The 72089-nt window shown below is 40.0% G+C and overlaps 2 protein-coding genes and 1 long non-coding RNA gene across 3 annotated transcripts; 1 reads left to right on the top strand and 2 right to left on the bottom strand.

Moving 5' to 3' along the window:
* Window positions 1–14632: 14632 nt before the first annotated feature.
* On the top strand, window positions 14633–15550 carry LOC129680989 (vomeronasal type-1 receptor 90-like). The gene has a single exon (XM_055612883.1). It carries the CDS (start codon window positions 14633–14635, stop codon window positions 15548–15550), a length of 918 nt encoding a protein of 305 aa, XP_055468858.1.
* A 4577-nt stretch (window positions 15551–20127) lies between these two features.
* LOC129680942 (uncharacterized) lies at window positions 20128–41011 on the bottom strand. The gene is made up of 3 exons (XR_008720759.1): window positions 40906–41011; window positions 36491–36579; window positions 20128–20180 (listed from the first exon to the last, which is right to left on the bottom strand). It is a non-coding gene; the product is annotated as an uncharacterized LOC129680942 (long non-coding RNA).
* Window positions 41012–42646: 1635 nt separating this feature from the next.
* Window positions 42647–49741, bottom strand: Mad2l1 (mitotic arrest deficient 2 like 1). The gene is made up of 6 exons (XM_055612802.1): window positions 49564–49741; window positions 49090–49236; window positions 45693–45813; window positions 44531–44634; window positions 43632–43811; window positions 42647–43540 (listed from the first exon to the last, which is right to left on the bottom strand). The coding sequence occupies exons 1-5, from the start codon at window positions 49634–49636 to the stop codon at window positions 43639–43641; spliced, it is 618 nt and encodes a 205-aa protein (XP_055468777.1). The 5' UTR covers window positions 49637–49741; the 3' UTR covers window positions 42647–43540; window positions 43632–43638.
* Between the last annotated feature and the right edge of the window lie 22348 nt (window positions 49742–72089).

Below are 72089 nucleotides of genomic sequence, written 5' to 3'. Positions count from 1 at the left end.
AGTTGAATTTTAGCTAAGAGAGCAGGGCCTTTCATCTTAAATCTTGAAGGGACACCTTTTAATGCCACATGTCTTCCTTGCAGATGTGCTAAATGTAATAATTTCAATCATTTTCTCCTGTGCCCAGGTAGTGTAAAGCTCAGGGGTGAGGAAGACATGAGTGTCCCTTGGAAGCCATGTCCCTTAGAGGCCTTTAGATTAGCATACACATAATTAAGACTATAAACTGCTCCCTGGATACAATGAATAGAGCAACTGCCTGCTTAGAAGAATGAAAATACGCACCTGGAGACAAGGTGGGTCATGACAACAGGCCTTGCAGTTGTCTCTGTGGCTGACTCTGGGGCCATACGGGGTTTTGTCTATACTGTCCCCTCCCATTATGTGGTGCTTTGAATGAGATGTCTCCCACATTCTCAGGCATTTGAATGCTTGGTCAGTTGGTGGCCCTGTTTGGGGATGCTTTGGAGGTGTGGCCATGCTGAAGAAAGTATGTCACTGGGGGCTGGTGTTGAGAGCTTAAAGACTTGGTGCTATTTTGAGTTTGTTCTTTCTGCTTCTTGCCTGTGATTTGAGATATAAGTACTCAGATGCTGCTCAGCCAATATGCCTGATGCCTGATGCTTCCTGGTCATGATGGACTCTTATTCCTGTGGAACTGAAAGCCAAATAAATTATTTCTGATAGGTAGTCTCCACCTTTGAAATGAGCCTATTCAAGCCAAATTAAAATATAAAGGCACCTTTACTGTGGGCAGCTCTCAGGTGGGTTCACCTGTCCCAAGAAATGGCGCTAGGAAAGTCACCATGAAGAGAAGGCAGAGACAGGGAAGAGTGTGTAAGCACAGAGGGAGGAGAGAGAGAACCAAAAATGTCTGGATGATATAGTAAAGAGCCTCTTGGGGAGAGGGCTTGGGCTGGAAAGTTCAGCAGAGAGAAGGGAGAGGTGATCCCAGCCATGCACTCTGATAGGTAGGGACTGCGGGACTGAGCGATGCTAGGAGAATCTGGAGGCCAGGTCAGCTTTCTTATGTTACGTAGGCACCTCAGCCACTTGTCCTGGGTATGAAACCCAACAATTATAAGTTGCCTTGGTTATGGTGTCTTATCACAACAATAGAAACGTACATAAGACTCACTGGATGAAGAACAGCATAGTGTCTTGAAATTTTGGTCAGGGATAGATAAGGAAAGAACTTGAAGAAGAGTAAGGGACTCACTTTTCTGCTGCTTCTAGTCTGCTGTCTGGACTTTAAGATGAACTATGCAGTGGTTCCAAGACTAGCTCATTACGGTTGAGAAAAAAGGTAGAATTTCTCCATAGCCGTGAGATGAATCTGGAATTTCAAAGGTTGCTCATTTGATGCCATATTGATGCTCATTCCCTACATGAGGAAAATGCTAAATATAGAGCCACACTATTGGTGATGAGTATAAAGTGCTGAATCTAGCTTTCCTTAGACTTCTGTAATCAAGACAATCATGTCCTCCTGGAGTAGCAGGAGTGCTCACTGAGGAGACCAGACTGAAGCAGGTGTTCAAGCTCCGAATTTTAAACATATAGCGGAGAAAATGTAAAGCTAAGTCTTGTCTGAAATGCAAAGATCTAAGCCTGCTGAACAATGGAAGCTTTTGCTGTATGTCCCATCGACACTCTTTAATGTCTCTGTTTTCTGCCATGCTAACCACTAGGTATTTATATCTTTTTGTTGTTGTTGTTGTTTTTCTCTGTAGCTTTGGCTGTCCTAAAATCATTTTGTAGAGCAGGCTGGCCTCAAACTCATAGAGATCTGCCTGCGTCTGGCTCCCTGAGTGCTATCGTTACAAGTGTGTGCCACCGTACCAGACTTAGATATTTTCATCTTGGGGAAATTATTTGGTTGACGTAATTTACATGTTACTGTGCTTTGGTGGTGTTGCAGAAACTTCTGAGAAACTGAGTCATTGATCCTTTTTTTCTTTTTCACCTGAGGAGAGGAAAGGTTATTACACTGGTAGGCCACACTTAGATCTCTCTGTAATTGCATGGGTCTCCTGCCTTGGGTTCAACAGCCTTTTCATACCTGGGAAGTGAGCAAACAGAAAGTGCAAGTTCAAAAGCCCTGTGGCTGGGCAGGGTTCAAATTCCATAACTCCATCCCCTCAGTGCCGTGAGTTCCTGGAGATACTGCAAATGGGGCATGGCAGTTCACCAGAACTGTTTCAGCCCTGGGGAATTTCCTTTGTTTCGACACATGGCAGTTTGGGGATTTTCCACTACATTCCCTCCTGTTAGAAACATAAGTGAAACCATTTTTGTGTAACCCGGAAATTATGTTGAAGACAAGTCATGTCATTTTGAACCAAGAATTTGTTTTGACAGAATTAATATTAACACATTTTGACTTAAAGGATGTTATTGTTCTAAAGGGAGACAAGTATTTACAAACAGTGTGAACAGAACAAGTTTTGGCTGTGAACAAAACAGAAAAAAATGTGCAAAATAATTACTCCAAAGTCAAACACATGGTGAGCCTGCTAAGAAATGAACTGACACACCTAAACAGTTTGAGAACTGAAATGGGACAGGTCCCTAGGATTGCAGGACATCTCAAGCCTCTGCCGATTCCCATCAGCTACAGCACTTTGAGACAGGCTATTGTGTGACTCTGGCTCTGGCAATTGTTGAGTGTCCAGCACCATTGCCGAGTACCTGCTTGTCAGTGTTGGCCACTTGCTGACTCTTGGGACCTTCTAGAATTCTAACAGTGCCATCCTCCCAGCCTGCAACAGCTGAAGGACATCACAGTGGGTGAAGGTTGGACTGCTCCTCAAATGCCCTCATGGGAGAGGCTTGCCCAGCATTTCCTGCCCATCTTCACTACTTGGAAATGTTTGTTTACGTGGGTTTACTGCAATGTACGTAGATGGTATTGTAAGGAATGTTTGTGTGGATAAATCAAGCATATTTGAAAAGAAAATCTCATATGGACATCCCAATTGCCAAATGCCCCAGAGCTCACTATCCACACCTTCTCTTCTTGGTCATAATCTCTTATAGGCCTTCTGAAGCAATCCGCTGATACTGGTGAAGGACCTGGAGTCTAACTGCTCCTGTCCTGTTTCTGATGAAGGGAGTTAGAGAATTTATAAGGTGTGGACCAAACAGAATGAGGAAAATGATAACCAAGGGCCCAAGTAGTGGGAGCTAGCCGTGGGTTCCAGGAGGCTCAAGTTTCACCGCAGTAAGATTCTTTGGTCTTGTCTCAGGCCTTGATTTGTTCTGACAATTGTCTAGCATTTTCTCTTACAGTCCATGATTGATTTGTATAGAAACAACATTCTTTCCTAGGAAGACACATATGCGTTCTTTGCAGCTGTGGTTAGGCTAGCCTTCTACCATGGCTGCCAGGGAGTCTATTAGGCATGCCAGGGTGACTCTATTTTGTCGGACCATGCTGAAGTCCTCCTGTACTTTGGTTGAAAAGCTATCTATGTTGAACCACAAGTGTGATTGACCCTGTGGCAGAAACACCTCTCTTGGGGATGACTTGCCTCATTCTGAGAAAGGTCTGGAGGGCCCCAGGTGGGCTGAGATCCCATTTAGATGCTCTTCAGGAAATAAATAGCTTTGGGTTATTAGTAGAGTTGTGCAGGGGTGCTTGAGTGATCAAATCTGAGGCTAAAGGGAACGGGTTAAAAGAGCAATCAGGAGCAGTCAGCAGTTGTCCCAAACAGGCTGGTGGCCATGCATAATGGTGTTCAGAAGGTTGATCTTTGCTTGTGGTTCTAAGTGTGGCAGGGTGTGATGAAGCTAGTTCAGGAGTTCAGGAGTACTCAAGGGCTGATAACCTATTGAACTGGCCTGGACTGAAAGTCCCATCCTCCAGGATGGCAGCTGGACCTAGAGTTTATTGCAACTCATGCAGGACAACCTGGCACTGGGCAGCCTTCAATAGACTTGGATCTTAAGTGGCCGGAGCTTAGAGATCTTCTCTCATGGTTTGTGGGCAAAGGGACTGGCAGTTCTGTGGGTGAGTGTGCAAATAGGATCTCAACACACCTGGGGGTCTCCAGGCCCTTTTCAGTCATCGTCAAGAAAGTGCAAAATGGAGTTCCTAAGTAACGAACCTGGCCAAAAAGTCCCAGGTAGTAAGGCAAGATACAAAGCAGGCATTGGAGTTTCAGGTTCTTGATATTGAGGGTGGCTGCAGACAAGGGGGGATATGTATGGTGGAAGTTCCAAATAATCCTCCACTTGGAGGGTAAGAGGCTTTTGAGTTGAGACTTAGAGATCAGCACTGCAGTGGACTTCCCAAAAGCCTGGAAATGAAGCCAGTTGTGGGCGGTAGAGGGGCAGGCCATACCAGGAATTAATGTAAGGAAAGTGGTCAGGGCGTCTGTGTTCTCCAATGCCGGTGTCTTACACTCTGTGGATGGTGGCCAGGTCCAGAGGTCCTTCTGAAGGCCAGTTGACTTTCTAGGAGAGCCAGTGGCCTTTGCAGAAGGCCCTCAATCTGGAAGGCTTTATGCTCACACCACTGCAGTAGTCCCTAGAGAACCCTGCCTTGAAGTTTGCCAACATCTTCCGAAACACCACAGGGCACTTTAACATGGTTTGGTTTAGATATGCCTGGCATGTTTGCAGTGTGCATGCACAAGGAGGGTAGATAGCCTGGAGGACCTCCACCCCTTAGTCTGATGTCCATCTGGCTGGCCACCTTGTATAGACTTAAGAGGTTGCCTTAGGGCCACCTCTGATTCCAGGATGTGAGAGCTCATTCAGGTTAAGCAGTCTCAGCTGAACCCTAGGTTGGGGCCGCTCAGACTCCGTAGCCTTAAGAGCTGTGGAGCCATCCTCTTCATTCTCACATTCACACTCATTTATCCAGGGTGTAAACAGCTAATCCCTAGTAATTCACACAGAATCCTGTTCTAGCTAGAAATTCAGTGCCCAAAGCACCTTGAAAAGGTGGAAGGATGGCTCCCTGATGTTGTGTATATAAACATGTTTTCTTTTTAATGCCAGGTGTGGGATGTGGGACTGGCTCAGATGTCCACAGCAGCAGACTATTTGCCTCATCTGGCCTCTGAGAGGAGCGCTTTGCCAGCTGCAGACAGTTTAAATTGGAGGCGTCTAGAGTGACTAAATGCTGGAGCCCAGGGAGTGTGGAGCTTCAAGAAAGAACAAGGCTGCTCCTGCTTTCCCCTTGCTGCTCCTGGTTGCTGCTGTGACAAGAAGCTGAAGATCTCCTGAAACAAGGAATGGGCTGGCTCCAAGGAACCCAACGACCCTAACCAGCAGGAAGCAGCTAAAAGAATTATATCCCCGTTCTCTCTCCTACCTGGTGTTGGGGATTTGGAAGAGATTGGGTTGGAGTAGGGAGAAAAAGATAAAAGAAATGTGAATAAAAGTTTTTAAAAAAGTATGCCAACGCCCTGGCCGGTGGACTTACTTAACTCAGCGGCTTGGGGCAGAGCAGGGGTGCGGTGGTGCCATCTCACTAGGAATTCCAGAGTGTCGCTGGAATTTCTGAGAAACTGAGTCACCAAGCCATTTTCAAGTTGGGGAAAAGAAATTTTATTCTAACAGCTGGCTGCACCTAGCTTTCTCGGACGGCATTAGCTTCACATCCCGTGTTTTTGTTCACCAGCCTTTTATATACAGGAGAACATAGCCCAAACTAATAAGCACAAGAGCAGGTATGTGGCAGTAAATGGGTAGGGTGAAGATTCCGTCACCCCACCCCCTCAGAGCCACGAGTTCCTGAGATACTATGAGCAGATGCGGCAGTTCAATTCAACTGTCTCAACGGTTGGCAGTTTGGGGATTTTCTACCACCGTGGTTAGTATTCCTTAAATAAGGTGACAATGTGCATTGTCAGAGAATTGCTCTCATTTGTGTTTTCTCAACATAATGCCTATCAGATTTATGAAAGAAATTTCATTTTCCACTGCTACTTCTGCAGCTAGCTTCTCCTAGGCAGCACAGTGGTTTCTTTCTTCATAGTTTGACCTAGAGAATGATCAGAGGGAAGGTTGTGGGGCATCAGAAGCTAGTAAGTTTGAGACAGTGTTTGTGGGAGAGAAGATGACACTCAGAATGTTCAGGAGTTCCGTTCAAGACTTTTGTTTTGCTTTTCCGTGCTTTTCAGCCCTTACTCTGCAAAGACTTCTTTAGAGATCCTGTACCAAAAGAAGTGGGTTTCTAATGAAAACCTGCAGACTTCTTGGAAAAGCACCCAAGCCAGCTGCTGCTGACCCTGCTCATCTTCCCTGCCTCTTGCCCTTTCTTCAGGAGTAGAGTGAAGTCTCCTTTTCTTCCATTTCTGCTTTACCAGTCATATAACCTGGTGAATTCTCACTCTGCCTTTTCATCTGGTGCAGCTGCAGTATTGTGTTGGATAAGAATGACAGTTATACTCACCATTCAGGGTCCCAGAATTTCCATGGGAAGGGCATTTTAAGGTGTGGGCAGGCATCAGCATAGCCAGTAGCTGATGTACACTTGGGGTCTGGACTGAGAGTGCCAGAGAATTTACATTTAGAATGGCTAAAGAGCTAAGGAGCTAAGAATGCCAAGATCCTAGGATCCCTCCAGAAAATCATGATGCATGAAGATGTTCCAAGCCTTAAGCTAAGAAAACATTTCATCAAGTTAATATACTACTAAGCAAATAGACTTTCAGTTTTTGTGCATCTTTTTTCTTCACTCTTACCTTTTGGTGAGTTTTACGATAATGCCAATACTGCAAAAAACAAAATGGTAGGTGTTTTGGCATATCCCTGCATTTCTGGCTCTTGGGAGGCTGAGGGAGGAGGATGAAGAATTAAAGGCTAGCCTAGGGTGCCTAGTGATGTCTTGTTCCAAAAGAAAAAAATTATTAACCAAGCGGGTATATATTGTCCTCAGGGACTCCCTATATTCTAAGACTGAAAATGCATATTTAATAAGAAAAATCTTTGTGTGCTACTTTCTCGTAGTTTAAAAACTTTAATTGTATTAAAAATGACTTCACCTGTTTGTTGCTTAGACTTAAAAAAAAGAAAAAAGAAAAAGAAAAAAAGAAAATGCAAGTCCAAGAGAGTGCTACGTAATTTCCTGCAGACATCAGCGCTGCTGTACCACAGTGTGAGGCAAATCCCAATTGTCCCTTCTTTCAATGGCTTTGTCTCCGTCAACCACTGAACACAATAGATGATTCAAGGTTTTTTTTTTTTTTTGTAGTTAAATTATTTTGGTAACTGTTTTAGAACAGGAATAATCTATTCATTTCTATTCATTAATAACCCTGCACAATTAACTTTTATTCACCTGTTTCAATTGCTGTCTCAGAGGTTCACTGCCTCCATCTGCTAACCTAGGCCCAGTCCTGGAAGCTTCTGGCCTCCATACAGTCTAAACTGGGTCTAGAATGTTTTCAGCCTCTGAGACTTGCTGCTTAATAAGTTCACTGTTTCTCATCCTTAGTGAGCTCTGGGCTGGCTGGTTCAACTCAGCTGTTCTGGCTCAAACTCCTCTCCCAGCTAACTTACTCACTCTGGCTTCTCTCTTGACCCCTGAATTGCTCTGGTTGGCCACAAAATAACCCCAACAATCTGCTCCAATCTTCTGGCTTCTTATTCTCTGGTTTGTATCATCTTCAACCTCTTTCTGTAAAACTCTCTCAGTAACTGCCTCCTTCCTCTCTCTCTCTCAGCATTACCCTTTAGGTACTCCCCTTTCCTTTCTCTTCCCTCGTGTATTGTATTCTGTCGGATCTTTCGCTGAATTGTGACATTTTTTACTACTCAGTTAAACATCACTTTCAAACTTGGGTTTGTTCTACAAACTAACTTCACCTTCATAGTTTGGGATTAAAGGCATGTACCACCACACCTGGACCTAAGCTTTTCTTTACCTGCTACTTGCTCTATCCCAGGCTGCCCTTGAATGCAGATCTGTTTGCCTCTATCTCCTGGACTAAAGGCATGTTTGATTTGAGCCAGATCACACAGATCTATAAAATCTTTGGATTTGAGCTCTTGCCAGGGCAGCCATGTTCTGGATTAAAATTCCTCTACATAATAATATAAAACGACTGAAGAAATGATAGGCTGCTCAGTTAAGAAAGATTTTAAGAGTCTAAATGTGATTATCTTATTTTCTTTTTGTGCTGAGAAATGTTCTGGGCGTAGAGCAGATGTGCAGTGAATAGTACACGAATCCAGAGTGCAGCTGGGGTTCAGACTCTCCTTCCCAACTGAATCTGCAGAGTGGTGAGGAAATGGAAAAGGCTTCTTGGAACATGGATAATGATGGGGAAAAGGATTCCCAAGTGGATTTTTTTTTTTTTTTGTTTCAGAACAAAAATTAGATTATTTCTCAAGAAATCTCTGAGGATGTTTTAATATAAAGCAGAAGAAAACTTGATGTTTTTCTCTTCAACTGGGCACAACATTGTCTCGTGAAGGAAGACCTGCTATTATGCATGCAGGCTGGAGTAAATACTTGGTAAATAGCTCTTAAATGTGTGAATGAGTATTGCACAAGATCTTTGTTTTTGTTTTGTTGTTGTTGTTTTGATTTTTTTAAAGCTTAACACCAAGCATTCATACTCTAAAGCTTCACGGTATGAACCTGAGCTCCATTAGTTTCTCAGTAGACCTCCTGACGCTTTCCTGTGAGTGGATATGGGCTTCCTTCCAGCAGGGAGCACGGCTGGCCAGCAGGCAGGTGCGGCAGGGCTTGGAGCAGTAGCTGAGCACTCACATCTGATTCACAAGTTGTAGGTACACAGAGAGACACTGCACTCTCTTAATTATAAAAAATCTTTTATAATTCAAGTAAAAGGTAAAGCAAAGAGCAAATCACATACAGCATACATTGGCATAGAGTATATAGTACCATTCCAAAGGGGAGTATAGTAAAAAAAGACTGAAACACAATAGTGCAAAGTTCAAATCCTGCATCCCCATGTCTAAAGTTAAAGCTTTTATTGGATTGCTCTTCAGTTTCACCTTTGTAAACTGTACCATAGTTGCTGTTGGGCTAGTTCCATATCTTGTCTGCTCCCCTTTGGCAGGTATTTCATAGATCTGGCATCTCTAGCACCTTGGGGTCTCCAACATAACCCAGGCTTCACCTCCATAGATTCACAAAATGGCCTCTCAGGGGCTCCGTGGAGTGACACCCCTATCACATGCCTGGCCTCAGTGGCCATTCATGCCTCAGTGTGTATGTGGAGGTTAGAGACCCATTTGTGTCTCCACCTACCATGTGTGTCCTTGGGATTGAATGTCAGGGATGAAGCTCGGTGGAAGATGGATGTTTTTACTCACTGATCCATCTTGTCTGTCCAAATGTCACCATTTAAAAATCAGATGAATTTGAATTAAGAGAATAGCCAAGGTGTCAGTTATAATTAGAGTCACAATTATACTTTGTGATAAATTGTAAAAAGGAGATCATTGACAGTTGTGAATTATCAGTTTCTTTTTTATTTGAGTATATGATATGAGCAATCCATTTAATGCAATTACCAGAGTTGCTTAAGGAGTAGGCATAGAAGAAGGTCCATAACTGGGCCTGGAGGTTTATGCTGACACTGTGGAGGAGGGAAGTGTTCCGTCTTCCTGGTAGAGAAACGCAGCATGATCTCTCACTGTCCTCAAACTGGCCATTGTCACAAAGGACAACCTTGAATTTCTGATCCTCCCATGGCTTCTTTCTGAGGCTAGCCATTGTATATGTGTACATCACTGTGTTGGATTATGTGTTGCTGAGTTTGAAACCCAGGATTCATACTTTCTAGGCATGCACTGTACCAGCTGAGACACATCCCAGCCCCACAGTCTATTTTCTTCTGATCATACCATTACTTTACCTCACCCCTGTGCTCTCTGTACGAAAGATTACTTTTCCTAAGTGTGTTTGGAAGAGGTGACATCTTTGTAAGTTTAACAAAAGAGCTGTTAATTACTGGGTGAGACCCTGAGGTCACCATGAATGTTTTGGAAGCTGGAAGGATACCTTGGAGAATGTAAAATGTTTTTCTACTTCTTTTAAATGGGATATTATTTAAATTGTTGTTACTTTTGTTTTGTTTTTCCACAAGGACTGGGATCAGCTAATCCACACAGACAGATAGGTCCTGGGGAGAATAGGTCACACAAGGGAAACCCAGAGCTCAGCTGTTCCTATTTCACTGTTTTCCTGGAATTAGGAAAGTTCACTTTTCCATTTCATGGTACCACTTTCTAACAACCTCACGTTCAGAACTGCCTACTTCAGATGACATGATAATTACGTATCTAGAGGGAGATGAGCTAATAACATTTCTTCCATATAACTAATTCTCAGGGCCTCGTTCTACATGGATGTTTGTCAAAGGCCCAGCCTGGTGAGTGTTTCTTTATTTCTTCATTGATATAGAGAGCTGCAAGTAGGTGGAAGAATGAAGCGGGGTGATTGGAGAATTCCCTGCCTAGAATTTTACTTTTGAGCTGTACTGTATCATAAGCAAACACAACAGATGCTTATGCACAGAAATATCAATGCAGTGATTTACAGAAGAACATAGATTTCACTTAATATGATCTCAGGATATTATATCTATGACATAATAAGGGGCCTATTGGGAAGAGCAGAAGGTCTAGCAGAAGGATGGGTAGAAACAAAAAAGGCTAATAGGGTGAAGACGATCGATGGATATTATATAGTGGATGAAAATGTTATGTAACCTGTAACTTTTCTTTTTGCAATGAATGTACATGATAAATATGTAAAAAGTAAACCCAAATGGACTATTTTAACCAGTATACCTGATAATGCATTATACTAAGCTTGTACTCTAATAATTTTAAAAACATTTTAAAAAGCTAGTGTCAACTGTGTAAGTTTTCCATCCCTGTCACAAAACACCTGAAATAATTTAGAGGTGAAAAACAAAGAACATACATTTATTGGCTTTTAGGAGAATATTTATAATATTGATACATATGAATTTCATTTTGTAATATTTCAATTTACAACTTTTTCAAGTTAACTGTCTATATGCGTCTATATGAAACTTAAGCTAGGAATATCTAACAAATATTAACTAATTTAGTGTTTCTTAGTAATTTTCTATTTTGTTAAGTTTGCATATACTTAGGAATTCTTAGGAAAGTTACAACTCATGGCCTAGTAAAACATCAGATGTTCTTAATATTGTATAATAAGTTTTTTAATTACATAGATTTATTTATTCTATTGCAATGATTTCTAATAACTTAGATCTTTTCTGGGTATTTCAAAATATCTGGAAATCTCACCTCACTTATTTATTACATCTTTGTAAAGGTAGTCTTACCAAAATATAAACTGGAAAAAATCTCAAAAAGTATTTTAATTAAAACAAATTCAGTTTTACTATTTCAAGTTTTCTAAACTAAACCTTGTAAAAAATGATATTGATGTGATAATGAGTAAGCTTTTCATTAGCAGTGAGGAAAATATTTGTACTTCTCGAATAGTATAAACATTTTTAAAGTCAAATCAACCATGCTTTCTCTAATAGTTACAAAATACAATAAAATACAATGCAAAAAATGCCAAGTACATTTAAGTTTAGCTGATGATTATCACAAGTTCATTTTTATTTTGCTAGAATATCATTTACTTATTTATAGTAGATTAAAATAGAAAATGGAGGCAAGTGTACATAGTGTCACTCACCTATGATCCCAGCACTTTCAAGGCTAAGGGAGGAGAATCATGAGTTTGACTATAGGTAAGACCCTATCTATCTATCACACAGAAGAATAAAGCAAAATCAGATAATATAGAAAACAGATAATGTAGGATTATGAAATTTATGTCAATAAGGGGAACAAAATAATGCCATTAACTGTCATTAAGTCACTGGCCAAAGAGTAACATCACCACAAAAACAACTGATAGAAACATGAGTTTATGTTTGCAATAATTACAGAATTTTCAGTTTGTTTTGAGTAATTTGCATTAAAAATCGGTACAGATAAACTAGGCAGAACCCATGGATCTGACCAAGTCAACCAGAAAAGAGAAGGCACACTCTCCATTTTGTAATGATCACTTTATTTCACAAACATGTTTTATAGAACTCACTTTTTCCCTCCCGAGATGTACAGGGATCCTTGTCAAGAGCCCTGGCGCACGCTGTGCTAGTGCTCTGTTCTTAGTCTCAGTAGTCCAGCAGCGTCACACGCACAAATCTTTCCAGTGAACACTTCTCCAAGCTCACTCTATGCAACCTGTGATGAATCTCTGAGCTTGATTGCTTCCCCGCAGCCGTGGCAGGGACACTTCTGCTGCTGCTTCATCTCAGGGGAGCTGGCTATTAAGTGTGAGACAGGAACATTCTAGTCAGCATCTGTGAGATTCCAATTACACCTGTGCTGAACTCAATTTCCAAAGAACAAGTCATGCATTTAAATTATTAAGAGTACCAGATAATAGCTATTAATTAATACCTTATTAATAAGTGATCAGTATTTATTCCTGCTGTCATTATCCATTTTATAGATGCTCCATGGAACTAGCTTGGGTGGCAAATATCTTTATCTTCTGAGATGCCTGAAGATTTATGAATGTTGCCTACAGTAGCCAGTCCATCAGGCAGCACCACGTATCTCCTCCCCTGAGTCGTCCCATTCTCACCATAAATTCATAAGACTGTCGTAAAATCAAAATACTGTGCCAATGAGGGGAAAAGTGACTTTTCTTGGAAGAATGTAGAGCTACGCACACAGCAGCTCTCGGTCTCTTTTGTTTCAGGTCTCTTCAGACAGCTGCCTGCACACTGCTTAGTCTTGTGCTCTGGGTCAATTTAATAGTGATGGCTTCTCTACTATTATAAATGTTTATGGGCACACTTTGGGTTTTATTAGTTACAACTAAATTTTACAGCTTAAAGTAATGGAAAGCCAAAAACATCGATAACTGTAACATCCAGTGTCTGCTCTCAATGTACCCAGTGTTTCACATGATCCTGAGTGGCCCCGAGTTTCACACTCCTACAGTGGGTATATTTTTAGTGAATGCCCAGCCTGTCATAGTGGGTCCAATTCTCCTTGGCACTATACTACTTTGTAGACTCTATCTGTGATGTTTTCTTTTATTCTATGACTTCCTGGTTAGAATTACATTAGAATAAATCTTTTGATTTTTTTTCTCTTATGAAACTTTCAGAATTATCAAATAAAAGATGTCTGATAAACAACTTAAATTAAATTTAAACAACTTGGATTGATGTGCAGACCAGTAGCTTCAGCACACAGGAGGTAGAAGCATAAGGAACATAAATTTGAGAACATCCTGGGCTACATAGCATGGTCGAGCCCTCACCAGCACAAAACAAACAAGCAAACAATACTCAGGGCTTGAGGCCATGCCTGTCTTTGTTTTGGAGTGCTTTTCTAGAATGTGCAGTAATCTGATCAGAGAAATGGGAAAGAGGGGCACCTTAGGAGGGGGAGGGAGAAGAAGGTAGGAAGAGGGTAGAGGGGAATGGTAGGACAAGGGATCTGAGAAGGGAGATGGAAAAGGGGGCTCCATAGGGAAGTAGAGGGAGGTAAATACAAAAGACAGTGGGAGGAAGGTAAATGGAAATAGCAGAATACAATTGATCTGATGGGGGAAGCAGAAAATGGGTGAGGAGAGCCTTACGAAGGGGGAAGGGAGAGAAATACAGAACGTATAAATACAGAGGTAGATAGTGAAGTACCAACACAGATGGCTGAAAGCCGTAAAGAATCACTGTTAACTATCTACCTCTCCTCCCCCTCAACAAAGGAAAGAAATATAGTGTTTATCTTGACAGCTGAGAGGTACTTCTTTAAACCTGAGGCAGAGTCTCACCTACCTCAGGTTTAAATGGATGGAAACGAAACTGGGTGGCATTTAGGATAATTTATAACCATAATTAACAGTTATGCAATTAATAGGCTGTAGAAGTAGACTATGGTCTCCAACTGCATCTGTATTTTTATTCCATATCTGAGAGATGTAAGATTTTTTTGGGAAAAGAAACATAAAAATGGATGAATAGAGAAAAACATTTTGCTGACTAAAATAGTGGGATTATCATGAATTATCACTGTGACCCCTTTAGAATTATGCATCAAAACATGGTTACAAAAATAAATTATGGTAAAATTATGAAATAGGAGACTGACTTACCTGACTTTTTTAATTTCTTTTTTTTATTTTTCCCCCATATCAGCATAATTTTTGTTCAGTTGTACAAAAGTGATTAATATTCTGTACTCTTCACTGTTGTTTTAGGTATTAACTATAAAATAGGGAAATTTAAATCAATAAAATTGAATTTCTAAAATATGAGGGCCAGGTGTAATACAGGCACATAAAATGCGCCTTTTGTATAGAATGTGACTATGGATGCATTTATTACCTATAATATGCTACATTTATACAGGTAGATACAGGGAGAGGAATGTAGAAATGTAGGAAAATGTCCAGTGTGAAACATCAAAACTTAAAGAGACAGGTTAATCAAGAATAAGTAGGTAAAATAGAATGATGATCTAGACATACTGACCAGTGAATCACAAGTTTGAGGTATCTATGATCTTTTTCAGATATATGAAATATGCTTCCTCTGTGCTGTTAAGATGAATACACCTTCCACTTATGTCTTCATTAAATAATGTCCTTTATTTCCAAGCTGGTCTTGCAGTCCTAGCCAATATATGTCTTTTTTTTTTCTACACTTTCATAATCCTATGTCACAGACCTAAGCTTATGGATCTGATGTATTGTCAACTGGCCTTCGTTCACCTAGTGATGCTCCTCACAGGAGGGGACATTTGGCTTATAGACATATTTGACACACTGAACATTGAGAATGATGTCAAATGTAAGGCAACTTTTTACGTACACAGGGTGCTGAGAGGCCTCTCTATCTGCCTCACCTGCCTCCTCAGTGTGTTCCAGGCTGTCACTCTAAGTCCCAGTACGTCTTTGTTGTCAAAGTTTAAACAAAAACTAAAAAAATACATGATCTATGCTTTCTTCTGTATTTGGTCTTTCAATTTGTCCTTCAGTAGTAACCGGATCTTCTATGTGGGTGCTTTTACCAATCTGAGTGATGCCAACCAGATGAAAGTCACTAAATCCTGCGCACTCTTCCCCATGAACTACATCATCGAGGGATTGATTTTAACACTGACAATTTCCAGAGATGTGTTTCTTGTAGGAGTCATGCTGACCACAAGTGCATACATGGTGATTATCTTGTTCAGACATCAGAGGCAATGCAAGCATCTTCATAGCATCAGCCACCTGGGAGCGCCCCCTGAGAAAAAGTCCACCCAGACCATCTTGCTGCTGGTGGTTTTCTTTGTGATCACATATTGGGCAGACTTCATCATCTCATTCACCTCAGTCCTATTATGGATGTACGACCCAGTCATCCTAGTGGTTCAGAAGTTTGTGATGAAGGCTTATCCCACAATTACCCCATTAATACAAATCAGTTCTGATAATAGAATAATCAATATGCTGAAAAACATGCAGTCAATGTGCCAGCAGATTGTTAAAAAACGGTAATTTTTCTCTTTAAAAAACAATTTAGTTCCTTTTATTTATATGTATTGTAGATTGAAGGGTTGGTAGCTGATGGGTGCTTTTTTCTTTTGGTACTGTGCACGGTACCTTTCAGTACTATGAACACTAATCCATAGACTCTAGATAGACAACCAGCATAAATTTTTCATGATCAGTGATTAACATAGGTGTTGTCTTTGGCAATAAAGCCTTACCATCAGTTTGTGAAGAACAAACAATAGCCTTGGCAATAGTCTGGTTTCTTGGAGGTTTCCATAAGGTGCCTTTGGCCAACATCTTGGTAAGATATAATCCATTCCTGGTACTGGAAGCTTCATGTGGTAATAAGAGTTGTTCACTGGGGCTCTCTATTCCATGATATTTAGTGATTTCATTTAAATCACCTGTGTGTGTGTGTAAGCTTCTACTGTATTAGGTGTCCATAAACTCCTCAAATGTTCCTTAGTTTCAGCCATTCCTCCCTGTATTCCCTTTCATGCTCTCATCTTCCCTCCCCCTCCTGGTTTATCCTCCCATTTCAACCTCCACCCTGGTTCATCCATCAATATCTATTCTATTTCCCCTTCCTAAGAAGAGCCATCCCCTTCTCCTGCCGTGCTGTTTTTATTTTGTCTCTGTAATGTAGTTTGAAATGAAGCACTGTGATACCTTCTGTAACACTCAATAGGTATAATATAAATAACTAGTTTAACTGCTATTCTGCAAGTCTCAATATTCTTCCAAGAACATTGAAATCAAACTAACTACATTATGAAATAATCCACATGTTAGCAATACCTATTAGAAAACCTCTAGGAGAAAGTATATTCCAACATGAATGATTTACTATCATAAATTCAAGTATTTCTAAAATGGCTCTTATGTAGTATGAAGAAATGTATGGTATCAGTTTTCTGATGTTTCTACATTATATCCTAATGCTTAATAACATATTGTTTTAATAATTTAGAATCCAGTTTTTAAGTAGTTTGACTATTATACTGTACCAATAAGAATTTATTCTGCTTCTCATTGAGCTAATAGTGATGCTACTGTCCCATTAAGAACTCTACAATACACCCTAAACATGTAGATCTCATCACTTGTTTAATTCCATAAATCTCTGTTCATAGCATTACTAGCGATCCATGATACTGTTTTTAATGAAAATCATTGTATGGTGTCTTCTGTGGTCATTTGTTAATGCTGTAAATGTTAGGCCATAAAAGGCACTAAATGAATTATGTTGAATTGTCCATATGCTATGCACTAAAGAAATAACCCATTCTCAATCAAAACTCAATCCACCAAATCTTGATTTGTGTCAAGAACAGTGCTGTGCACTAGAAAAAGAAGAATGTACAAGAATCATGTTTTCAATATGATCCAAGTTCAGATTCAAGCCAATTTTCTGGCTACAGCCCATGCATCAGTGTATCTTGCCATTTCTCCTTCCAAGCAAAATTCCCAGCATGTGCACTGCCTGAAGTTGTACCTATGATGTTTTTCACTTGTGTCTTCCATGGTTGTTCTAGGAGGAGGCTGTAATGCTGTAGCTGTCCACTTCTGGGTGGGGTCTGTGCGGTGTGCAGAGCCTTCAGACACCCAGACCCTAGTCATCTGGTCATAGGTCAATCCCAGAATGCCATCAGTGGATGCTTGGTGATAGAAGGTATTGTAGTAGGAGTGGAGCCATCGGCATTCTTCACTACTTGCTGTGCCCTCAGAACCTGTTGAGGCTTTATCTCATATACACCACTTCCTGTTGATGGATGGCTACTGTGCACATCCAGCTTTTGTAGTGGCAAGACAGCATGCACCACAGCACGAACCTGTTGAAGAGCCTCTTATTCCAGCACTATTTAAAACCAGCTGGCTTGGTGAGTCAAATAACACCCAGTTTATATGGGCAGGTCGAGATCACATGGTCGTCTGGTGGTCCACTGTCAAATGTTTGCTTTCTTCTAAGGTTCAGGAACAGGCCAACAGCTGTCGCTCAAAGGGAATGAGCCTGCCTGCAGATGATGGTACAATCTTGGTCTCTAATCCCCAGGGCTTCCATTGTGATAGAATAGGGGCCTGCTAAATTTCCAAACAGGATCCCTATCTGCTACTGAAACCTCAGGTAAATTGGATCTGCTAGATCTTTGGCCCAAGTGGCAAAGCAGCCTCCACACTGCAGCCTGCAGTATGGACCCACTGAAGATTCTTATTATATTCCAGCACCATTCAAAGCTTGCAGTTGTCCAAATGCCTTTGTTTATGGCTGGAGTAAAGCATCCAAGTAAGGATGTGCTGTTCTCAGAATCCGTATAGGTCCACTAAGTGTTCACTTTCTTGGAAGTAGGAGGAACCAGGAACAGCAATTTTTCCATTTTAGAAGGAATATTTCTACATGCCCCACACAACTGGCATCCTAGAAATTTCAGTGAGGCAGAATATTCTTGATTTTATTTGAAATCATTTTCCATCTTCTAATGTGCATGTGATTTATCAAGTCCAAGAAGGCTGCTACTTCCTGCTAACTTTGTCCAGGAAGCATAATGTATCAATACATATGGAACAGCATGATACCTTGAGGAGGAGACAGGGGATCAAGATTCCTTTGAAGTAATGTATGATACAGGGCTGGAGAGTTTATATACCTTGAGGTAGAGGTATAAAGTTGCACCGCTGGCATTGCCAGGAAAAAGCAAATTGCTTTTGGTGGTCCATATGAACAAGTGTTTTTAAAAAAACCATTTATGAAGTCATTATCTGTTTAGCAGGTATCTGGAGGTACTTTAAACCGCTCAAGTGAGGAAATCACATCTGGTACAGCGAGTGCAGTAACTTCATCATTGTCAACAGCCATTCTCCCTGAATGAGTGCTCCATCATGTAAGTCTCCATATGTTTTCTGTGAGAATAAAACTGTTAAAGTGAGATGTGGTGGGAACCGTCATCTCTGCATCTTTCAAATCCTTGATGGTGGCATTGATTTATATAATCCCTCTGGGAATGTGATATTGGTTTTGATTTGCTCTTTTACTTAGTTAAAAGAAAAACCATTCCAATGGCCTCAATTTGATTATCTCAACCATAATAGCCTTCACACAGCAGGTGAGGGAACATATGTGGGCATTCCGCTGTGAATGAAAATTCCTGAAAAGAAAATGTGTCTGCCTCTGAACAAAATGCTCCTGGAAGGAGTCTGTTTTTAGAGACTGGTAGACTTATTAGATTCTCAGTACTGTGGAGAGATTGGAATTTTGTAAATTCAGAAGCTAACTATTTTGCCAGAGGGCCAATAGTTAACCCTCTGGAACAGCCATACTCTCTATCTGAACTAACACCTTGTAATAATAAGTAAGAAACCTTTTCGATTCTGTTGATTCTAAACATCTCATGATAATACATAAAAACCTATTAGAAGCGGAACACTAACTTCCACCAATCCAAGAGCTAAGAGTGGCTTATAAAAAAGCTTCCCCATCTCGATGTTCCCCTCCAGTGTCTCATGTTTTTTAAACCTGTCCTGATTTATAATTGTCTTTGTTCTGTAAAACTATAAATGTATGTAATTACCTCCACATTGGAAAACAGGATCGTGGAGTAACCCGAATCTTTGTTACTGGGCCATGGTTACTCATACACAGTCTCGAATAAACTGAGTCTTTTACTTACTTGGAGTGACAGCTGTTTCTTTTGCTGAAACGTCCAATTTCTAAGACTATATCTTAATTACACATTTGGGATTGTGGAAATAACCACAGCTTGAGTTTTGGGCCCCACTGTGAATCAGATCTTAGCCAGAATTCCATCAATCACCTGAGATAGAAGCTGCAGCCCTGCCCTGCTGGCTCCTTTTGCCACTGTTGGGGCTTCAGTCCAGGTAGTAGGTCTTGAATAACAGTATCTATCTACTCTCCAGGCCTCAAAGCCTCAAGCTCCAGGGCTCACTTTGTCCTCTGTGATTTGTTCTAAGACTTATGAGGGAGGGAGCTCATTTCCCAAGCTCAGGATGCAAAGGAAGCAGCCCTGGCTTGAAGTTACAGCTGTCTTTTAGAGTGAGGGAATCAAAATGTCTTCCAGGTGTCTATAGGGAAGGTCCCATTCCCATGGCCTGAGCCTCCGGTTCTTATTCCAACTTCCTTTAACTTCTACTCTATGGTACTTCAGTCAGTGTGGCCTGTGCATGCCACAGTAACCTTCAGAGCCACTGAGATCCCCAAACACATATGTCCTGAACCTAATAAATACCCTTTATTCACTGAACACAGGCATTTCTTCTCAGCAGGGGCTGCATGGCTTTCCCTATGCCATCTTGGTTATGGTAAGCCCTTCCTGGGCTCAGACACCTGCCTTCAGTGTCCACTGGGCTTCTTTCCCCAGGACATTAAGGGCTTGTCATACCTACTGCTTAATTAGTATGTACAGGAGCTCCAGATCAACACTCTACTAGATCTTCTTTCTTCTCCTCCACCCTGCCTCCCTACATTCATTCCTTCATTCAAATCCTCTACTCTGCCAAGACCACTCTTGGTTTACACATACTGTCACTTACCTCTTCATCTGCAGAGCTCTTCTTGCAGGCCCTGGGGAGCATCAGGTTCAGAGATACCAGCTTACCAATCCCAGTGTGCTCAAATGTCCTACAGAATGGATAGCATGCAAATCTCTGCTAAGATATACAAACTCATGGAGATTTAACAATTCATTACTGAATAATGACTGCGTCAAAGAAGAAATCGAGAAATAAATGAAAACTTCCCGGAACTAAATTGAAATGAAAATACAGCAAAACCTCTCAGATAAGTTGAAAGCAGTCTTATGGGGAAAATGTAAAAATGTGGAAAAACAAGAATAAATTAAAGGCAAATCTAGTAGACAATTACAAATAATAAAAATCAGAGCAGAAGTTAGTGAAATAAAACAAAGAAAACAGCACAAAGAATCAACAAATCTAAAAAGCTGGTTCTTTAAAAAAAAAAATCATGAAATTTGCAGGTAAATGGTGGGACCTAGAAAGGATCATCCTGAGTAAGCTGTCCCAGAAACAGAAAGACACACACGGTATATACTCACTCATATAGACATAACATAGGATAAACCTACTAAAAACTGTACACCTAAAGAAACTAAGCAAGAGAGAGGACCCTGACTAAAACGCCCAATCCTCATCCTGAAAGGCAAAGAGGATGGACATCAGAAGAAGAAGAAAACAGGAAACAACCTAGGAACCTGCCACAGAGGGCCTCTGAAAGCCTCTGCCCTGCAGACTATCAAAGCAGACACTGAGACTTATGGCCAACTGTTGGGCAGAGTGCATGGAATCTTATGTAAGAAGTGGGAAATAGTAAGAGCTAGAGAGGACGGGAACCATACAAGGAGAGCAACAGAACCAGAAAATTTGAACACAGGGAACTTCCCAGAGACTCATACTCCAATCAAGGACTATTCATGGAGATAACCTAGAACCCCTGCACAGATGTAGCACATGACAGTTCAGTGTCGAAGTGAGTTACATATATAATGTGAAGAGGGACTGCCTCTGACATGATCTGATTGGCCTGCTCTTTGATCACCTCTTCCTGAGGGGGGAGCAGCCTTACCAGGCCACAGAAGATGACAATGCAGCCACTCCTGATGAGATCTGATAGACTAAGATCAGAAGGAAGGAGAACAGGACCTCTCCTATCAGTGGACTTGGGGAGGGGCATGCATGAAGAAGGGAGAGGGAGGGTGGGATCGGGAGGGGAGGAGGGAGGGGTTTATGGGGGGATACAAAATGAATAAAGTGCAATTAATAGTAAAAATAAATAAATAAATAAGCAAATAAATAAATAAATAAATAAATAAATAAATAAATAAAAAGGAATATAAACAAAATTGACATACCATTGGCCCAACTAACAAAAAAAGGGGGAGGGGGAATCCAAATTAACAGAATCAGAAATGAACATGGAAGCATCAAAGAAAATACTTTAAAAACCTGCACTTTATCATGCTGTAAAACCTTAAAGAAATGGATGTATTCCTAGATTCAGCCAAATTATCAAAATTAAACCAAGAAGAAGTAAACAAAATAAACAGACCCATAATAAATGAAGAGATTGAAATAATAATAAAAAGCCTTTAAGGTTAAAAAAAATTTAAACGGTCCAGGACCAGATGGATTCACAGAAGAATTGTATTAGACATTAAAAAATTTACACCCAGTCCTTTTCAAACTATTAAAAAAGAAAAAGAAAAAGAAACAGAAGGAGCCCTCCCAAACCACTTCTAAGAAGCCAGTATCATGCTAATACCAAAACAAGGTAAAGACACAATAGAGAAAAGAAAATTACAGACCAATATCCCTGATATAGACTCAAAAATACTCAATAAAATACATGCATTCAGAATACAGACACGTATCACAAAAGAATATACAACATGATCAAGTTGGCTTTATCCCAGAAATGCAAGGATGGTTCAACAAACACAAGTCAATAAATGTTATTAACCACTAAGTTGACTTAAAGAGAAAAATCACATGATTATCTCAACAGATACAGAGACAGACTTTGAAAAAAAAAATCCAACATGTCTCCATGATAAAAGTCCTAGAGAAGATAGGGCTAAAGGAACATACCTCAATCTAGTAAGAACTATATTTGAGAAACCCCAGATAACATTATTCTAAATGGAGAAAAGCTTGCAAAAATCCCAGTGGGAACAAGACAGGAATCTCCCATTCCTTTTCAATACTTTGCTCAAACTACTAGCTGGAGTATTAAGGTAAAAGATGGAAATTAAAGGGATATAAGTAGAGAGAAAGATTAGTCAAACTATCCCTATTTGCAGATGACATAATAGTATACATTAGAAACCCCAAGAATTATACCAGAAAACTTCCAGGAATCATAAACAAATTCAGCAAAACTGCACAAACCAATAGCTTTTTAATTCCCCGACAACAAACATACAGAGAAAATTATAGACACAAACCAATTCATAATAACACCAGGGAAAATAAAATATGCGTGAGTAAACTAGCCATGGATATGAAGGATCTCTACAATGAAAACTTTAAATCTCTAAAGAAAGATGAGAAAGACAAAAGGAAATGGAAAGACATCCCATGCTCATGAATTGGTAGAATCAACATTGTTAAAATGAACATTCTATCAAAAGCCATTTACACATTCAATGCAAAATAAAAAAGAATCCCAATCAAAATTTCCGCCTCATTCTTTACGAAAATAGAAAAAGAGCTATCCAAAATTTCATATGGAACCACAAGATGCCACAGAGGTTGCCAAAACAATCCTGAGCAAAAGGATTAATGCTGAACAGATCACAACTCCAGATCTTAAGATATACTACAGAGTAATAGTTGTAAACACAGTATGGTCTGTATTGCTGGGTTTGCACAGCTCCTGCTTGAGGTTTAGTTAAGACATGGAGACATCTCTGTAGTTTAAAGCTGTTGGCCTTTGCCTTCAGCTAGCTACTAACGTGACTTCTCTGGCACTGTGTCTCCATGTGGTTCTCACTGTGTACCTCCCTGATCCATTCTGTCTCTCTTCCATCTTCCTTCTGTTTCCCTGTCTCCCTCTGTATCTGTCTGCATCTCCTGCATCTTTCTTGCATCTCTGCCAGCCCAGAAGTCCCATCCTCATACTTCCTGTCCCAGCTCTTTATTGCACAAAAAGCCTCATTCCAGCCTGAACCAATCAGCGTCAAGACAATGTCCAATCCATCTCTTCTGGGTTGCCCTTTGGCAGGTGAGGAAGGACAAGCATTTACAAATAGAAAATCAGTAATGGGCCATGGAAATTACAATACCAAAATCCTGCCAGTACTTGGCTCTCTGCAGGGACATACATTCTCAATATGTGGAAAGGTCAACCCAACAGTCCTGGCACAAAACCAGACATGTAGCCAATGGAAAAAAGTCACAGACCCAAACATGAGCACAAATTAATTTCAACAACTTCATATTTGACAAAGATGCTAAAAACAACACGGGGAGGGGATCATCTTCAATAAATGATGCTGGGAAACTGGACAGCCACACGCAGCAACAATGAGATTATACCCATATCTATCACTTTTTGGACAAAAGCAACTCCAAATAGATCAAAGACCTAAATATGAAACCTGAAATACTGAGAAAAAAATGGCTAATAAATATCTCAACAAATGTTCATCGTTCCTAGCAATTAGAAAAAGGCAAATGAAAACTTTCAGATTTTGTCTTAGTCCAGTTAGAATGGCAAAAATCAACGGAACAACCAACAACAAATTCTGGAGGGGAAGGAGGGGAAAAATGAATCTTCAGTCACTGTTGGTGGGATTGCAAACTGGTGCAGTCATGTTGGAGATCTATGTGGAAAATTCTCAAAAAGCTAAAACTAAATCTACCATAGAACTCAGTTATACCACTCCTTGGCATATGACCAAAGGACTCAGCATCCTATTCCACAAATACTTGTTCAGCCATGGTCATTGCTGCCCTAGTCATGACAGCTAGGGAACTGGGAAGAAGATGAACAACAACAAAATATCTAAATGTACTACAATGAATGAATGGGTAATAAAAATCTGGCATGTGTACACTATGGAATAATATTCATCTGTAAAGAAAAATAAAATCAGGAATATTACAAGTAAATGAATGAAACTAGAAAAAGATCACATTGATCACCCAAAATGCAAACTTCTCATGTTCTCTCTTATTGGAGGTCCCTAGCTTTAAATCTTTGGACGTGAGTACATAGCCTGTAGTAACTCTAGAAACCAGGAAAGTAAACAGAACCTCTTCCAGGATAGGGATTTGGTGAAGCAACAAAGAGAGAAATAACTGGATACAAGCAAATCTACCAGGGAAATGGGAAAACAGAAGGCTCTTTAGGGAATGGGTGGGAGGTAAATACGGAAGAAGGGAGATTGGTAAAATAATAAGGATGTCTGAAAAACTAATAAGGAATTATGCTATTACTTGTTTTAGAAAAACCCTCTCATACATGTAACCCTGTGTCTAATATTTTTTTTGTGTGTGTTTTATTTTATTTTATTATTGGTTGAATTTTATTAACTCTGTATCCCAGTTGTATCCTGCTCCCTCATTTCCTCCCAATCCCACCCTCCCTCCCTCATCTCCTCCCTTTCCAAGTCCACTGATTGGGGAGGACCTCCTCCCCTTTCATCTGACCCTGTTTTATCAGGTATCTTCAGGACTGCCTGCAATGTCCTCCTCTGTGGGGTAGTAGGGCTGCTCCTCCCTTGGAGGGTGGGGAGGTCAAAGAGCCTGCCATTGAGTTCATGTCAGAAATAGTCCCTGTTCTGCTTACTAGGGTACCCACTTGGTTACTGAGCTACCATGGCTACATCCGAGCAGATGTTCTAGGTTATGTCCATACATGGTCCTTGGTTGGAGAAACAGTCTCATATAAGACCCCTGTGCCCAGATATATTTGGTCCTTGTTGAGCTCCTATCCTCTCCATGTCATATTAACTCCCCCTTCTTTCATATGATTCCCTACACTATGCTGAAGGTTTGGTTATGAGTCTTAGGATCTGCTTTGATACACTGCTAGGTAGAGTCTTTCAGAGGCCCTCTGTGGTAGGATCCTGTCCTGTTACTTGTTTTCTCCTATATCCAATGCCCATCCCATTTGTCTTTCTAAGTGAGGATTGATCATCTTACCCTCCGTCTTCTTTCTTGTTTATCTTCTTTAGGTGTATAGAGTTCATTATGTTTATCATATATTATAGGTCTGTATAAGTGAGTATATACCATGTTTGTCTTTCTCCTTCTGGGATACCTCACTCAGAATGATCTTTTCTAGATCCCACCATTTGCCTGCAAAGTTCATGATTTCATTTTTAATTGCTGAGTAGTATTCCATTATGTAAAAATACCACAATTTCTGTATCCATTCCTTCGTTGATGGACATCTGGATTGTTTCCAGGTTCTGGCTATTACAAATAAAGCTACTACAAACATGGTTGAGCAAATGTCCTTGTTGTGTACTTGAGCAACTTTTGGATATATGCCTAGGAGTGGTATAGCTGGATCTTGAGGAAGCGCTATTCCTAATTGTCTGAGAAAGCACCAGATTGATTTCCAAAGTGGTTATATAAGTTTACATTCCCACCAGCAATGGAGGAGGGTTCCTCTTTCTCCATAACCTCTCCAGCATGTGTTGTCATTTGAGTTTTTGATTTTAGCTATTTTGATGGGTGTAAGGTGAAATCTCAGGGTCGTTTTGATTTGCATCTCCCTGATGGCTAAGAATGTTGAGCATCTATTTAAGTGTTTCTCTGCCATTCTATATTCCTCTACAGAGAATTCTCTGTTTAGCTCCTTACCCCATTTTTTAAAATGGGGATTACTTGATTTATTGGTTTTTAACTTCTTTAGTTCTTTATATATTCTGGATATCAGATATAGGGTTGGGGAAGATTCTTTCCCAGTCTGTAGGCTGTCATTTTGTTCTGACAACAGTATCTTTTGCTTTACAGAAGCTTTTAAGTTTCATGAGGTCCCATTTATTGATTGTTGCTCTTAGAGCCTGTGCTATTGGTGTTCTGTTCAGGCAGTTGTCTCCTGTGCCAATGAGTTCTAGGCTCTTCCCCACTTTTTCTTCTAACAGATTTAGAGTACCTGGTTTTATGTTGAGGTCTTTGATCCACTTGGACTTTAGTTTTGTGCAGGGTGATAAATATGAATCTATTTTCATTTTTCTGCATGTAGACATCCAGTTGAACCAGCACCATTTGTTGAAGATGCTGTCTTTTTTCCATTGAATGGTTTTGGCTTCTTTGTCAAAATTTAAGTATTCATAGGTGTGTGGGTTTATTTCTGGGTGTTCTATTCGGTTCCATTGATCCTCCTTTCTGTTTCTATGCCAGTACCATGCAGTTTTTATTACTATTGCTCTGTAGTACAGCTTGAGGTTGGGGATGGAGATATCTCCAGATGATCTGTTGTTGTACAGGATCATTTTGGAGATTCTGGGTTTTTTGTTTCTCCATATGAAGCTAAGAATCTTTCTTTCAAGGTCTGTAAAAAACTGTGTTGGTATTTTGATGGGAATTGCATTGAATCTGTAGATTGCTTTTGGTAGGATGGCCATTTTCACTATGTTAATCCTACCAATCCATGAGCACAGGAGATCTTTCCATCTTCTGATATCTTCTTCAATTTCTTTCTTCAGAGACTTAAAGTTTTTTTCAAACAGGTCTTTCAGTTGCTTGGTTAGAGTCATCCCAAGGTACTTTATGTTATTAGTGGCTATTGTGAAGGGTATTGTTTCCCTGATTTCTTTCTCAGCCCTATTGTCTTTGGTATACAGGAGGGCTTCTGATTTTTTTGAATTGATTTTGTATCCAGCCACTTTGCTGAAGGTGTTTATCAGCTGAAGGGATTCTTTGGTTGAATTTTTGGGATCCCTCATGTATACTATCATATCATCTGCGAATAGTGAAACTTTGACCTCTTCCTTTCTGATTTGTATCCCCTTGATCTCCTTTAGTTGTCTTATTGCTTTAGCTAGGACTTCAAGTACTATGTTGAAGAGATATGGAGAGAGTGGGCAGCCTTGCCTTGTCCCTTATTTCAGTGGGATTGATTTAAGTTTCTCTCCATTGAGTTTGATGTTGGCTATAGGCTTGCTGTATATTGCCTATACTATATTTAGGTATGTTCCTTGTATCCCTGATCTCTCCAATACTTTAAACATGAATTGGTGTTGGACTTTGTCAAATGCTTTTTTGGCATCTAAGTAGATGATCAGGTGGCTTTCCTTCTTCAGTTTGTTTATGTGGTGGATTACATTGATGGATTTCTCTATGTTGAACCACCCTTGCATGCCTGGGATGAAGCCTACTTGATCATGGTGGATGATATCTTTGATGTGTTCTTGGATTCAGTTTGCAAGTATTTTATTGAGTATTTTTGCATCAAGGTTCATAAGAGAGATAGGTCTGAAATTCTCTTTTTTTTGTTGGGTGTTTGTGTGGTTTAGGTATCAAGGTGACTGTGGCTTCACAGAATGAGTTTGCTAATTAAACATATAATCTTAATGGACTTTTCTTATCTGGGCTGATGGTGCTCCCTGCTAGAGTCAAAGACCATTTAACAAAACCCCAAGAGCAGATAAAAAAAGCCTTCTTTCGAGTTGTTGGTCAGGGCTTTCCAAGAGACTCCCAAAGCAGGCAGCCTATTGCTGTTGCCCTGCAGAGGTGGAAGGTAAGTCTCTGTTTCTGAAGACACTGTATATTTCAGCAACAGAAATACCCAGATATCCCCGAGCTGGAAATGATCTAAATGCCTGCTTCCTGAAGACTAGTTTTCATGGCACCAGAAGGTGGCAGGCAAGCTTCCAAAGGAGGGATGCAACCAATAGTCCTACCCAGCTATGATGCTTATGAACATCTGTGGCACAATAAACCCAAGAATGCAGTGGTGGCACACATACGTTGGTGGTAACTAGCTGCTCTTTAATTGGACTTAAGACAAAAGCAACGAGAGAGAGAGATCATGCCTGGTACTAGAAACCTAGCCAACTACGAAGCTCTAGTGAAATGGTTATTGGAAATGAATCTACAACCACTAATTTATCATACAAGTGTAATCCTTAACAACAATCTGCAAACATTTGTCCTAATACCCACAGATAAATACAGTTTTCAGCCATCATCAAGGAAGTTCCTCATTGCCACAGAGAGAGAAACTACAACCAATCTGAATGCAAAAGTATAGAACCCTGTAAGTGCCAATGCTTACTTAACAGACCAAGTTTACCTGCTATGGCCAGTGAGAAATGAAAGCTAGGCACAGATTGAAGGGGCCACAGAAAGACCGAGGCTGTGACAAGTTTATTCCAAGCAACCAGACTTTTTATACCCTTATCAGAAACAGAATATAATGGTGGTTGCCAGGATCAATACAATGGTAGTTGCCAGGATACTATGACATTTGCAATCTATATAGGGCATACAAGATTAGTGTCTAAGACCAGTTGTCCAACCAAGCTTCTATATGCTTCATTGGCTTCTAGAAACACAGGAAAACACAGAGCAGCCTGAATGCTCCACTTAAGGGAGTGCCTTGGTTTCTCAGGAACTGAAAGGCACACAGTGTCCCAGGAGCCATGGACTCTAAAACAGCTTTTACACATAGGTCTCTCAAGGCAGCAAAGACCAGGCCAACTTCACGAATTTCTGTAGAACCCCATCCTAATGGATATATCTACAAAACACTCCTGTACCTAAGGTTCAGGGAACATTGTGGACGAAGAAACTGAAGGATTTTATGGGTCAGAGGATCAGGGAGTTTCCTGTGAGATTGTGTCTTTAAGCTGCACCCATAAAGTCTCACCATCATGACTACTCAAATGTGAGATAAATAAGGATGACCCCAATGACAAACTGGACAGAGAAAAGCCCACAAGCCCTCAGTCCTACACAAAGAATTACAGGTAACCAAGGGAAGCCGAGAATGGGAAACATGGTTCCCTCAGGGAAGGGCACAAATGGTTGTCCAGCAGCAAATGGTCAGTCTTGAAAACACCCATGCTGGTAGCATTATACCGACAGAACAGGTTCTAGTCCACCTCCCTCTGTACAGTGCAACAGAGGCACCAATAGGAGCAGCTTCCAGGGGACATAAATCTAGCAACGTGTTCTCATGTCAGAAATGTATGTTCTTCAGGAACTATCACGGAGATAATCCTCAAGAGACAATCTCAGTACATAGGCATGAAAAGGGAAGAAATATAAAAGAACAAATCTGCAAAAAGAACAATCAAACAGGGCTGGGAATTTCTTAATATTATACAATTTGTGCATACACATGCACCACTGTATATGAATACATAATATAGACATCAAAATATACATTGTTACTTGCACTATAGTATTACAGAGCAACTTCATTATGCTATGACCTTTATTTCACACAGAATTTAAACAATGCAAGAACACTACCCATGTATAATATCATATATTAGCTAAATTTAGTTTAGTTAGGCTGACAAAACATGACTTGACATGTATAGCAATCAAGTATCTTGCAATAATATTCAGACATACTTATTTAAACGAACACAAAACAGTTGATTTCTAACTGCAAAGAGCTTATAAGTCACCTAGAGATACTTCCAGTAAAGTTACTTTTCTATAATATCATCTAATTTGGCCAAATTTGTTAACATTACAGCAAAAGCTCTAAAACATGCAGTCGAATGTTACTAATTAATAATTTATAAGCCCACAGAATAGTTATTATCAAGTTATTATCCACACTCTACAACTGAAGCTTGTTCCCAGGTAACTCTAAATCAAAGCACCTAAAAAGAGCCCAAACTTATATATACTTTTTCTTGCCTTTGCATATAACACGAAGCCAGTAGTGAGACTTTCCATCCAATGTGTTTATCTCATAATTAAAGATCTGGGGTAGTCAAAATAAAATCTATTAGAATGAGCAATGAGGAAATGGACTGTGGATTCAGAAAGGGCACAGGTGTCTCCTTAGTGCTCTTTCTTTCTTTTTTCTTGTTTTATAATGACTGGGAGAAACAGAACTAATTTTTTTTTTCTCCCAGATACTCCCAACCTTCTTAACTTTATGTTCTTTCCCACTCTCTTTAAAAACAAAAACATTCCCCACAAACAGCAAGAAGGAAACAACATATACAAGCAAAAGATCAACAAGGAAAAGAAAATAAATAAAGCAAAATGAGTTTAAAACAGAGTCTTCAAAATCATTGAGTGTGTTTTGTTTTGGTCAACTATTCTGAGCATGGAGCCTGCCCTGAATTGTGGTTAACATATCCCATGAGATGCATTGTAGAAAACTAATCTTTTCTTTGCCAGTGTCAATTGAAGACAGCTTCTCTGTTAGGCGTGGGGACATGTCTTAGTTCGTGTTAATATTGCTGTAATGAAACATCATGACCAAAAAGCAAGTTGAGGAGGAAAGGTTTATTTAAGCCAGGACAGAACTTGTAGTGGAAAGCCACGGGTGGCATTCTTGTTTTAAAACTCTCCTTTATTTGGGGTGTTTAGGTCTCTACCTCACTTTCACCAACACCCCAACCTTAGGTAGGAGAGAGAAAAGTTTGGTGGGTAGAGGGACCCCCTTTACTTCTAGTTAGGGTCAAGGGGTTCTTTTAGGTCTCTCTACCAATCTCCACCAACGGCAGACAGAGCTAGCAGGCTCCTCCATGCCGCTGCGCCTGAAGCCTTTCACTCCAGAGGTCTGCTCCAAACCGCCACACCATCTCTGGTCTCTCCGTCTGTCCAAACTGCTCCACGCCAACACTGAACGCCACACCGAACTCCACTGAACACGACACAGGCTCCTTGTGGGCCTCATATTTATAGAGTCCTGGACCACATCCCTGTCCATGCAGCACGTGGAAGGCCATTACCATCTGGCAGAGATCGAGCCCCGTGTGCGATAACTAACAGTTGTGGATGAACTGTAGCCTGACTAAGATCCCACACTAGAGATTAAAACGTAAACATTTTACCAAAAGACACAAAGACACCCAAACTGCCATTACAGGAACTTAAGCAGGGCAGGGACCTGGAGGCAGGAGCTGATGCAGAAGAAATGAAGGAAGGCTGTTCACTGGCTTGCTCCTGAAGGCTTGTTCAGCCTGCTTTCTTACAGAACTCATGACCACCAGCCCAGGGGTGTAGCTACCACAATGGGATGGACACCTCTCCATCAACTATAATTAAGAAAATGCTCCACAGGCTGCGTACAGCCCGATCTAAGGGAGGCGTTTTCTTAATTAGGGTTTCCTCCAGTCATATGACTTGAGCTTGTATCAAGGTGACATAAAATTAGCCACCACAGAGCTCATATCCACTTCTCCCTTCCAGTGTTGGGACCCTGTCAGGCTTGAACCTGTGTAGGCCTTTTGTGTATTCAGTCTTTGTGAATTCATAGGTGCATTAGTCCTTCTGTGTGTCTTACTCTTTGCACACTGTTCACTTGCAGCTCTGTGTTAGTTCCCATCTACTGTGAAAAGAAGCTTTTCTGATGATGGCTGACAGAGGCACTGATCTATGAGTATAGTGTGTGTCATTAGAAATCATTATATTACTATGGTCCTTTAGCAGAATGACAGTAATTAACTTTCTCCTAGATCCATGGCTTACCCAGTCAGGTTCTTGGCTCCTTTAACTAGTCCAGGTATGGGTTCCACTTCAAAAGTGGGCCTTAAATCCAGTCAGAAATGGCTGGATACTCCTATAACATTTGTGACTCTGTTATAGCAGTGTATCTTTCAGGCAGTTGCCTGTTTCAGGTCACAGGGTTGGTAACTGGGAAAGACTGATGATACCTTTCCCCTCTGGTAGTGTGCAGTGTACCTTCAATGCTATGAACCCTCGTCATTAAGGGTGAAGCTTCCGGATAGGAACAAGTTAAACTTCCCCATGTTTGATGACACAGATAAGTGTTTTCCTCAGCAGTAGGTTCTTACCATCAGGTTGTAAAGATTATCCTATTGGTCTTCATTGCTCTTTGTATGTGGCCTGAGTCTACCTATGAAAATGGCTCACTACTCTGCTGACTTAGAAAAATCATACACAAAAACCAAAATTAAGAGTTTCAAATCTTCATGCTCATTTTATAAACACTCATGAAACTGCCCAGGCCATCAAGTATATTCATATCTGAAAAACCACCAAAGTATTTGAAAGATGGACACTTTAAAGAAGCATCGCGTGCCCAAGCCAAGCATGGACATAGGGTCACTGGCCCCCAAATGGTGCTGAATTATTGCTGCACAGGGTTAAAAATGTAAAGTAATGCTGGGCTTAAAGGCTTAGATGTAGATTCTCTGGTCTTTATACATATTCAGGTAAACAAAACATCATAGTTGGATTAACTCTCATTCTTCCCAGAAAGCTCTGAAAATGTTTTAAGTCATCAACCAAATGACAGTTTTTGATAAGTTTATAAAACTTGGGAGACATTTTTGTTCACTCAGCCTGGTGATGATACACAGAAATGGGCTCACGACATGCGAGAGAGAGAGAGAGAGAGAGAGAGAGAGAGAGAGAGAGAGAGAGGAGAGACAGAAAGACACAGACAGTGCACGTGTGTGTGTTGATTGCTGCTAATAAATTCTTTAGTTGAAAATAAGTATGAAAGTTAGTACATGGTTGTTCAGAACAGATGTGTTACACAATCCCTGTGAATGAACCTAGCAGTTCCACACGAGGTCTTCCAGGTACGTGAACTTTTTTCCTACCTTCACGCTAGCTTAAGACTGTGTATTGGGCCAGAAGCTGGAAACAGCCCAGATGCCCCTCAACTGAAGAATGGATACAAAAATTGTGGCACATCTACACAATGGGATACTACTCAGCAAGGATATCATAAAATTTGCAGGTAAATGGTGGGACCTGGAAAGGATCATCCTGAGTGAGCTGTCCCAGAAGCAGAAAGACACACACGGTATATACTCACTCATATAGACATATAATATAGGATAAACCTACTAAAATCTGTACACCTAAAGAAAATAATCAAGAGGGAGGACTCTGGCTAAAATGCTCAGTCCCCATCCCGAAAGGCAGAGGATGGACATCAGAAGAAGAAAACAGGAAACAACCTAGGAATCTGCCACAGAGGGCCTCTGAAAGCCTCTGCCCTGCAGACTATCAAAGCAGATGCTGAGACTTATGGCCAACTGTTGGGCAGAGTGCATGGAATCTTATTAAAGAAGTAAGTGGGAAATAGTAAGATCTGGAGAGGACAGGAACTCCACAAAGAGAGCAACAGAACCAAAAATTTGAACACAGGGGTCTTCCTGAGACTCATACTCCAACCAAGGACCATGTATGGAGATAACCTAGAACCCCTGCACAGATGTAGCCCATGGCAGCTCAGTGTCCAAGTGGGTTCTTTAGTAATGGGAACAGGGACTGCCTCTGACATGATCTGATTGGCCTGCTCTTTGATCACCTCCCCTTGAGGCGGGAGCAGCCTTACCAGGCTACAGAAGATGACAATGCAGCCACTCCTGATGAGATCTGATAGACTAGATTCAGAAGGAAGGAGAGGAAGACCTCCCCTATCAGTGGACTTGGGGAGGGGTATGCATGGAGAAGGGAGAGGGAAGGTGGAATTAGGAGGGGAGGAGGGAGAGGTTTATGGGGGGATACAAAGTGAATAAAGTGTAATTAATAAAAATTAAAGTAAAATAAAAAAGACTGTGTATTGGAAAACTAACCTGCATCCATCAGCTCAAACCTGTGTTTGAGATGCTACAGCAAAGAAGCCTCAGATAGATAAGAGATAGTTTAGTAAGTGAGTGCTTACAAGCCAATGAAACAAAAGGGCAAAGAGATAGACAGCAGCTGTTCTAAAACATGTAAGATGCTGACGTAAAGGCACGCGGAAAAGTAGTTTCAACTTGGATTTATTTGTGAAAATTCAGATAAATATGTGAAAGGTATTTCCATCTTATCAAAAGATATGTTCAAATTTTGGGAAAAAGCTGCTCAAAACCAGCAAATACTATTGGAAACATCAGAAATGTTCTAATCTCCAGGAAGTTCTTAGAGGTTTGGTTGAAGTCTGACCACTTTCCAGGAAGGCTCTGTGGCCACCACAGGCACAACAACTAAACTGTGCAGAATGTAAAGTCTTACAACCAGGGTGGACCTTATATTTACCAACATGTACCTCCCATAGAGCACAGAACACAGCTCCCCTGATAGTCAGGCCTGCTCTCAAGTTTGACATCTTCATACATTACAAACACATGTAACTTCTCATGAAACCAATGGTGAAGCTGAGAATTAGTAAGTGTGATTCAGAGGAAAATAGGCCTCGGTCAAGAAGATAAACAACAGGACATTTAAAAGATACCTTTTACAGCAAAGTCTTGAGCAGAAAGCCTTAAACTTTTGGTTCTCTTCCTTTCTTGGCACAAAGACCAAAAACAGCAAACTGCTGAGGTCTAGGATTCTGCTGTAGCCAGGGGTTACTGACTACTATGATGTCAAAGTTCTGAGGTTTGCTTATGCCATAACTGAAAAACTCACACACTCATTTCCTGATTTGCTTCCATTTTTTTAAGCTTTCAAAATTAATTTTTATCCATGTAGTTTTGGATCCAAGTGTAATTTCAAAATCTAATGCAGGAATTGCACCCATCTTTTGTCTAGTTTGCCACAGATGGGCTATGTATCCCCAAATTGAGGTACAATATTATAAGCAGATGTGCCAGACTGTCTTCTGTTGCTCAATTTTGGAGGTGGAAAGTACAGCTCAGACTGTCCTGTAGCAGTGGCCTCTGGGTAGGGCCACAGTGGTTATGTTACAGCAGGCACTCAAGTGAGAGAGCACATGGCAAGGCGGGAGGCCAGACAGTGTGCAGAAGGTCCACTCTTGCTCTCTGACAATGATGCTCCTTAGTCCTTTCAGGAGGCAGCATTTCCAGTGTCAGGACAGCTGTCATATAGGCTTTCATCCTCACTCACTGTAACACTAAGGGCTAAGTAAGCTTCTAGCACATGAATCCCTGAGTGCCACGTCATACCCACAGAACCAGGATGTCAATAGATACTATTAAGACATAGGATGTTCCCATTACTATAAAGATCTTTACATGCTCCTTTTATAGTCATACCAATTGTTTCCTCATGCCGGCCTCCCTTTAATTCCCAGCAACCTCTTTCCTTTCCTTTTCTGGTTTTTTTTTCTCTTCTTCTTTTTGGAATGTGTAATCAGGACCATATGGCATATACAGTTCTTCAATATTTTTCCACTCAGCATAGAGATTCATTCATATTATTGTTGGTATCAGATACTGTTGTCTTTGTATCCCGTAATTGTATTGTATTGCAGTGATTTATTGTATTGTATTGCAGTTTATTTAACTGGCCTTTGAAGGACTGTTGGATTGTCTCCAGGTTGGGCCATAAGTAAAGCTGGAATAAAAATTGGTCCAATAAAAATTGGACTTTTCTTGAAAGCCATAATGAATTTATTTTTTTAGAGTCAGTGCCACATTGTTCATGGCGACCAGTATGCACATGATAACGGATTTTCTCTCAGATATTAACATTGCAATATTTTTGTATATGGAAATGTTTTGTCAGGACTGAGAACATCAAAGAATAGAGCTTAACTGGACATAGATGCTAACAACTATGGTGTCTTGATTGCTCCCATAATTAATGTATACACCCTGAGAATCTGTGGTATTATGTCCTGTAGTTATGAAGTCTAAAGATTTTAAGGCAGCATTAGCTTATATTTCTCTATACTTTAGTGTTGACTTTTGTCACTATGGCTAAGACACACAAGGCAGTTGCAAGGGTTAATAGTGTCAACTAGACAGGATCTAGAATCATCTATGAGGCAAGCCTCTGTGGGCTTTAGACTAGGTTACTCCTGAGCATGCCTGTGAAGGGAGTTCTTGATTAAGTTACTGGAGTTAGAAAAGCCAATGTGTGCGGAGCGAATGAAAGGCTTGGTTTTTCTGTCTGCTTCTGTTACCGGGTTCTCAGCCTCTCTGGTACTAGTCGGCTGCTACTGGACTATGCATACAGTATCATGCACACACGAATCTCATACTTTTTTTGCTATATTGCACAATATTAATGAATCTTACATAAAAAATAAGCTGACGATGTAGTTTGATTGGAGCAGTGCTTGCCTAGCATGTGCAAAGCCCTAGGTTTGACCCCATTACTGCGTATCCAGGCAAGGTGGCTCATACTAGTAATCCCAGCACTTGGGAGGTAGAGGCAGAAAGATCAAAAGTTCAGGGTCATCTTCAGATACACAGCAAGTTCAAGGTCAGTCTAAGCTAAATAATCTGCTTCAGAAAAATAAAATGAAGCATTATCAAAATAAGAAGGCAAATTAGGGCTAGAGAGATGGTTCAGCAGTTAAGGGTTAAGAGCACTTACTATTTCCAGAAGACTCACCTTCAATTCCTAAAACCCATATGGTGTCTCACAGCTGTTGTCACTCCAGACCCAGGAGATCCAATGCCCTCTTCTGGCTTCCGCATGCACTGCATGTATGTGTTATACATGCAAGCAAAACATAAAAATGAATGACAGAATAAAAACAAATTTCATTACGAATGCCCAGTTATGTGACTCACTCAAGGGGCTGTCACTGAGGCTTCAAAGGGAAAATGATGCACTGTCTCTTTCCTAGCAGAGCCACACCCCTAAGGATCACACCTCTCTCTGTGCATTCGCTAACAGAAGCTAGTTAGTACTTGCAGTGTGGTGACGGCAGAGCTTCCAACTCCGCAGTATGTTACCAGTGCGCTAGCCTTTCACTGTTTCAACCAGGACAGCTGGGGCTTCAGAAGGGAACAAAGACCACGAATGTAAGGCATAAAACTACTTAGCTACTTTAGTTGGGGTTTGTATAGTTGAATTTAGGTAATCAATCCACAGGAATAAAAGGAAATCCACAGCTGGTACTTAGCCAACCAGTGTTTTGAGGAATTTCATGGGAATTAAGCACTACAACACACATACACACACACACACACAAAGAAAGAAAAATAAATCAGGCAAAAAGGCAAACATTCAAAATAATCATTTTAAAGGCTGCAATGGTAATATAGGCATGCTTAGTATACTGTAGTTACAAAGAGCATTTGCTGTTCTTACAGAGGATCCAGATGTAGTCCCGACACCCATATGGTAGCCCACGTTGCCTAACTCATTCCCAGGGATCTTCTGGCCTCTGCTAGCACCAGCCATGCCTGTGGTGCACTGAGGTATGTGTAGACAAAACTCTCTCTATTTTTTTTAATTAATTTTTTTTTTTTTGGTAAAGGTGTACTCTACTGCCATACACAGAAAGGACTGGATCTGGTGGATGAACTCATGTCACCGAAGTGTGACTGCTTCCAATTCTTCCTGTCCTGCCTAAAGAGGGCAAGAAGATGCTTAGAAGGAGCAGTGGCTGGGCACCTTCTACTTCCTATCTTGAACATGGCCCAACTGTCACCCTTGACTGTCTTAGTCAAAGTGTTCAAGTGCTTCACCAAGAAGATGGATGACACCAGGGTGCAGCTCAGTCATACAGTCCAATTCTTAAGAAAGCATCAGAAGGCCATTCCTTTTGCCAGGGCTTTAAGCTGGCCTGTCAGTGGGCCGGAAGTAAGTCATGACTTTCACCAGAGCCCGGGGGATGTTCTTCCTAGAGCAGTACAAGCAGTACTGGGACTCTGTCACAAATCTGTTAGAGTTGAGTCAGGAGCACCTGGCTAAGATCCCAGACATCAGCCATGTTCAGAGAGAGAGAGAGAGAGAGAGAGAGAGAGAGAGAGAGCTATTACCAAGGTGAAGGAGAGTAGGCAACCAGTGGAAAAGGAGAGGTGACAGCATTCAAAACAGCTGCAGCTGCTGTGGCTGTGATGTGCCACCTCCATCAAAACAGAATAACAGACTTGAAATCAAAGCTGTAACAGTTCTTACAACAACAAATAATATTGTTCCAAGAATGACCCAGAAGTTCTTCATAATTATAAACAAACTTGGGACAAGACATGGAGTTGTGCTCTTTATCAGTTAAAAAAACAAAACAAAACAAAACAAAACAAAAACAAAAACAAAAACCTCTCTTCTAAAAGGGTAAAAATTGCTATCAGAAACTTACTGCTAGGCTGGAGAGATGGCTCTTGCAGAGAACCAGAGTTCAGTTGCTGGTTTACAGCCACCAGTAACTCCAGACCTGGGGGGCCTCTTGGGGAACGTGCACTCATGTGCACCTAGCCCCAAATAGGCATATGCTTAAAAACAAATGTTTAAAAAGCAAACTCAGCCAGGCGGTGGTGGTGTATGTCTTAATCCCAGCACTGGGGAGGCAAGGGCAGGCAAATCTTTGAGTTCCAGGCCCATGTGGTCAGGAGAGCCAATGCTACAGAGAAATTGTTTTGAGACCCCCCCCCCCCCCAAAAAAAAAGTAAAACCTATTGCTGTCAGTGATATAAGAATGGCTTTATGTTCAAACCTGGCTGAATACATAATGGAGGGGATAAATTGTTAATATACTTAAGCAGTAAAGTACGGTACAGTTTTCAGTGTTATGTAGGGGGCCCAGAATTTCAATATGTAACATTATAGTTCACCGGACCAGGGATACTAACAAAGCGTACAGGCAGTGAAATGGTGTTGCAAAGACAGGTAGGGGCTTGGTCTGTGTTGATTTTATCTTAAAACCAAATGACAGGAGGGAGGTGGTGGACATCTTGAAACATTAATAGCTTTTGAAACTTATTAATATATTAATTGTATCCATGAATGAGGCAATGTTAATATATTCCCTTAGACTGTTTGAATCAAAGAAGTTCTTTTCCTCCTTTACTTTCCCGATAGATAGCTCTTCCCAATTCCTGCTAATTACTACTTTCAAGTCATCAGTTTTTAGCCTCTTATGAAAGAAAATGTGTTGTCTTTTTGTTGACTTCATGTGATTCTGTCCATTTTACTGCAAATGACACATTTCACTTTTAATGGCTAATATCACACTGTATTTGTAGTTTTAATTTGCATTTCTCTCATGCCTGAAATTTTGGCTTTTTTCATGTATTTGTTGGGAATTTATATTTATGAAAAATTTCTATACAGATCATTTGTCCACCTTTAAAAATACCTATAACACATGTTAAAAATTGCAAGTTCCTTAAACTTCTGCATTAGTTAGGGATCTGTAGAGGACCAGAACCAGTAGGATAAAAAAAAGTGCACAAGTATAACATATATATTAAAAATTATTAAATTAGCTGACTTTGAAAGAACAGCAGATCAATTACACTGGAGAGGCCATGAACTTGGTAGTTGTTTGGTCCTGAAGATGGGCACTCAGCAGTCTGAACAGTCCCACAGTGGCCCTTTCACTGGAGAGGCTGGGGACCCAGCATATGGGGGCTGGATGCTTCAGCAATATGAATCCAGCATCGAAAACCTGGAAACCATGGTTTTGTTATCAGCATGAAATCAGCCATAGCAACACTATAATATTTTTCTTTCTTTTTTTTTTTTTAAATCTGGGTGGCTACCAAAAGGTGCCACCCACATATGGGCTGGGTCATCCCATATCAATTAAATTAATTCCTCAACTAAGGCTCCCTACTCAGGTAATTCTAATTTTCTGCAAGTTGCCATTAAAACTAACCATTGTAACCTCTACCCAAACAGACACTGACAGATATTTTCTAGTTTTTAGGGTAGTTTTTCATTATGGTGGTTATTTCCTTTGTTGTGCTTTTAATTTTTTTAATTTATTTTTATTTTACTTTGATGCAGTACCATTTGTCAGCCTCTGCTGTTATTTTCTGTGCCCTGGAGTCCTGTCCAAAGGCTAAGGTCTCTACCAATGCTGTAAAGTGCTTCTGCTGTTTTCTGGTAACTGTCATAGAATTTTATGTTTGTACTTTTGGTCTCTAATTATCTCGAGCAGATTTTGTACAGGGATAACAACCTGTAAAGGGACAAACTCACTGGGTAACAACTGGCCTCACACCAAGTCTCCAAGGATGCATTTAAGGTCAGAAATGCTAGCAGTTTCATCTCTGTACCCAGTTCCAGATTACTGTGGTCCACTCTCCCCATACCCTACTGCTCAGAGAACCAGGGACGTCGGTACTCCTAGAATCTATTTCTATTAATAAATCCCGTAGGCACTAAAAGTTCCTTGGAGGACTTTTCAGGGACCCCACCTCCCGCCCCACAGGTCTAGATAATTTATCAAACCAAGGAAACTGCATTCTTAAAAGTTGTTGCCAGGTGATTCTTACACTTAGCCAATACTGTAACGGAGGTTTACATTTAAAATTTTCTTTTCCTTTCTTTTTTCCCCCCTTTCCGAGACACAGGGTCTTCTATCTATCCCAGGCTGGTCTCAAACTCAAGATCCTCCTGCCTCTGGAATGCTAGGATTAAAAGTGTGTGCCTTTATAAAGAAAGCGTACTCTGATGCCATCTCTTATTAAATTACAGCTCTACGTAATAACCAATGCTGAATTTCTCTCCAATGTCATTGTTGAAAAAGGGGTTCTGGGAGAAGTTAGAAAGCACTTGAAAACACTACACCAGCAGAACTCTTGGATAAAAACACATATTCCAGGCATAATGTAACCAGAAGAGCAAAGATTGCTGGACTAACACAAGGCAAAAGACTTTCAATCAAAAAGATAAAACACAAAAGGTATTATACACTTTAAAAGGGCCAGTACAGAAAGGAGACATAGCAAACATTTACAGACCTAAAACACCATTAGGATATGTGCTGCAACAATTAAAAAATGGAAGGGCTTTGAAGACAGCACATGAGCAGTAACGCATTAATGTAAAGAAAAGTGAAATTTACTTACAAGTTGGCTATTGTTGTGAGATGTATGACTGTCCTCAACAATAACAGCCACTGCGGAAAACAGTATGTTGGTTCCTCAAAAAATTGAAAAACAGACTTTTTATACAATCCTGTAGTGTATTTGTGTATATCCCCCAAATGATTGAAGACTTGGACTTAATCCAGTCACAATTGCATTATTCACACTAGCTGAAACATCCCAACCATTCACAGAACAAAGTATGGTTTAAACCCATATAGGACAGTATTACTCATTAAAAAGGGAATTTGGAAATATACTGCATGGGTGACCCTGAAGACACTGGGATAATAAAACAGACACAAACTAACCAATACAAGCATGATTTCATTTGTATGCGATACAGAGGCAGAAAATCAGCTACCAGATTCAGGGAGGAGCAACATGAACTTAAAATTCCAGTTATGTTTTACAAGATGAAGTGTACGGGAATGGAAGGTGGAGACAGCAGCACAGCATTACCAATGTATTTAAATTGATTATATCAGAAAGCAGGATGCCCCGATGCCTGGGAGCACATGCCTGCAATCCTAGCTAGCACTTGGGAGGTTGTCAGGAGATGCTGCAAATTCTAGAACAGCCTGTGCTTCAGGATGAGTTCCAGACCAATTTCTAGTTTCTTCTGGAATAATAAAATATCAACACAGGAAGCAAGCTTGCTTGTCCTTGGTGCTCACCACCTCTCTACTGGCTGTGAGCCTTTGGCACTGTTGGCAGCATGTTCTCAATTCTAGGCTTGAGTTCAAAACAGTTCTCTTGATTGACAGCAGATTCCTGCCTCTTTAAAGACCCAAACCTTGGGCTTCCTACAGGCTGGTCTTGGCCCTGCAAATTACACAGGTGCTGGGAAGGTCTGTGTAAACTGTGAATCTTCCCTTTTGACTCTTTCTGCTCAGTGCTCCATCTAGCCTCCATGCCAGTTCACTGTCACTCTGGGAAACCTCCCTGCTGCTTCTGGCACTCCAGAACCTCCGAATTCCCAGTAATTTTATTTATTTTTTATTTTTTTTGCCTTCACAAATTGAAGCCGACTGCCCCTGTCAAATCTCATGGCTGCCCTCTGCTGACAAAAGCTGAGTTAGCATCTCAGGCTTTGGCCAAAAGGAAAGTAAGGACGGTAGAACACAAAATTTGAAGGTGCATCATGAAACAAGGTAACATTTTGGGAAAATGTTTTAGAAACTCAAAATAACAATAAATCCCCACAGTGAACAAGAAGGTACCAATGCACACCTCAGCAGAGCCTCTATCTTAGGCAAGCCCAGGCCTTCCCACGGTCTTGTCTTTAAATGGAATTCTAACGGGAATTCATGCTAGTACTGAAATTTTTTTCAGCAGTCACGGAGATTGGATTTTTCTGGCTGATTGCACCAATAGGATCCTGAAGATCATGAGTGGGATTTCATCCCCTTCTTGGCTTCATTTATGCCTCAATGGACCATGGGAATAGGTTGCCTCTATAGTAAACAGCTGAGTTAGAGTTCAAGTCTGCCTCAAGAGACCCACTAGGTCCCACTGCATCGTGACTTCCCGCAGAATAGAAACTGGCCCCAAATATTTTTGGCTGTTAGATGGAATACCCTACTCCCACGATAATCCTATTGGAAATATAGGCCAAATCTTTCCAACTAACTTCCAACAAAGCTCAGACTGATGCCTTGACTTTAAAATGTGTATTTAAATAATTTATAATCGTTAAGAGGTATGAAATGTGTATGTTCAACTTACAAGAATGTGATTTTACAAAATTTAGTTATAAAACTCAAAATTATTATAAACAAAGTTGTCACTTTTCTGGAAAAAATTTAAATGTTGGCAAATTATAATCAACACACCTACTAAGAATAGCGATGAAGGTAAAGGAATAAGCTTGGTGTTCAGGCCATAATAAACATGAGGTTGACATGACACTACAGCCTAATATACTAACTAATTTCAAAGGCCATTTCATTCTTCACGTTAATTGTACTGTTGTGATGAAGACGATAGCACACGTCAACAGGAACAATCCACACACTCAATCCATTGCAGTATCTGACTGTATTAATACCAAACTAGATATCAAAGATATTGTAACACAAACTAAAAACATGAGTTAATTTTTTTTATCACTGTTATTTAAAGCTTGATTTCTTTTTTTTTTAATAAAACATTAAAACAGGAGTTCTTTATTACAGAATTTAAACAGTATCAATTGCTTTGAGTTCAGGGTATATACAGTAAAATAAAATAATTAACACATATTCAATATGGGATCTATACAAGGAGAAATAAAATGGACACAATAAGGCAGCATTCATGACTCTCAGAACTAAACAAACCTTTGATTCCTTCTGCTGTATTTACATTCAGATGCTTCTCTATAACCCGGTGAAGATTCCTGAGCTAAATGTTAGGGGAAGTATTTAGCTTTTTAACAGAAGTTTTCTATCTACAATGACCACTGTATTAAAAAGAAAAAAAAAAAAATCCACTCCACAATGCTGACACAATCTGCTGGTTCCCCTTAATAATGCGCAGCCCTCCTGGAATGTTGACTGTACGGCAAGTCCAGGAGGAACCCAAGAAATGGAACAATGAGGCACACTTATCAAAGTAGGATCCTGGCTTTCTCCGCCTGTAAATGAAACATGGGAAGGAAATGTATCAACTGTCTCTGACTTAGTGTCTGGAAACACACCTGGGAATGATAGTCCCCTCTTCCTCACCTTCTCATCAGTCACTGACAGGTACTTTGTAGGCCACCATACTATTCACTTTGTGGATTGTGGTAGTAAAGGAGCGCAGACGGACTTCCTCAGAATTGGTAATGAACTGGGGTCCTGATTCTTCCCACTTTTCAGGTACAACCAAATCTTTGTCAGTGTAAATTAGCAGATCAAATGAACCTAAGTTGGGAATGACAGTAAAGTATGTTTTAAAAGTGAAGCCGTCCTCCCTGCCTCTCTCTCACTGGGACTCATTTTGAACCACCTCTGGTTAAAAAAGATAGCTTGGATTGTCCTAATTATTATTTTCTTCAATAAAAACTGGGTTTAGAACAGAGCATTACACTTTTCAGTAGAAAATAATAGTAAAAGAAATTTTGAGAAAATTTTCAAAAAACTGCAGAATATTTTATTTTTTAGCATTTTCATTTTTTTCTATTCTTTTCTTGAGTGTGTGTAGAGAGCACATAGGTGGATGACCCAAATTAATGATTGTTCTTCCAGTTTATTCACTAAGACAGACAGGGCTTCTCAGGCAAACACAAAGCTTACCAATGTGGCTAGTTTTGGTAGCCAGATTGCTTTGGTGATCCCATCCTGCCTTTCTGGGCTGGAGTTATGGGTGGGCCACCACAACCACCTAGAGGATCTTGATGGTAGGGATCTAACTCAGGTCCTTACACGTGCTCAGCAAGTACTTTAAGCACTGAGCCATCTCCTCAGTCCTCGTCTTCACACTTTCTGGAATACACATCTTCCATTTGTGCTGTACTGTTTTCCATATCCCATATATTTACAAGGCGGAGGTAAATGGAAAGATTTAATAATTGCGGGATCCTCCCAACAATAGCATACACTCTCACCAGCACATTTAAGCCAAGAGGTTGCATAATACTTACAAGAAACTTCCAACAGTGGCAGAAATGTCACGGTAGCTGTGATCTGTCTGATTACTGAACGGATTTCATCCTGGATGGCTTTCTGTGACTTTTCTCTACACACACTAGACAGGAATGAAACAAATTCATTCTAGGTTTCAGTAAGCTAATTAAAGCACACTGGTAACCACGACTGAACAAAATGCTTCCAACATTAGGAAACTAAAGGTTAACGACTAATGGTATCCTTGGGCTACTGTATCTGTATCAGTCCTTTCTTTCCATCATCCTTTAGAGCTGATCTTAGTATCAGGTGGTTCAGTGTAGGATGATTAGTAAATTTCCCCACCACTCCCAGTTAAGTCTTTAAGATAATGGGAAATGGATTCAAACACAAACATGTAGAATTTTGGCATTAACAAAGTTATTTATTTTGTGTGTACGGGCATTGTGCCTGCATGCATACACACGTGCACCATGTACATGCCTGTTGCCATGGATCCCTGAAACTGAAGTTACAGACAGTTGTGAGCTGCCATGTGGATGCTGGGAACTGAACCTGGGAACTGAACCTTCCAACTGCTGAGCCATTTCTCCAACCCAAACTTTGACATTTTTAGTAACATCTAAATACCCAATTCCCGATCAAGCAAAGTAAAATAAATTACACATACATTTTTTTTTATAAGCTAAAAACTTCCTACAGGTCAAAGACTTCAGAAGCACACTGCTCTTTATTACAGGAACTTACAGAAAAGTATGCCTAGTGTAATGGGCATTTCTGATGTAGAGTACTTGCAATCTTAATTTTTACAAAGTTCATGGCATTAGGTGAAGTACAGTGGAGCGGCATTTAAGTCAGGAATGGGTCTAGGCTCATCTCCAGCAGTTAACAGTACCTTTAAGCCTGTGATTAAATGGCCCACATAATATATCGTCAGAGTTTCTGGTATACCCATGAACATGAAGGTCAAATATCACTGAGTTAGGCCCAAAGACAGCATGTTAAAAGCATCTTATCTAAATAATCTCTGGCAGGCTATGAGGAACTCAGAAGCCCCTCACAAATCAACAAAGGTATCTTTAAAAAATAGCAGTTCTAAGAAATCGGTTCATTACATCATGAACTAATGTAACAGAGCTTGTAAAAAGTTAATGTAGGAATAACTGAGTCCACACTCACCCTTCTTCTTTTGCAGTTTTGTCACATTCGATGTCAAACTGCCATCTCTCAAGGACCTCCCCACTTTCGATGTTTGAGATGACCACCACCAGTTTCTGAACTGAGCACTTGTACAGCCAATCTGCAACACACAGGCAGCTCTCACACTCTGTAATGCAGCGACTCTCTTCTACAGACCCACTTTTTTAGCCTCACAAAATTCTTATACTAGAATTTTGGACTTCCTTTCATACAGAAGGAAAAAAATTCCCCACTAATAATTTGGCCAATTTAAAAATTGTCCACATTACTAACAGGTGCAACCCAGAGCATCACAGACAGAGCAGAGAACCTGTACTTTCAGTGCAATCACAGTAAGAACATAGAACATAGGCTTTAATCTAACCACTGTCACAACTGTCAAGTCACAGCTGTAGTGACTGTTCCAATTCACTCTGGGAGGTGAAAGAAGGATTAATTGTTGTGTTAACTGTACAAAAGAAAAGAAAAACAGGTTTTAAATAAGAACATATGTAATTGAGCAGGCTAATATAATTGCAAAGGGAGAATAAATTACATTATGAAAAATCAAAATATGTATTAAATTAATGAAACTATACTTTTAAGAATCAGAAAGACTACAACTGTGTTTTAAGCAGAGTGATCAATTAGCCTTGTGTTTCCAACTATCATCCTTGCAGTAAGTGAAGTATGAGCAAGAATCATTTTGAGGTAGTTTCCAGGTTTTTTATTTCATTTCTGGTTGGGATATTGATCTAGTCACTGATAAACAATTTGGGAGATCATCCTACATTTAGTTTTTATAAAGCATGTCTAGGACAACCTCACAGATATGTCATCTTTGTTATGAGTCTGGAGTAGAGGGTTGGTTTTACCACATAAAAGCTGATAGTGAAGTTGTACATACCACAGATAATCTAGCAATCTCTAAGGAGGACCTCAGGTGGTACCCTGAGTTAATACAGGAATTGGGACAGCAATTTAGGATACATCAATTTTTTTAAAGGGTTAAAGATGAAAGGAGATGAAACCAACTGGAAGAATTAAAATCCTAACAGAGATACAGAAAATACAAGAAAAAGAAGTAAAAAGCTTCTAAAAAGACTAGAAGAAATGCAACTGAAAACAAAGAACAATTCAGTTCTTAATAAAGAGCAATTCCCATGTCTTAACTAAGATAGGCAGGAGAGGCGAGTGTCAAGAAAGGTAGATGAGGTAAAACATCATTGGTGACAAACTGTAACCAGTGTCATAGTTAAGGCCATTCTCATCACATCAGGATGATGCATAGCCTTTGCTACCTATATGTTACAGGTCAAGTATGAGAGCAGTCCAGGGAAGGACCATACAGGATTCCACACTGACCCACAACTTGGGAGAACGATGAGAGATGGGCTGTTTCTCTCAGTGTACATGAATTCTGTTTGTACCTGAGAAGTCTGTGTTCACATATTTACCAAATATTTCATCTTTTCTATTCTAGCAGTCTTATCTACCAAAGTTGTCAATCAAGGGCAGCTTTTTCTACTAGGGCACCTGTGACAATATACAAAGCTATCTGACAGTCATTGCCAGGGACCTGTAACTGACATCTGGCGAGCAGAAGCTGGGATGTTGCCACATTATCTTTTGATACGTAAGAAAGCTCCCCACTAAATACCCAGACCAAATTGTTAGTAATGTTAAGATTAAGGAAACCGGTAAAATCCCTACCTTTTTTGCCGATGAATCATACCCAGCCTGCACAAGTGCTGATGGGCACTCTACTACGGAACTGAATTGCAAGGAGTGTTTAGGAGAATGGCCTTAAGCTACGCACAGTGACAATGCCTTTAGTTCTAGCACTTGGGAGGGAGAGCTAGCTGATCTTTGTGAATTCAAGGCTAGCCTGGTCTACATAGCAAGTTCCAGACCAAGTAGAGATATATAAAGACCATGTCTCAAAAGCAAACCAAATCAACCCAAGAGAATGGCCTTAAGGAAATATGAAGCTAACTGTATTCAGTTGGTCACCAAAAGAAGGCCATTTTAATGCTGAAATTAACAAAAATGCAACGAACACTATAACAAATTTGCAACTGAAACAAAAAACTAAAACCCAACAGAAGCAAAACACCGATTCACATAAAATAAAACTCAAAGAGAAAAAGACAGTTGTATTGCTTTTAGAACGTTGAAAGACACAAAGCAAAACAGAAAGATTAAGTCATTTTAATTGTGCAAAACTTTCAAATTGTTGCACCGGGTTAAACTGCAAAATCCATTCCTAAGGCAGCTGATAAAACATTTAAGACTCAGGGCTGGAGAGATGGCTTAGTGGTTAAGAGCACTGTCTGCTCTTCCAAAGGTCATGAGTTCAATTTCCGGCAACTACACGGTGGCTCACAACCATCTATAATGTGAACTGATTCCCACTGATGGCAGGAGTAAATGCAGATAGAACACTCTGCATACATAAAATAAATAAATTAAAAGAAAAACTATTTAAGACTCCTAAAATCAAGATATTCAGTCTACTTAAAAGGTAGTGGAGGTTATATAGGATAAACATACTAAAATCTGGACACCTAAAGAAACTAATCAAGGAGGACTCTGGCTAAGATGCTCAATCCCCATTCAGAAAGGCAAAGAGGATGGACATCAGAAGAAGGAGAAAACAGGGAACAGGACAGGAGCCTACCATAGAGGGCCTCTGAAAGGCTCGACCCTGCAGGGTATCAAAGCAGATTCTGAGACTTATAGCCAAACTTTGGGCAGAGTGCAGGGAATCTTATGAAAGAAGAGGGAAATAGTAAGACCTGGAGAGGACAGTAGCTCCACAAAGTGCACAACAGAACCAAAATATCTGGGAAAGGGGTCTTTTCTGAGACTGATACTCCAACCAAGTACTATGCATAGAGATAACCTAGAACCCCTGCACAGATGTAGCCCATGGCAGTTCAGTGTCCAAGTGGGTTCCATATTAATAGGAACAGGGACTGTCTCTGATATAAACTGATTGGCCTGTTCTTTGATCACCTCCCCCTGAGGGGGGGTGCAGACTTACCAGGCCACAGAGGAAGACAATACAGTCACTCCTGATGAGACCTGATAGACTAGGATCAGAAGGAAGGGGAGGAGGACCTCCCCTACCAGTGGACTTGGGGAGGGGCATGCGTGGTGAAGGGGGAGAGGGGTAGAATTGGAAGAGGATGAGGGAGGGAGCTACAGGGGGTATACAAAGTGAATAAACGGTAATTGATTTAAAAAAAAGTAGTGGCGGAAGGGGTGGGATTTCTCTCCATTATTTGCTTCCTCCCAACTCAGAATCTGTAGTTGAGAAGGCATAATTGCTTTATGCTACTTGGGAGACTTAGAAATGTAAATGTATAAGATGTAAAGCTCAAAACGTGATTACCTTTCAGCTGTTCCACCACATTATTGAGATACTTTATGAGCTCGGGGTCAGTAGTTACAAGCAAGGTCAGCCCGTATTTCTGCACTCGAGTAAAGGTTTCCGACGGATAAATGCCACGCTGATACAAAATGCTGTTGATGCCAAACGCTGAAGGCGAAAGAAATAAGGCTGTAAACGTCTACACACGTGTTTGAGTCTTCCAGACAGCAAGAGCAGGCACAAAGCGATACGGAAAACCTTGAGCCCAGCAACGCCAAATTTCACCGTGCAAATACATTCCATCGCTAAGTGTAAACAGGTTATGCGGTCAGAGGCTGTCAACCCACCCTGGCTTTCACAGCGAGAGTGGGATGAGGCCCCAGGCGAGCCGCTTCCGTTCCAGCGGCCCAGGCCTGCGCTGCGCGGCGCGGCGCTCCCCGCCCCCGGGAGGAACGCGCGGAGCCCGAGGCCTGGGAGGCCGCGCTCGACACTCACAGAAGAACTCCGCCACGATCTCCGCGCTCCCGCGCAGCGTGATGCCTTGCTCCCGGGCGAGCTGCTGTGCCATCACTAGATCGAGCGGAGAACACAGACAACCTCACCGCAAACCTCGTCCTCACGCCTCCTTCGGCGATTCCCCGCCACCAGTTCAAAAGTAACTACCCGCCGGCGGGGCGCTCGGTGCGCAGGCGCGACGGGCCCTAAGCCCCTCCTACGCCGCCAGTTTCCGGCCCAAGCCCAGCCCTATAATACGAACCCCTCGCTAAGCCCGCCCCAGGCTTCCGGTTTCCTCACTAAGCCCCGCCCACCTCGCACACTCTGGTTAGGCCGGTGTTTTGGCTTCAAGAGTCTGCCTTAAACCGTGGCTTCCGCCCTAAGCCCAGCCCCGCGACGTATGAAGTCCCGCCTAAAGCTACGTGTATCCGGTCCTGGCTCCGCCCACGCTGGCAGAATGACTGCGCAGGCGCAGAGTGGGGCTCCAACCTTGTTCCTGGGCGTCAGGCCCTGGAGGGTCCTCGGTGGGCGGGGCCTCAAGCCAGGCGGCCTAGGAGAACCCCGGGGACAATAGTGGGAATGGTAGCCTGCTAAGGCCCTGGTTTGTGCATCCTTAAAGCAGCCTCCATCTCCTGGATAGTTTCAAGTGTGGGCGACCCTGTGTTTTGTATGGGAACGCAGCTGTTCTGGAGAAAATAAAGGGAACTAGGTGGGAGAAAAGCTCAGCGAGTAAAGGCGCAAGTCTCTTGCAGCATGTTGGGAGGAGAGAGGTGACCTCCTGCTAGTCGTGTACACACACACACACACACACACACACACACACGCACGCACGCACGCACGCGTACATACACAGTAATAATCACAGTAAAAATTCCATAAATTCAGCACTTTAGATTTAAACGATAGAGCTTCTTGATTCCCTTTCTTTGCAATTAGCCTGCTTTAAAGTTTTTTGGTCATTTGCTCTCCCTTTCTGTAGCAGAGCATATAAGACTACAAATGGAAATCATGTTACAGTTTTTATATTGTAGAGTGTACTGAATCCAGGACATGCGTGTCTTTCAAGTGTCCCAACTGTTTCTTAGGCTGGTATTCAGGACACATTTTGAAGCCAGCTTACTGTTATAGATAGAGAGGTTTAAGAAGTTGCCAGAGAGGTTGAATAAGAAGGGATACACCAGAGAAAGAAACTGTGAAGCAAAAACTGGTGAAGCGGAGGAAGAAGAATGAAATGGTGGCATAGGTAAAGCTGGAGTACCAGGCTCTTCAAAAACGGTGGCTGCATTTGTTCTAAGTACTTGTCACCACAACATTTAAAATTCAATCTTTGAGGATTGAGTTCTTTCTTATTAACTTTTGCCCACTTAGTTTGACACTCCCCTTCCCCTTATCAAAGGCAATACCATCAAATACCTCTTGGAAACTCAATTTCTCCAGTTTATTTTTTTCTTACAATTCAGTGGGATCTTTCTGTGTATTGTTTAGGGAAAGAGTGTTTGAATGGAGAGGAATAGAAATTGAGCTTCTTTTTCCCTAAAGATAATACAAGTAGCACACAATCAATATTTTATTAATAAAAGATAAATATAAAGGTTATGTCATGAAAAGACCTATTTTTCATATTAGGGTATTAAAAACAAGTATTTTATCTTTTTTTCTAAATCTGGAAGCACATGAACTTTTAGATTGAAGAACTCCATTAATGACTTAGTCATATAATCTTACAGATAGGTCTAGAATGGTTATAACATTAGTCCGAGATCCATTATCTCGTTAGTGGCAGATTTATAGGAGAATTTGGACTGCCTAGCTTAGTCTCCTTTTAAAACAGTCTCCTGTTCAAAAAATGCCAATGAACCTTCTTATTGTCATGAGGATTATTTGTTTTTGAAGACGAGAGTACTTGATTTAGGCTAAGAACATGTACTCATTAACTAATAATGAACATAACTTGTCAAGAAATTTGCAGTAATAAGCCATAAAGAATTTTGTAGACACACAATTATTTCCAATTGCCAGGAGAGGGCAGTGTTTACCCACACAATAAAACCTTTGGGAAAAATACAGATAAAGGCTTCATAACAGCATCAAGGCCACAAAGAGGTTAATAGTTTCTAGGCGTCTGTGTCTGTATAGTAAACATCAGAATGAACTGTTGAATTGAAATATATTATAAAACTTACATTCTTTTTAGAATGCAATACATGTGCACCATTCATATTGTCAAATATGTAAATAAATTGAAAGTAAATAGTTCATTCTAAATCTTATAGAACTGGAGATGTATATCATATTTTGGTGCCATTTTTATCTGCAAGTTTTTTAAAAAAATAGTATTTTTACACACTACAGGTTTTATTCTGTTGGGTTGAAGTATTTGAATTTTTAAAATTTATGTGCATTAGTGTGAAAGTGTCAGATCCCTTGGAGTTGGTGATACAGACACTTGTGAGCTGCCATGTGGGTGCTAGGAATTGAACCCGGGTCCTTTGGAAGAGCAGACAGTCCTCTGAACCACTTAGCCATCTCTCCAGCCCTGAAGTTTTTTTTTTTAATTAATTCTTTTTTCTTTTTGTCATAAAACTTAATGTTCCTCAGTTTCTTTTTTTGTATTGTTCTTGAAACAGGCACTTAGGTGTTCCATGCTGGCTTGAAGCTTTTTATGTTAGGCAAGGATGACTAGAGCTTCTTATCTTTCTGCCTCCATGAGCTGAAAGCTTGAATCACAGGTGTGTATCACCATGCCTCTTTCATTCAGTGGTGGGAATTGAAACCATGTCATCGATTACTCTTAATTTTATGTGAAGAACGAAGATTAAAATAATCTGTCACTTTCTGTTCTATTTACTTAGGGCTCATTTAGTATGTCTAATAAATATACATATATTACATGGTTTTAATAATTAAAGTGTAGACTATAAATCTCTTAACATCCTGTTCCCCTTGTATTTTCTTCCTAAGCATTCTTTGATGTTGGATTCAGGTGCTCAACAAGAAAGTATACATTTAATGAGGTTTATTTAGTTAATTAGTAGTGGCTATAAAGATTTTATCTTATTATTTATGTGTGGGTTTATGCTTGTGGGTGCAGTGCCTGTGTAGGCCAGAAGAGGGTGTCACATCTCTTGGAGCCCGAGTTACAGGCCCTTGTGAGCTACGGGACTTGGGTGCCAGAAACCAGTCTCAGGTCCTCTGAAAGAGCAGCGAGCACTAGCCACTGCTGAGCCATCACTCCAGACCCAGATATATTTCCATACTGGTAGTGTTTATACCTTTAATGATCTGATCGCAAACATGGCTAAATTTTAGTAAAAATTACGTAGTAAATATTATCGAAAACTACTATAAATTCTTAACAATAAAAATAGATGGCTTCTCATCAGAAATCATTACCATGTTTTGTTATTTGTTTGTTGTTTATATAGCATCTATTACAATTTTATCATGGTGGTGATAATTGCATTGTATCTTTTATATTTGTTTATTTGGTGGGGTTAGAGGTTGTGTGTATGTGTGAGATGAGAGGACAATTTGTAGGGCTAGTTCTCGCCTACTGTGCAGGTTCTGGGTGTGGAACTCAGACTGAGAAGCTTGACAGAAAGTGCTTTAATTCATTGAGCCATCTAGCCAGACTAACATAATATTTTACGCATATTTAATCATCGGGGAAAGAAAAGTGAGCATATACATATATATATATTTGGATTATATTATATAGAATACAGATACATATATTTAAAAATGCAATGCAATTAGAATTCAGAACAGATCAAAATAGTTTAGGAATGAAGACAATCAAGGTTTAAAAAGGTAGAAATATTCAGAAACCTATTGAGGAAAAAGTACATGGTTTATTTATTTATTATTATGTTAGCAATTATGCAAAGAATTGTTGAAAAAGTCTTTCTGAATTTCCATTTTCCTCATGTCAATTATATGTTTTTACAAAATAATTAAAAGGTGAGATACATTTAGCAGGCATTTATTGCCTTTTCTCTGAGTTGAGAACCCATTTGTAAAAAAAAATGTTTAAAATTAGATTGTACAAAAATTAGAAATACCTTAAAAATTTCCAAGGTTTTCAATTATAAAGATAGAAATTAAAATAAAAATATTTGGAACACAATGGTTGCTCATTCATTAAAAAAGCCATTTTTTTTTTTTTTTTTGACAAAGTAGGATCAGGATCAGGATTACTTTTCTGAAATCCTATGATAATATTGGCTGTAACTTGTATATAAAAGACCAGTAAAGCTGGAATGGTTTATATGTGATAAGAGAAATAGATTTTAACAACTAACCACTCCATAAACTGTGCACATACTCTAAATAGACAGATAGATCTCAAAAGAACAAATACAAATGGCCAAAAAATATGTGAAAAAACAATGCTCAAGACCCAGCAGCCAACAGGGAAATGACAGTCAAAGCCATTAGATTAAACATTCACAGCTGATATATGTGATAGATATGTGCTATCACATATCATATATGTGTACATACATATATATATATACACCATTGAAATGTTAAGACTCTCAGCGTTCGCAAAAATAAAATAAAACATAAAAAGATGGAAAGAGAAATGCTGGTGGACATGTGGAAAAATAGAACTTTCAAATTCAAACAGCCATTAAAAAGTAAGGTGTGGGGATTCCTCAAAATTCTGAAAAACAACAAACAAACAAACAAACAAAAACCCTACCACACGATCTACTTTTGCCATTTCTTAGGTACACCCAAAGGGACTGAAATAAACACTCAAGGAGAAATCTGCATGGCCATGCTTGTCTGTGGTATTATTCCCAGTAGCTAAGATATAAAATTCGTCTAGTAGTCCATCAGCAGATCAGTGGATGATGAAAATGTGGTATATGTAGACTCACCATGACGTATTATTTAGCTGCAAAGAAGAATAAAGTCCTGTCATTTATTGCGAAATGTATGGAACTGAAGCAAAGAGAGACAAGCATTACCTGTTTTCTATCATATGTGTAAATGCTAAACTGTCAATTAGAAAAAATAGTGATTACCAGGTGTTTAAGGGTAGGAGCAGAAGAAAGGATGGCTGGATTTGTTCAGTGCGTGCTATAAATGCATGTATGAAAATATCACACGGAAACTCATTTGTTTGTATAATCATCACCTGTCAGTGTTAAATTAACAAAGATTATACATAATAAAATTAAAAAAACTTCGTGCCTCATCTTACACAAATATTTTGACTACAGGATGTGGTGGTTGTTGAAATCCAATCTATGTGATTGTCAGCTACTAATAAATCCAGCAGAGAGGAGTACAGGAGGAATAGAGAGAGAAGAGAAATCCAGGGGCCGATTAGGCATTGTGTTCAGGAGCACTTCACTGAATTTTTACGGGTCATAGTGGAGACTGAGGTGTAGCTTATTGTATCATGTTAAGTCTCTTAATCTTTAAGCCAATGAGAGACCAAAAGATTAAAAATCAGCAGCTATTATTAAAGGGTAAGGCCTGATCTAAGGCTACCTGGGTGCAGACTTGTCCAGTAATGTCCTGAGGAGAACTCGTCTTACTGTATTCTTTCCCTGACCTCTAATTATACAGTTGCTAGGAAACCAGCCCATAAGACCAGGCCAGAACTGTTAGTAGCCTTGGTGCCTAAAGTGGACCAATTGTTTCAAAAGCCAGTTTCCTTTACCCAATCATATAATGCCAAAGCATGTATATCACTGCTTACATTTTTTTCCCTTAAAAACTCTGTACCCCTAGACCTCGGGGCCGCATTCCTCTTCTGTTTCCACAGGAGGTTTGCATCCCATGTTTGAATGCATATAAAATTAAAAAACCTAATGTATTTACAGTGGAGTCTATTTATTCCTGGTCTTTTGGGATTCGAGAACCAGGCAGAACACCAACACATAGGTATTAACAAATTTATGAAAATATTGCCTATCTCAACAATCTTCCTGTTACATGTATCTTGCTTTTTTATTATTTTGTTTCAAAACATTCTTTTTAAAAAATTTTTAAAATTTATCACAATGTATTCGCTTTGTATCCCGGCTGTGGCCCCTTCCCTGGTGTCCTCCCAAACCCACCCTCCCTTCCTCTTTTCCTTCCATGTCCCTCCCCAAGTCCATTGATAGGTGAGGTCCTCCTTCCCTTCCATCTGACCCTAGTCTATCAGGTCTCACCAGGACTGGCTGCATTGTCTTCTTCTGTGGCCTGGTAGGGCTGCTCCCCTCTCAGGGGGAGGTGATCAAAGAGCCAGACCATGAGTTCATGCCAGAGGCAGTCCCTATTCCCCTTACTAGGGAACCAACTTGGAGACTAAGTCTATGGGCTACATCTGTGCAGGCATTCTAGGTTATCTCCATGAATGGTCCTTGGTTGGAGTATCTGTCTCAGAAAAGACCCCTGTGCCCAGATTTTTTGATTCTGTTGCTCTCTCTGTTTTCCCCTCCAGGTCTTTCTATCTTCCCCTTCTTTCATAAGATTCCCTGCACTCTGCCCAAAGTTTGCTCAACCATGTTCATAGTAGCTTTATTCATAGTACCCAGAACCTGGAAACAACCCAGATGTCCCTCAACCGGGGAATGGATACAGAAATTGTGGTACATTTACACAATGGAATACTACGCAGCAATTAAAAACAAGTAAGTCGTGAAATTTGCAGGCAAATGGTGGGAACTAGAAAAGATCATCCTGAGTGAGGTATCCCAGAAGCAAAAAGACACACGTGGTGTATAATCACTTAAAAGTGGATATTAGACATAATATAGGATAAACATACTAAAATCTGTACACCTAAAGAAGCTAAGCAAGAAGGAGGACCCTGGGTAAGATGCTCAATCCTCATTCAGAGAGGCAAATGGGATGGACATCAGAAGAGGGAGAAAACAGGGAACAGGACAGGAGCCTCCCACAGAGGGCCTCTGAGAAACTGTATCCAGCAGGGTATGGAAGCAGATGCTGGGACTCATAGCTATAACATTCTTTTAGTGACTTTATAGGAAAGGAAATGATTTGGGGAGGCATTTGCAGGAAAGGTAGATAAATGAATAAAGCAAGACATGGAGAATAAAACAGGGATGGAAACTTAGAAGATGGGGAAAGAAGTGAATGTCATAAGAAACAGATGTTATAAGAACAAGTGAGTTTAGGTTAACTGGAAAAATATTGCTTCAATAGTTTAGGCTACAGATGAATGAAGGAGAAAGCCAACAGAAATTTTTAACAGAATGGGTGGTGGAAGCTAGTTCAAGCTATGAGCAGGTATTTTTGTTTTAATTTTGAAAAGACTTTTTATTGTTCTGCATGGGTGTTTTGCCTGCATGTGTGTTACGTGTACCATGTACGTGCAGTGCCTTTGGAAACCAGAATAGGGTGTCAGATCCACCAGAATTGGAGTTACAGGAAAATAGCAAGTTTAGTAAGTTTTAACATTAATTAAACATACAAGCTTGCTGAGAAACTATTGTTATATAGGACACTCAAATGTTGTTTTATCCAGAGTCTAAGAAGGAGTGAAAATGAATAAAAGAAACAATTTTTGTAAATAAATCCATTTTGAAGTTCAAGTAGAAAAAGCTCTTAAAATGTTTTGTATAGATAGCTAGGCATGGTGGTTCATGGCCTTAGAGGCAGAGGCAGGTGGATCTCCATGAGTTCAAGGCCAGATTGGTCTACAAAGTGAGCCCAGGACAGCAGAGCTTTTGTTATACAGAGAAACCCTGTCTCAAAAACAAAAAAAAGTGTATAGAAAATGATATAAAATTTCATAATGAATATATTTGATTTAGTGTGTATAAAACATACCGCTTCTTACAGCTTATGAATAACCATGTCTCCCAAGAAAGGCATTATTTGAAAACAAAGGCCTGATAAAAATAAGAGGGGCTGAGAAGGTGGATTTGCCTGGAGGATGCAGGTAATACTTTTAGGGAATGCCTAATTTATGTGCAATGGGCATCTGGGTCTTTTGTCATGGTTTAGATGGATGAGCTGAGTCTGATGTGTGTGGATGAATCACATTAACAGAAAGCTGTGTGTCAAAGGCTATGATGAAAAATATAATTAGCCACAACAACAAGGTAGATGAAAAATGTAATTAGCCACAAGACTGAGGTAGATGAAAAATGCAATTAGCCACAACAATGAAGTAGTTTCTATGTTTTGGGGAAACAGTGATACCTAAGTAACAATAGAAAACACTAAGACAGCTGTGTGTGTGTGTGTGTGTGTGTGTGTGTGTGTGTCTGTGTGTATGTGTGTGTGTATGTGTGTGTGTTTTACAGGACCGTGTTTATAGAGTAGTGTAAGGCTTGAAAAGATAGGGAACATTTTATTTATTTGATGATAGTTAACATGTACTGAACAAAGGGCCTGGTATGTTCAGTGACATTGTAAACTAGTCTTACTTTTACCAACAGGTTTGCAATAATGTATATTTTCATTTAAAGAAAACTAGAATTAAGAAAAACTGTTTATGTTAAAAAGAAGCTCACTCTTCTTTGGTCTTATTTTTGTCTGTAAACCATGCCACTCCTGGGAGTGGACCATATCTAATCTTGTAAATTAGGACTGGTCCCAGATAATCCGTCTTCGGAGCAGCCCATGCCTGTCTCAATCAATGAGAGAGGCCTTGCAAAAGCAGTTTGTGCTGAGAACAGAGTGCATTTGGTGGGAGTGATTACAACCCCTTTAGACCCCACCAACAGATTCTGCAGACTCTCTGTGCCCACACTTTGTGAACTGAAGTAAGTGCTCTATATATCTATCTTGGAATCAACTTGATGGGACTTTGTATAGCTTGTGAGGATATTTGTATGTGTACAAACATAAGTAATTTTTTGAATTTTTATGTGTCTGAATTAAGCTGATTTCAACAAACCTAACATTAAAGTCTATGTCTTAGATATTCTTCATTTTTATTAGATGTTTCTTAGTAACTCAGTTATTAGGTTAGCATTCTTTAAACTGAACTATGACCCATTGACGTGATTATGATACTCGTGTTGTGCAGACAGCTTTACAGCCTTTCCTCATGTGGATTTCCTTTGCATTGGTTTCTGAACGCTTTTCTGCATCTCTGATGCCTTTCAGTTCATATCATATCACATGTGAATAGAGAGGATTTGAGACAATTTTGCAGCCAAGAAGTAATAATTTTAAATTAAAATTTATGTGCAATGTTATTAAGCCCAAACTGTTGCTTGACTTTGCTAACAATATGTTGGAAATACATGAAGTAAATTTCAGTGAGTATAATAGCTACAAAAACTATAGGGAAGGTCTCAATAAATTATTTTAGAAAACCATTGTTCAAAATCTGAACACTGGAGTTTGTCAGTGACACCTGAAGGAAGATGCGAAACAATTTGAGAGACATTTTCTTATAGTGTAACAGAGGAGGTTTATGCACCAGAAGGATGGAATAGAAACGTGTAAGGTGGACGAGGAAAGGGTCCTGACTGTCTGAATCCCCTTTTCCACCTCACTGTGTGGCTGGCAGCTCTACTTCTTTCTGTCCCTTCTTGAGCTGTGTCAGTCTGCCCCATCTATAGAAAGGGATAGTCCAATCTGGAAAATGATAGGTCCCACAATGAAGACTGATAAGAAATCTGAGGGGAAATCTTTAAGAAGGATTTGATGTTAATTACTTCCCACCTTCTATACATCTCAAATATCAGGTTAAGTACAGGATTACATTGTATTTAAAGAGGTGTTTTTTTTTTTTTTTTTTTTTTTTTTTTTTTTTTTTTTTTTAAATTGTAGATAAGAGATCCAAAGTGATAGATGTCAATGCAAGATTTAAAGTATGGATAGTTTTACTAACCCAAGTACCTACAACTTACTCTGCTTATTTTATTATCAAGTCTTAACTTTTCTTTCTTTCCTTCTTTAGTTTCTTTTTTTTTTTCTTTTTTGTTGTTGTTAACTGGAAAAACCACTTAGTTCCAGATCTGTTGCTCAGCTACATTTTAGATTTGGAATTTAATTAGTAACAAGAGCGTTCACAGTTGACTCAGTGAAATTGACACTTGGGTTCCTACTGTAGCTTTTTGATTTAAATCTTCGTGATTTTTTGGAATATAGACATTTGCAAGTGAAAATTCTCTCTAACAGGGAGCCCCTACAGAGTAGCTTATCCACGAGTTATTTCTTCTTCAAACACAATCATGATTCCAGGTTAGTGGTGTTGTTTGACAATAACTTTGTTACAAAGTTTGGCATTAATTTTCTTCCTCTGTTGACAAGTCCCTGTAAAAGTTTTCAAGGGCTGAAGTTAGCAGGCTGGTCCTTGGCATTACTACTTTGAACATGATGTTGATAAGAACCATTTGGTGGAAATTACAGTGTGTCCGCTGTAATTGTATGCGTTGCTTGTAGCATCTTGGAGAAAACCAGGGTGTAGTAAAGAACTAATCGGAGGCTTTGGAGGCCCCTGGGACCTCTCTGCTCTCTTAAACATTGGAGGCCATCAGAGAGTTTGTATATATAACTTACTGCTAAGGAAACTTATCATATAAGAAACCCAAACAGAGATTTAAAAAAATCTTCTCTATTTCACTTAGAAATAACAAGGAAAAGATTTGTTTGATTTTTGTTTTTTAGTGCTGGGAATTTAAGAGAGAGCTTTGCACATGCTGATCTAAATCCCAGACCTGAAAATGTAAGTTGACAGAGGTTTGTTTTTGTTTTTGTTTTGTTTTGTTTTTTTTTGAAACAAAAGAATCTTCCTACCACATAGTGTAAGGGCAGTACTGTCTTAATTTTTTTTTTTTTTTTTTTTTTTTTTTTTTTTTTTTTTGGTAAAAGCCTTAATGTGCAGCTTAATGAAACACAGCTGGATTCTTCTATCTTCTCCTGCATTCATTTCATTCTAATATGGTATTTTGGTTCAATGAAGAAAATTTGGCTTCGCATAAATACGCAGCTTGGAAGTGTGCACTAACTTTTTCACATTACTGTGGCTAGTCTTCATCTTGAGTTCTCTGCATCTCACAAGTGAGCTCTTTAAGGATTAGTTGTGGGAAATCTGAAACTGTATAAATAAAGACTTCAGAATTTAGACTGTTTCTCAATTTTTTTTCCCAAAGGAATCCAACTTTTAATTAAAAAAATGTAATATTCCAATCATAATAAAACAAGACCAAAGACATTCTGGAATTTGATTTTCATCAGCTACCTTTTGAAATAGCATGTACCCACATCTCTGATCTCAATTTTATAGTTCTTAGGTAAATTTGCTTTAATGTTTATTATTGTTGGACATTTTTTCTTCAAGGCTTTTTTTCTTATTCAAGTCTCATTTCTTCAACTCTTTGGTCTTCATTGCTTTGGAGATAAGTCGATATATATGGATTAAGTAGATGCGCCAACAGCAGAGGACACGGAGGTTACATCCGTGGTATTTGGCCTGGCGTTCTCCTCCTCTAGACGTCTCTACTCTGTGCAGGCAGAGAGGAAAGCCATTGAAGCATAACCTTTGCTTCAGTTTGACAACTAGAGTGGTTTTAAAAGAACATGTTTGTTTCAGTTGTAAATGTTTGTGCCCCAAACTGATGTCAGAATACACATTTCCTGTCATGACACATATGTCAGACACCATTAAAATTTATTTAGACTGTGCCCACACATTGCTTTTGATGATGTCTCAATTTTCTTTGTAAATGTTTGTACAAAATGTCTTGACTACTGCTTAACAAAATTTATACTTTTTTCTTTTAAAGTAAGTCTTTTTTTCTTATTTGGATGGTTAAAAACAATGTTACCATTCTTTATTGACAAATAGCCCTGCTAGAGGGATATGACTGTCTTATATATTCCTGATTCCAAGGAAACCATCCTCTGCCTTCTGTTTCTGTTCCAGAGAACATACTCTCTTCTCTAGGACGCTGAATTCTGAAAATAAACCTAAAAGGTAACCATAACTTTAAGAAGATTTATGGCCACGCCAGTGTGTACCCGCGGCTGAGCAAGCCTCGCTTACCTTCCTCCTAGGGAGCACACTCTCTCTCAGGGCAAGCCCCTTCATTGCAGAGAACCGACTGTAGCACAGCCTCCATCCGCCAGCCCAGAGTCCTAGTGCCCCAAGAGGAGAGCCCACACCGAAGAGCCAAACAAATCAACCCCAAACTGTTTGGAACAGGACTGAGGATGGCTGCTCCCACGGATGCCCTTCCCTGGGACGTAGATGGAATACCTCTCTGGGAAGTCTATTTCTAAAGTATCTGTTAGTCAGAAAGAAGTAACTTCATTCCCATCCGCGCTTCCACAAAATCTCAAGTCCGAGACCAATTAGGAACACATACAGCCTCGTCTCTGAACAGCCTTTAATTATGCAGATTTTGAGTATTATTATTTTATGTTTTTTATTTTTTAGTGGTTTCAAGAAACTCAGTCTAGCTTCTGCTGTCTCGTAGTCACTGGAAGTGGAGGTCCCACACATTTCCAGTTGTTGCCACCAGCCTTAGATCCTTGTATAGATCGTGCTTGGTTGTGTGTGTCACCCTTTTCCGTCATGCTGGCTTGCTATGTTTGCTATGTGCTTTTGGAAAACTTGCATCGATGTTCATGAACAATGGTGGCTTGTTCTTGTGATGTCTGCAGCTTTGTTTTAGGTAAAATACTGACTTCATATAATAAACTTGGAAATATTTTCTCTTTTTTTAGTTTCTGGAAGAAGTTATATAGAATTCACATTATTTCTTTGTTAAAGGTTATATCTGAACGAGGCATTATCTTTGTGATTTTATTTTATTTTTTCTGAGAAGTCAATGTATTTACAGACGTAGAACTATTTGGGTTTTTCTCCTCTGGAGTGAGGATGGCTAATGTGAATTAAAGTTTCGGAAAGAATCCACCTTCTATGGAATCTTTGGCAAGGCTGATTGAGTGTGCAGAGGTTGGAATGTTGCAGGTCCAGGTTATAATTTATCTTGCATGTCTTTAGGCTTCTTAATGGCCATTCCTTGCCCACTTCTGGGTCTCACCTGACACTCTATCACTAACAGGTAAAAAACATTTTGGAATACATTACATTAACAGACCACTGCTTCTAGCAACTGAAAGGCTAAAAATGCCATCAGACAGCATCTGAGACCTTCTGCAGAGTTCCTTGCTTTGCTTTAACCATCTACCTAGTGTTTTCCAGCAATGAGTTTGAAAAGTGCCTTGCGTATGACTTTTTTTGTTATGTTACTCTAAAACTTTATCAAACTGTTACCACATTGGAATATGGAGTTAGGAATAACTCAAATGTGCTCTTGGGCCATGGTCACTGCTATTTGTCTTCAGAATAACTATTTTTTATCCTCTTTGAGGTAAATTCTGTGTACACACTCATACACACACACACACACACACACACACACACACACACACACATTTTGTTTTGACAAATTGGTCCAATGGATTAACAGCTTGCAAGAGTAAAAGCTGGTAGCAGACTGCTGTAATTCTGAAGATGGTTGGCATTCTAAACTAGATGGAGATGAGGTCAAGCAGATGGAGTTGGGGTTGTGAATAGATTTTAGGTGTAGAAGTTAATAAGATCAGATGGTGGTTAGACTTTCTTCTAAAAATTACTTAACATATGACTTCAAACATTGAATGAAAGAAATCAGATTTGCCTCTTTCTCATAATCCCTCCTGTTTTTCAGTGAGGGAAAATATTTCTTGAAGTCAAGTAGCAATCCTTGTTTGATTGTGTTTGATCCTTTTGCAAAGCTCTAAATGAAATAACTAAGTGGGCAATTTAAAGGAAGCAAAGTTTATTTATGCTCTTCCTCTTAAAAGATTTAGTACATCCTGGTGGGAAAAGCATGGTAGACCAGCACACATCAGGGCTAAGAAGATGCATGGCTGAGAATACAGGAAGAAGCATGGCTGAGAATAAGGCCCCAGGAATGTGCTCCCAGGAACCCACAAAACAGTGCCATTGTATTGGGATAAACACAACCCATACGCCTGTGGAGGAAATTTTGTATTCAAACCTTAACAATGGATCCTAACAGGAGAGTGTTCTCTGGAAGGGCTCAGCCTGAGAGAGGTCTGGCCGCGGGCAGGCTGAAGGCTCTACCTCAGGGTTGGTGAAATGCGCAGTTGTAGACACGTGGTGCTTGCTGTTGCTAATCTCAGTTCAACAGACTTTCAAAGTTTAATTTACATAAGATTAACACTTCCCCTGAGAAGCCACGATTTCTGGAGACTTCGCCTTCACCCTCCTCACGCAATTAAAAAAAACAAAAAACAACCCACGGGGCATTCATTCACACTTGTAAAAGTGATGGGCTGTGCTTTGTGCCCTTTCATTTGCACTACTTCTGATCTTCCCTCACTAATTAAAACGGGAACATAGGGTAATAGAAACAGTGCTCTTTGGCTGGAAGTTCTTGGTTTGTTTTGTCTGATTGTCTTCCTGGCCTGGCTCCCAGGAGGCTGAGGAAGGAGTTCAACAGTTTGCACCATCTTTTGTGGAACTTTTGGTTTAGCTGCTGTTACCTGTTGCCCTCCCTGCTTTACTTATTTCAGCCAGGAAGGGTGCCCCATGTCACCAGCCCCTTTGTGAGAAAGGCAGGATTTAAATTAGGTTTTGGAATAGAGATAGCAATATGGTTTTAGTATAAGCAGAAAATGTAGCTGGTTATACCTAGTTAAGGAAAAAAAAAAAACAAACGTCAGTGAGAATGTCAGGGATATTTTATGGGCAGTGCAGTGACCAGTTCTGTTGGATAGCAATGATGGGTGACTAATATTGGTCGACAGGTTGATACACCTGTGAGAGGGGGCATTCACCAAGAAATTGCCACTGTTAGATTGGCTTGGAGGCATATCTGTAAGTCATTTTCTTGATTGCAGTTTATGCGGGAGGTGTTGCCACCCCTGGACAAAGGGTCCTGGGCTGTATGAGGAGATGCTTCACTCTCCTGCCCACAGTTCCTGCCGCGGCTTCCCTTGACGATGTGCCCTAACCTGCAGGTAAAATAAGCCTTGTCTACTCCAAGTTCCTGTTGGTTAGGGTGTTTATCATCCCAGCCGCAGAGAAGGAAACTAGGACAGAAACTGTTACCGGGAACATGCGTGTGATGGCTATGGGCATGTTGGTTTTCAGAGTATTCTCAAGAGCATTTGGGGCTTTGGGCTGGAAAGGCATCAGAGCACAGCATGCGATGAGGAGTTCTGTGGGAGTCCTGGAGAGGGGTGCTGAAAGAGACGCAGCAAGGCAGCCCTGGCTTATCAAGTATGGGACGGAAGGTTTCAAAACAAAGCTTTAGTTTTTAAGATTGTAATTACATAATTTCCTCTCTCCCTTTTTTTTCCTCCAACCCCTTTTATGTATCACTGCTGCTTTCTTTCAAATTCTGGGCCTCAATGTATATTTCTAAGTACGCACATACATACAGGAAACATTTATATGCCATATATTATATACAGGGCATATATTTATTCCTAAATAATATATTTACTTGTATTATTTATTCCTAAATAGACATTTATATTCCCAAATAAATAAATATAGCATGCTCAGTCTGCATAATGTTATTTTTGAGTATATTTTTAATTTATTTTTTCTTTTTTTAAATTTTTATTATTAGTTACATTTTATTAACATGTATCCCAGCTGTATCCTGCTCCCTCATTCCCTCCCAGTTCCACCCTCGATCCCTCATCTTCTCCCTGTCCCTTTCCAAGTCCACTGATAGGGGAGGACCTCCTCCCCTTTCATCTGACCTTGTTTAATCAGGTATCTTCAGGACTGGGTGCAAAGTCCTCCTCTGTGGCCTAGCAGGGCTGCTCCTCCCTTGGGGGGTGGGGAGGTCAAAGAGCCTGCCATTGAGTTCATTTCAGAAATAGTCCCTGTTCCCCTTACTAGGGAAAACCAATTGGTTACTGAGCTACCACAGGCTACATCTGAGCAGAGGTTCTAGGTTATATCCATACATGGTCCTTGGTGGAGTATCAGTCTCAGAAAAGACCCCTGTGCCCAGATGTATTTGGTTCTTGTGGAGCTCCAATTATGAGTCTCAGCATCTGCTTTGATACACTGCTAGGTAGAGTCTTTCAGAGGCCCTCTGTGGTAGGCTCCTGTCCTGTTGTTTTCTCCTACGTTGTGAGTATGTTTTCAAGGATAAATTAGTATTCTGTTCTCAATTGTTGTGCTCTTCTCTGGGGTAGACTACGTCTTGCGTTTTCACCTTTTCTTCGTTGCCTGTAGTTCTTTGTCTAGGGCTGAGGCTTTGGGAGCGTTCCGTCTTACATGTTAGACTGTTGGTGTTGTGGTTCTTCACTCTTGTGTAGGTAGCTATACTGGTGAGGCTTTGTGGATGTAGCTTCTGACACTTCCAGGAGACACAGTCTAACAGGAAATTCCATTCTCTGTATCTCTGACTCTTTTTTTAAAATTCTTATTAATTACACTTTATTCACTTTGTATCCTGCCATGAACCCTTCTCTCCTCCCCTCCTAATCCCACTTTTCCTACTCCTTCTTCCCGCATGCCCTTCCCCAAGTCCACTGATAGGGGAGGTCTTCTTTTCTTTCCTTCTGATCCTAGTCAATTAGGTCTCATCAGGAGTGGCTGCATTGTCATCTTCTGTGGCCTGGTAAGGCTGCTCCCCCCTCAGGGGGAGGTGATCAAAGAGCAGGCCAATCAGATTATGTCAGAGGCAGTCTCTCTTCCCATTACAATGGAACCAACTTGGACACTGAACTTCCATGGACTACATCTGTGCAGGGATTCTAGGTTATCTCCATTCATGGTACTTGGTTGGAGTATGAGTCTCTGGGAAGACCTCTGTGTTCAAATTTTCTTGTTCTGTTGTTCTTCTTGCGGAGTTCCTGTCCTCTCTAGGTCTTACTATTTCCCACTTCTTACATAAGATTCCCTGCACACTGCCCAACAGTTGGCCATAAGTCTCAGGGTTTACTTTGATAGTCTGCAAGGCAGAGCCTTTCAGAGGCCCTCTGTGGCAGGTTCCTAGCTTGTTTCCTATTTTCTTCTTCTTCTGATGTCCTTCCTCTTTGCCTTTTGGGATGGGGATTGAGCATTTTAGTAAGAGTCCCCCCTCTTGATTAGTTTCTTTAGGTGTATAGATTTTAGTAGATTTATCTTATATTATACCTCTATATGAGTGAGTATATGCCGTGTGTGTCTTTCTGCTTCTGGGATAGCTCACTCAGGATGGTCCTTTCCACTTCCCACCATTTACCTACAAATTTCATGATTTCCTTGTTTTCCATTGTGTTGATGTACCACAATTTCTGTATCCATTCTTCAGTTGAGGGGCATCTGGGTTGTTTCCAGCTTCTGGCTATTACAAATAAAGCTGCTACAAACATGGTTGAGCAAATGTCCTTATTGTGTACTTGAGCCTCTTTTGGATATATGCCTAGGAGTGGTATGGCTGGATCTTGAGGAAGCGCTATTCCTAGTTGTCTGAGAAAGCGCCAGATTGATTTCCAGAGTGGTTGTACCAGTTTACATTCCCACCAGCAGTGGAGAAGAGTTCCCCTTTCTCCACAACCTCTCCAGCATGTGTTGTCACTTGAGTTTTTGATCTTGGCCATTCTGATGGGTGTAAGGTGAAGTCTCAGGGTCATTTTGATTTGCATTTCCCTGATGGCTAATGAGGTTGAGCATTTCTTTAAGGGTTTCTCTGCCATTCGATATTCCTCTGCAGAGAATTCTCTGTTTAGCTCTGTTCCTCATTTTTTAACTGGATTACTTGGTTTGTTGCTTTTCAGCTCTTTAGTTCTTTGTATATACTGGATATTAGCCCTCTGTCAGATAAAGGGTTGGTGAAGATTCTTTCCCAATCTGTAGACAGTAGTTTTGTTTTGATGACGGTGTCCTTTGCTTTACAGAAGCTTTTCAGTTTCATGAGGTCCCATTTATTGATTGTTGCTTTTAGAGTCTGTGCTGTTGGTGTTCTGTTCAGGAAGTTGTCTCCTGTGCCAATGAGTTGAAGGGTATTCCCCTCTTTTTCTTCTAACAGATTTAATGTGTCTGGTTTTATGTTGAGGTCTTTGATCCACTTGGACTTTAGTTTTGTGCAGGGTGATAAGTATGGATCTATTTGCATTTTTCTACATGTAGTTATCCAGTTATACCAGCACCATTTGTTGAAGATACTATCTTTTTTCCATTGTATGGTTTTGGCATCTTTGTCAAAGATCAGGTGTCCATAAGTGTGTGGGTTTATTTCTGGGTGTTCTGTTCGGTTCCATTGATCCACCATTCTGTTTCTATGCCTGTATCATGCAGTTTTTATTACTGTTGCTCTGTAGAATAGCTTGAGATCAGGGATGGAGATACCTCCAGAAGATCTTTTATTGTAGAGGATTGTTTTAGCAATTCTGGCTTTCTTGTTATTCCATATGAAGTTGAGAATTTTTCTTTCCAGGTCTGTAAAGAATTGTGTTGGTAATTTGATGGGAATTGCATTGAATCTGTAGATTGCTTTTGGTAAGATGGCCATTTTTAATGTTATGTTAATCCTGCCAAGCCATGAGGATGGGAGATCTTTCCATCTTCTGATATCTTCTTCTAATTCTTTCTTCAGAGACTGGAAATTTTTTTCATACAAGTCTTTGACTTGCTTGGTTAGGGTTACACCAAGGTACTTTATTTCATTGTGGCTATTGTGAAGGGTGTTGTTTACCTAATTTCTTTCTCAGCCCTTTTGTCTTTTGTATACAGGAGGGCTACTGATTATTTTTGAGTTAATTTTGTATCTGGCCACCACTTTGTTGAAGGTGTTTATCATCTGTAGTAGTTCCCTGGTAGAATTTTTGGGGTCACTCAGGTATACTATCATATCATCTGCAAATAGTGATAATTTGACTTCTTCCTTTCCAATCTGTATCCCCTTGATCTCCTTCAACTGTCTTATTGCTTTAGCAAGGACTTCTAGAACTATGTTGAATAGATATGGAGAGAGTGGGCAGCCTTGCCTTGTCCCTGATTTCAGTGGGATTGCTTTAAGTTTCTTCTGTTTAGTTTGATGTTGGCTATAGGCTTGCTGTATATTGCCTCTACTATGTTTAGATATGTGCCTTGTATCCCTGATTTCTCCAAGACTTTAAACATGAATGGATGTTGGATTTTGTCAAATGCTTTTTCAGCATTTAAGGAGATTATCATGTGGTCTTTTTCTTTCAGTTTGTTAATATGGTGGATCATATTGATGGGTTAAAAAAAAAGCTGGTGCCCAACAAATCTCTAAGAAAAAAAAAGTCTCAATATTATCAGTAGCCATCAGAGAAATGTACATCACGTTACAATGAGATATCATCTTATTCTAGTTAGAATGGTTATTTTCCATAAAGCAAAAATAGCAAATGCTGGCACAACTGTAGAGAAAAGGAAACTCTTAAGTTACTGTTGATGGAAATGAAAATAAGTCCTTCAATTACTGAGACTAAATACTGGTTACCTTTGATGCTATAGACACAGTACCTGCAAGAGATACCCAGAAAGGGAGAAAGAGGTCCATGGTGGTTTGAATGAGAATGGGCTCCAGAGGCTCATTTGTTTGAATGTTTAGTTACCAGTAAAACTATTTGGGAAGGATTAGGAAGTGTGGCCTTATTTGAGAAGGTGTATCACTGGGTTTGAGGTTTCAGAAGCACACCAGGCTCAGTGTCTTTCTTTCTGCCTGCAGATCAGGTTATAATTCTCTCAGTTGCTTCTTCAATGCCATGACTGCCTACTGTCATGATACCCACCATGATGAGAATGGAATAACCTTCTAAAACTTTAAGCAAGTCCCCAATTAAATGATTTTTTTTTATACGAGTGGCCTTGATCATGGTGTCTCTTTCTAGCAATAGAACAGTAACTGAAACAGAGCAGACTGGTTTGTGATTAAGGACACCTCAGTGTATGAAAAATTGGTTCCGTTATGTTCAGTGGGGAGGCACCAAGTAGATCGGGTATTGAGAGGGAGATCTGTTCATCTCATGGCAGCTGAAAAGCAAAGAGAAAGAAGGGTTAGTGGCCAGATATACCAGGGTACATTGCCATGACCTACTTCTTCATGTGAGGCTCCATCTTCTAGTTTCCATTACATCCTAATAGTGCCATCAAATTCTGATTGTGGAATAATCCATAGCTTAGGTTAGAGTTCTCATAATCTTCTGAAAACATCAACTGCTACACAAGACTGTAAACATATGGGGTCTTCAGTGATGTTTCTATTTTAAATTATAATTCATCAGTCTGATATAGACAGATCATATGATTATAAAACTCCTGAACTGAGAAATATAAAGATATTTTTGTTGTTGCTAAGTCTTTTAAAGGGTTGATATGAATCAAGTCATATCAAAGGAGGCATTAAGCCATTTTTTTTGGAAAGACTGAAAAATAAAATGTAAAGGGATTTAGATTTTCATTCCATAGATAACATTCTTTCTGAAATTGCTTTTCAAATGTGTCCTTTAAAATCAAACTTCAAAGTATCACTTGGGGCCATACATAAATACTTTGCCTTGTTTATTACGCACATGTATGGTTGAGAGCTTCATAGTTTATTTTGGAAGAGGATTTAGCACTTCATAAGTTTATGTTTAAGACTGTGCTATCGATCGGTCCCTAAGCTGTAATGGACACAATAAATGGTTCTCACACTCAATATGTCTGGACTGTTTGCCATTACTCTACTTGATAGTTTTTAGAGAACCACTTTGATCCTCCCTTCTGAAGAGGAAATCAAAGTTAGCTGTAAGTCATTGCACTCCCTGTGTGAATCTATGACTTATCTTGTTAAATGAATGTTGTGACACCATTTCTCCAACTTCAATAAATTTCAGATAATTCAAGGGCAGATGCTTAAAGCTAAGCCTACAGTTTTCTTTAAACTATTTCTGATAGAAATGTAGCTATTATAGAGCCTTCAGTTGACAAATACAGAAAACTAAATGTTCATCTTTTGCCTTCTGTGAGTATTGCAGGGGGGAGAAGCTGCCTTATGAGTTGATGATTCTTTGGTTTGTGGTTCCAGCAGATGAGGAAGATGTACATTCAAAACCAAATAACCTTCTTTTGCTTAAAAATTAGAACCTTCTGACCTGGCCATCAGCTGATCCCAGTGCCAGGACCCCTCACTCTTGGGTTTTGATACCTACCTGCAGGGGATGCTCAGATGTTTATTTCTTCATGAGGGGTGGTTGCATAATGTTACCATACCATGTGACAGTTCTCACCTCACTTCTCCCACCTCATATTTTTTTTTCAGTCAGAATATAAACATATCAAAATTTTGCTATTTGGGTTCAAAATTTTGGCACTGTATATGGCTTTTTCCATTTCTAACCTTCCCAGGGGGCTTGTAGACTGGAACTCTTATATCATTTCTGTCAAGTTTTTCTTTAAGAGGTTATTTTTGCTTATGCCTGGCTGTGACTGTATCTAAACCTTTGGCCGCTTCCATTTTCAGTGTGGTCAGTACAGAGCTGACAGTGTGCTTCTCTCCCAATACTGCGATGACTGTCGTTCTTTCGATTTCCTGTTTAAGAATAGTGTGTTAACCATTCTGCTGCAAAAAGAAACAAATGTAACAGAAACAACATAGAAATCAGTGTTTATTTTGGCTCACTGCCTCGGAGTGTTGAAGCCTATGATAGTCCAGACAGCACCACAGTGTGGTCGCCACAGTGGAGGGGACACGAAGTTGACACCTCTCTGTTACCATGAACCAAGAAGTCAAGAGAGTCCAGAGGTTATGGGAGGGCTATAGCTGTCAAAGCCCCCCATCCCATTTACCCATTTCTCAGTTGGGACCTGTCTTCTGAAAGTTGAATTGCTTCCCAAACAGTGTCACTGAGTGAAGAACACACTCAGAAATAAGCCTCGGGGCATTTCAGAGTCAAACCACAGTAAGTCCATGAGCTTCCTTCCGCCTTTTTAGTTATCTGTTACCAAATAATGACAGGAAATCTTCAGGAGAGGCCAAAGTGTAGCTTAGAATAGCTTCATAATGATTGCTCTTAGGTAACATGGATGAAAGAATGTGAAATTATTGAGTTTACATCAATAACCTCTGTCTACTCACCACGAACTTCTCAAAACCTATCTAAAAATACTTTTCCATCATGCTTATAAGTTTCATAGTGACTTTACATGCTGTAGAACATTTAAAGCTCTATCATTGTTGTGTACTTAGTCTGCATTCACTTTTGTCACCATTAAAATTAAGGCACTATTATGTGTAACTATGTTAGATTTTATAGACACAGAATTTTAAAAAGTATGATTTTTGCCATTATCGAACTTGTAGACTAGCTTTTCTCTATCTTAGGCTGAAATTTACATATTTTAATTGTATGCTCTATTTTAAGTGTTTCCTGTTTTTTCTTTTCTTGTTCCTTCAGGTTATGATGGAAAAGAATTCTTTATGACTTTTGGCTAATTTTGTGCGTAGCACTATTTTTTCAAACATGGATTTAAAACATACATGTAGCTATGCATTTTTTTTAGCTTTACAGTATATTAAATGTATTTTTCTTTTACATATAAATATAATGCCTGTTTAATAGTC

Source organism: Psammomys obesus, unplaced genomic scaffold (genome assembly GCF_907164565.1).
Source record: "Psammomys obesus unplaced genomic scaffold, mPsaObe1.curated_primary_1811, whole genome shotgun sequence".
Taxonomy (NCBI): Eukaryota; Metazoa; Chordata; class Mammalia; order Rodentia; family Muridae; genus Psammomys; species Psammomys obesus.
This window is presented reverse-complemented; position numbering and strand designations above follow the sequence as displayed.

Excerpts from the sequence above, each read along its gene's own strand:
- LOC129680989 (XM_055612883.1), top strand. The coding sequence starts at position 14,633 with ATGTCTTCATTAAATAATGTCCTTTATTTCCAAGCTGGTCTTGCAGTC.
- Mad2l1 (XM_055612802.1), bottom strand. The coding sequence starts at position 49,636 with ATGGCACAGCAGCTCGCCCGGGAGCAAGGCATCACGCTGCGCGGGAGC. Across the intron at positions 49,237-49,563 it reads GATCGTGGCGGAGTTCTTCT|CGTTTGGCATCAACAGCATT; the intron begins GTGAGTGTCGAG and ends TTTCGCCTTCAG. Across the intron at positions 44,635-45,692 it reads AAAACTGCAAAAGAAGAAGG|TGTGTGTAGAGAAAAGTCAC; the intron begins GTGAGTGTGGAC and ends ATTCCTGTCTAG.